Below are 70,854 nucleotides of genomic sequence, written 5' to 3'. Positions count from 1 at the left end.
TACAAAAAGTTTTAAAACTCTGTTAAAAAAAGAAAAAGCAAGTAATAAGAATCCTGTAAGTCTTCACTGTGAATATCATGACTAAGTACAGTACAGTACATCTAAGTTAAAACCCAGAATAAGGCCATATGTTCTTGAAAAAACAACATCATTAATATAAGTGGTTGCTAGTAACTAAGACTTATGAATAGTATTGTGCAAAAGTCTTGAGTCAAACTTCATTTCTTTATGTACAGTATACAATACATCTGGAAAGTTTTTACAGCCCTTCACTTGTTCCCTAATTCCCCGTGTTTCAGCCTAATTACACAGTAGATTAAAGTAATTTTTCATGTCAAAATTCTAAACGAAAAACCCCATAATGACAAAAAGTGTGCTTGAAATTGCCAGGATCCTGGCACAAGCATTTATTTGGCTTAGCAGGCAAATTCCAGGCTGATAGAATTCAGTGACTTTGCTTCCCATCTGTTCTTGAGTTCCTTTAGATCAGGGGTGTCCAACTCCAGGCCTCAAGTGCCAGTGTCCTGCATCTGTTAGATATTATCCTGGGTCCACACACATGAATCAAATGATTAGTTCCTTACCAGGCCTCTGGACAACTTCAAGACATGTTGAGGAGGTAATTTAGCCAATTAAATCAGCTGTGTTGGATCAAGGACACATCTAAAACCTGCAGCACACCTGCCCCTGAGGCCTGGAGTTGGACACCCCTGCTTTTGATAATGGCATGTGATGCTGTCTGACATCTTCTAGGCTACTTAACTTTGTCAGGTAGATTCTATTTAAGTGATTTTATACATGTTTTGCATGTCATTACCCTGCATGGACGTCTAAAACTAACACATGAGTTAGAGTACGTTTTTATTGTGCTATGAAGTTCCTTTTATATCCGCAAGAGCAACCTAAGTTTATGTGCTCTGGGAACTGAGTTTGGGCTAAAACACACAGTTTTACAAAGTGACATAATTGCTATTTAACAATATTAGTTGACACCAGATTTTACATCCACTTATTCACATGATCACTAGATGTGTGCATAATGCATGCTGCTCTGTTTATTGATAAATTGATAATGACTGGGGGGATAATAATATCAAAGTCTGGTTACTTGCGTCATGTAAATAATATATTATTTTACTTTGTCTCTTCTTTCTCTTCAGCCAGCAGTCAACAATGTGTGGCTGGTGAATCTGGCGATAGCAGATCTGATTTTCTGTTTCACACGAATCTTCTCCCTCATCCAGATGAAGTTAGAACGGTGGCCTTTTGGTCTCTTTCTCTGCCAGTTTCATGGTTTGTTCAAACACACCAACATGTTCTGCTCTGTCTTCCTGCTGGCTGTGATCAGTCTGGATCGAGTGCTTTGTGTCCGTCAGCCCATCCTCACGAAGCGTCGACGCACCCTCTTCGCAGCGAGGGTGGTGGCAGTCTGTGTCTGGATTATAGCGCTCCTCTTCAGCATTCCCTACTTCACCTTCCGCAAAATCTACATGGACAACAACAACCAAACTAAGTGTAAAATGGTGTGGGTGGAGAAGCCAAAGGAAAACAAAAACACCAAAGTTGCTCTCTACTCCATGCAATTCATATTCAGCTTCATATTTCCCTTTATGGTCATTCTCATCTGTTACATCCTGGTTGGCCTGGGCCTCCGACGCACTCGTCTGTCAGGGAAATCTCGGCCCCTTCGTATATTAGTATGTTTGGTCATTGCCTTCTTCCTGTGCTGGGCACCTTACCAGTGCCTTCTATTAGTAGACATTGTGTATAATGAAAACCAAGTGGTGAAAAAGTGGTACTCTATAACAAAGAGCATTGCTTATTTTAACAGCTGTGTGAACCCATTGTTATATTTCTGTATGGGGCTAAAAGTCAAGGAGGGGTTTAGACAGAAACTCATGAGAGTTTATAAAAGGGCTCTGAGAGATGATATGGATGGCCAGATGGCTCAGCCAACTGATCCCTCTTTGGATTAAAGCTCTGGGTTAAAACAGAGTAGGCGGAGAGGAGTGGATGTAAGTAAATTTTACCTTTCCCCAGAAAAATACATGTCCTTATACATAACCATTAATATAATATTGAAATGCCGAAATCATTTTTTGCTTCCATTATATGATCAAAACCAGTATTTCAGAGTGAAACATAAAAGGTGGGAAGACTACAGTAATGATAATCGGTCAAATTAAAAGATTTATCAACAAAGGCTCAACAAAACAGATGTGTGAACTCCTACCTTTCGCTAAATCTGTTTCACCATCACTATATTTAAAGTCAAGTCTTAAGAACAGTGATAATTTGTTTGTTGTTTATTTATTTATAATACCTGGAAAATTCATATTGACACCAGAAAATTCACCCTCAATCACTATGTCATATTTTACATATTGTATATTATGTTTCTTGCTTTTGCTTTTTTCTTTTGTTTATCTATAGTTACCTAATTATAGATAAACTGGAATAATTACGTTGTTAACCCTTGGTAAGTTGTTGTCAAAGCAGAAGTCAAATATCTTCAAAGGTTTAGGTCTGAGGAATAAATCTCACCATAAACACCACCTGGTACCATTTCTGGAGTTTTAGACTTTGCTCATGGTATTTGCCTAATGTTGCTGAATTGTGTGGGGTTTTTTTGTTTTTTGCATAGTTATATTACATTGACCTTTGCCACTGTTTAAACTTAACTAACCCCAGCATTAGCTTATAGGTTTTGGCAAAATAAGTTCATGAAAACTTTTGCTTATATAAACTGATTTGGCCTTGCCTGAAATTATTTCTAAGATAATAATCTATTAAGATGACTTGCACTCCCAGATTTACCTCTTCTGTTAGGCTTCAGTCAATTATCTGTTTGTTTGTTTGTTAGTCAGGAAGTATGATACTATAGAATGACATATGAGGAAATCCTATGATTTTGTGCTCAGTGTCAGATCAGGAGTTATGTGGTTATTAATATTTTGAATTTTCTTTTCAGTTCTCTTTTTTCCAGCAACGTAATGTCTTCCAATGCATCTCTGTCCACCAAGGACAATGATGACATCATCATTAGCAACATCAACTTCTTCAGTCTCAGCTGACAGCAGGTTTCCCCAACTTCATAAAACTCATAAAATTTTATAGTGGTAAAAAAAAATTACTATGAAGATAAAAGCTCCTACTTACCTACAATGAAAAAAAGAAACAAGAAAAAAAAAGTGTTTACCTGTAGCTTAAATGCCTTTTTTATTTTAGAACCCCATGTTACACTCAATTAAAAATGGCATATTATGTAATCAACTTTTCAACCAAAATACCAGATGGACTTTTCAGACCGTTACAGGAAGCTTTGAAAAATATAGAGCACATTTATTTACATATGTTTATGCCTGGCCTGAGTGTATACTGTATAAATAATACCGCACCCAGCTATCTTACTGATCTCCTCAGCTTTTATACCACTGGAAGAGCGCTTACATCAGCAGGCCAAATGCTCCTGACCTTGGTTTAAGACCACAGGTGACCACACATTCGCCTCTGTTGCACCCTACCCTCTGGAATAATCTCCCCGAAGCTATTCGCGTGTCTATTTCAATTCAATCTTTTAAATTTCAATTAAAAACTTATTTAGTGTAGCCTTCCCGGCTTTCTAGAGCCCGCATTTTGTAAGTCTGATTTAACCTTCAGCCTTTTGGCTTGTGCCTACAATGCCTGGTGTTAGTTATGTCTCCCACCTGTCAGTGTATTTATATTTGTATCTGTTATTGATCTTAATTGGTTCTGTGAAGCACTTTGGCATACCTCTGGTTTTTTTGTGCTATATAAATTGTAATGTATTGTATTATATTTAACCTCACAGGACTTTTAAACAAATATCTCAACTATCATTGTCTTACAAAAGGGAGTCTATGTATACATCTGACAAGATGATACTGCTAATCTTTTTGCAGAGATTTATCTCCAGTGGAGGACATATAAGGAGGTACATCCCTTCCTATCTCTGTCCAGGTGTTCCACAGGTTTCACAAAACTTTGTCGAGTAAGGTCAAAGTAAAGTTTTATAACATGTTAACATTTAACATGATGTATCTTTTTTTCTAAGTTTTTCATCAACTGTTGTATAGTTCCCAATACATACATTTTTTATGCACACAAAATAAAGACAATTTATGAAAATTCTAGATATTTAAATATTTTGTTAAACATTGATCAACACTGCAACATATATTTGCCATTATAGTAAAAAGGAAATGACTTTCTAAATGTAATAATCTGTTCTGATTGTAATAATCCATTGTGATTTTAATAACTTGGAAAAACCCTGGAAACTGTGGCGAACGGAGCTCAGTCGATCCAAGTTGGTACCATATTTTTCGGACTATAAGGCGCACCTAAAATCCTTTAATTTTCTCAAATTGACAGTGTGCCTTATGATTGAAGTCTGGTTGTGCTTACTGACCTCGAACCGATTTTGTGTTGTACACGGTGCTCGAAAATCAAAACTCTGTCAAAAAACGTTTTAATACGACTCTGGTAAACTGCGAAGCCGCACTGCTTGATGGATTGTTGGAGTATTACCACTGTCGTAGTCAAGAGTTAGCTCGCTAGTATCCACCTAAACATGATATACAGTGGTCCCTCGCTATAACGCAGTTCTCTTTTCACGGCCTCGCTGTTTCATGGATTTTTTTGTGTGCAATTTTTCTTTCTTTCTTTTTTTACAGCGCATTGTGTTCTGCGTCCTGATCGTCTGTAGACCACTGTCAATCAGTCTCATGTACAGTACAGAATGCATTCAGCATGTCAAACTTCCATAAATCTTTGATCGCTAGCAGTGTCAATCTGAAGTGCTGTACTGTATGTTTGTTTTCTCCCCAACAAACACAACAATGTCAGCTAAACGTTTTGCAACGTCAAAGGCACCTGCGGTAGCACCCGAAAGGCAGGGTGAGATGCTAACCATAAGGCACACCGGATTTTTATACTACATCTGCTTTCTGGTGACCTCTGACTCAACATCGCTGTCCTCAATCTCAAAGTCCTCCATGGAGCTGTAGCTTGAGTCTGCATTAGAGCTGGAGCTATGCTGGAAGGCAATTGAACAAACATTAGCACAAAAAATTATTTCTGTACAGTTAAAAGAATACAAATAATCTGTCTATGTAATATAGTTGCAAATACCCTTTTGCTTTGCAGGTAAGACTTCTGTTTTTCAAGTTTCTTTATCGCTTTGGATTCTGTGTCCACAATGGCTACATAATGTATGAGAGTGTGAATCCTGAACACAATGAACACAAAATAAGAATGTTAGATTCTCTTGGTGAGTATCAAAACACTGCGATTTGATGTAAGAGGTCACCTGTGGTATAGCATCGCAAGGAACTGGATCACAACTGAAACTGCAAATCCCAAAATAAACATGAAGGCAATTGGATCAATTTGGATATCATCTCCAAGTAACAGCGCTTTCAACCTGGAATCATAGGACATAAATGGTGCCCATTCTTGATAACACATCTTCCAACACTTACTTTGTTTCTCAGCTCTCGCAGCTCATTGGCCATCTTTTTCTGTTTTTCTTTGTCATCAGGCAGAGGTTCAAGATACTTCTTTTGAAGTTCTTCCCAGAATTTATTTTCCTCCTGGAAAAGTTAGATATATTTTTAAGGTGTTTAAAGCTAAATAAATAGAAACAAAAGCTTTAAAGGAAAATAATATGTTCATTAATGGAACATATCTATAGCTTGTAAAGTGCCACGAATTAAAGACATTTTTGTGGGGCAAAGTAAGCATTTCTGCATGTTAATGAACAGTAATTATTACCCAAACACATAAATATCATACTATACATAAGACCATCATCATTTTGGGGAGTATGGGAGTAATGATAAATTCTAAACAGAGGTCATTTAAGCAAGGCAAATGAATTAATCAATAACACATGCACATCTGGTCGAGTGAGCCCTCTTGAAATGTCAGGTCGCTCGATAAACTCTGGAGCTTTTCAATCCAGCCTGCTGAAAACAGCCAGGCAAATTTTTTTTAATGGCAGTATATTTGTCTGATTTTAAAAACAAGCAAAAAAACTTTGCCAGGGTGTGGTTTGTGGCTCAGCTTCAATCTCATTGAGATTGTGAGACATGCCCATGCTTGAACTTGTGTTTACGGCCCTACAGGTTCCCTAAACATAAAAGGCAAATGGTTCAAAGAAAATTGGCTGAAGTTGTAAAGCTGGGAGTAATAGAAGAGTCACACATTAGCTATGTCCCAATTCCTAGGCCGCATCCTTTGAAGGACCAGGCTTTCGCGGTCTATGGGGGCCGGGTCCTCCGAAGGCCGGAAGTGCGAGGTTGTGAAATGGGACGATCTAGCCTTCAGATTTGCATCCCCAGCTGTCTCAGTAGAGTTTAATAAACTCAGCCGTCTACTCCTTGCTCACTAAAATATAAGAGGACATTGGAGTAAATTCTCCACCATCTCACACTTCTGTTCAATCAGCTTGACATTTATTCAGCTGTGTAAACTTTAATCTCAGCCAAACCAATTTACTCAGGAACAAATAAAACCCTGAAAAAAGACTAACAATAATATTTTAAATAAATCGAGGGAAATGAAGGACGTATTTGTCGGCCCCATTTGGAGCAGCCTTTGAATTGGGACAGCCTTCATGGCCTGGCTGTGACATTATTGGCCTCCAAATGCGGCCTTTGAAGGATGTGGCCTAGGAATTGGGACATAGCTAGTGTGTGGTGTAGCCCCATACTTCTCATAGTGAAGAAAGATGGGTCTATACAATTCTTTGTAGACTACAGCAAGAATGAGGTGTCACAATTTGATTCCTGTCCCATGCCCTGCATTGAGAGCTCCTGGACCCGTTAAGCACGATGATGATGATCCAATTGGTAAAGTAAAGGCACTTGGGATCTTTCTTGGCAAAAAAAAAAAAAAGAGTAGCAGGTGAGCTGCACAGCTGTATAGCGTTTTTTTTTAGTTTTTTTTTTACAACCAGTAGGCGACGAAGTAACAACTGATTAAGGTCAACATCCAATTACAACAGTAAATGAAAGGAAATAAAGTTTTATGGGTACGTTAATGGTATGTCAGTCTTTTGCTTGTATGATGATTAGTGTAAATAACATCTGCAGAATGTAGGTTAGATATTTTCAAGAGAAACACATTTATGCCACTCCTTTGATAAATCAGTCAGTGAATGTATTCCTTTTTTTTTTTTGCCTGTCCCGTTTGGATCTTTAGCCATCAGAATTGTTGTCTGAAAGCCAAGAAAGATGACAAGTGGATTTACTTTACCAAGTGGATCATCATGGCCTTGCCATATTGGTCCATTTGATTGACCTTTATTATAATTATGTATTTATTGTATTTTCATTTTTTAAAGACGGGACAGACATGACTGGGGGAGAGGACAGGGAGAAAGAATGAAAGAAAGAGAGGGAGAGAAAGAAAAATAGAGGGGAGAAGAAAAAAAAAGAAAAACAAACAAAACACCTGGATCAACTGTATGGAGATAAAAAACCAGAAGAGAAAATAAACAACAAAGAGCAACATAATAAAAACAACACCATCACAATAAACTAGCTAACAGTAGATACTAAATATTACATCTTATTGTGTTTTGTTTTGTTTTCCTTTTTTAATTTCACCTGTTGAGAATGAAAAAAGAAAACAAGCAGAAGAAAACGAGAGCAACATAATAAACAACATCACGATGATCTATGGGACTATAAGAGTAAATACTAAATGTTAAACATTATTGTGCAGCACGTAAGATCGACAGCGCACAGTGTGCTTTGAGGTAGGAGCCAAAAAAGGTGTAGTTTGTGGGTGTGAGCACCCGTGTGTACACCTGTGAGCATGGACGCGCTTGTTTTTAAAAGGTTCCTTCATGTAATGATCTGCTAGAGGGTGTGGGGGGGCCACAGCCCCGTCCACCAGGACATGAAGCAGGTATGGAGGAGATTAAAACTCCAGACATCCAGAGGCCCCCAGAACACAAGAGACCAAGGAAGACCAACAGAGGGGCAGCCGCGCCACTGTCCCAGAAAGAGCTGAGGAGAGTCCCAGATGAGGGGTCACTCAGCAGCCACGGAGCAGAAGCCAGGGGGGGTTGCAGTGACGTGCCCGTGAGCTCCGCCGGCAGCCAGCTGTGCCTGAGTGACCGAGCCCCAGGCCGAGAGGCCGAGGGCACCCCACCCCCGAAGTGGCCCGAGCGAGCCCCAGGCTCCAGGCCCCGACAAGCGGCCACCAAGGAGTGAGCCGGCGTGTACCTGGACGCCCATCCCCGGACACAAAGAACCACCAACGCACCGACGTCTGAGGGCATCAGTGAATGTATTCCTAATCTAAAACTGCAATTGGAGATAATGGATTTCGATAGTGGTTATCAGTTTCGACTGTTTAGCCCGGCTATCTGCTTCGGGCTCACATGTCACGTGACACCAAGGCACATGCACAAACGGATCCCTGTGAGTGCCTCCCACACCAATCTGAGATATTATTCAATGATATGGTCATAAACATCTTACACATAAAAATCTATAAGAACATAAAATTCAACACACTCTGCGTCTCTGTTTATTTACAGTGTGATGCCAACAGATTAGAATTCTGAAACTGGAATTATTTATACATTAAATTGCTGTCCTACAGACTAACAAAGGAATCACTTTATTAGGCTCGAAATCACTTCAGAGCGAAGTGATTTTAATTTTACTGATTGAATAGGTATCCTCTGTGTCTTCTGTGTTCTACTAGGTTGCAATACCAGCATTGTAAAAGAGACTTGGCACCAGATTACATAAAATATATAAAAATTAAATAGACATTTTCTGCATCACGAAATTAATACATACAAATTCTAGCAATGCAGGCACAGTTTGCATTGCTGTAAAATTGCAGCTGGGCTTCATTCTTTATGTTAGTAACTTACATCTTAACAAGGTGCACAAATAAAACATATAGCCCCAGCAGATAATCCAAATTTATATCACACTTATTATATGCCATAAATTAAAAAAAACTTCTAGATGAGCCAAAACTCAGAACATAACCTTATTCTGACCAAGTTATGTGTTCAGCATACGTTACCATCGTGATTTATCCAGGCAGAAATAAAATAATTTTTGTAACACAGAAAATTATTGACTTTAAGATCAACACCTTGCTTTGTAGCAGAGCCCTCACACCAAAAGACAGCCTGTGTAGAGTAGGATGACTGAATTAATCAGCACAGAGCTAAATGTCATGTCACATTGTGACCTTATTGTTGTTTAAAGCTACCAGTTGTATAAAGATCAATAATTTTTTCATAGATTTCGTAGGTTTGCGTGCATCAACAGGCTCAGTTTGTTTTTGTTTCTAGCTTTTCCTCGTTTTAAAACTGCATTTTACGAAAAGTTGTTTGAAGGTCGTGGAGCAGGAAAGACCAGATTAGATCAGCTAAGTAGGTCAGGTGGGAGTGACCTGTTTGATTGGTATGGTTTGGCTACACAACAGAGTTGATCAAATCTAGTGGCAAACCGCAGAGCAGCCATATAAAAAATGTTTATTTTGCCAAACAACTTGCCTTCTGAGTCTATAGTGAATTCTAAAATAACTAAATAAATAATTGCGATTAGCCATTTTGCCTAAACATGGTTAAATCTGGAGATTATGGTCTAAGGAGCTTGGAAAGAAAGTGACTGAACCCTCATCCAGGATCATTTTCTTATAAAGCCAAATGGCCTATTGGCCGTGCACCTCACCACATACACCAAGGTGTGGAAAAAGGCGTGGGTCATTCTCAGCAGAGGTTTTGGTTGAAACCATTGTGAAACCTTGGAGGTTCTCAGTCATCTAGGTCAGATTGTTCTGCCACTATCTTTAACTCTTGTGAAATAAAAAAAATAAACCCACAAACACACAAGTGTGTTGCTTCACAAGTCCAGCAAATGTCCTTTAAGGTGCTTTTAACATGATTTGAGGACGTGAGATCTGTCAAGCACAACAAATGCTGCGCGAGACATCTCTTACTCCCTCTTGTGGTCTTTTCTGAAAATAGCCACAAAAAACATCTTGACACATGCTCAATCATCCAGGTAAGTACATCTCCACAAGTTGGTTGTGTTCATCTGAACGTTTTCTCCCACTGAAAACGCTACGTCCAGATGAACAGAATCAACTTTTGGAGAGTCACAAAAAACATTTCTGTGTTTGGTAACATCACTTCTAACAACTTAAAACCATTTCATTATAATCTTGTTACGGTCAATTACAGAACATACAGAAAAATCATCAACACTTTGAAAATAATTACCCTTTATTGAGGATTTCAGAACAGCTGCAAGTGTTTTATTTATTCTTTGTCATCAGCTGAAAAAAATAGTTTGGTTAGGAATGTGAAAACTGCTTCTACTTTAACAAACAACCAGGTGAGAGTTTAATAATTTCAGAGTAATTATGTTGCCATTTGTAGCACATGCGTAAAAGCCACATTCACTTTTATTGTGTGGAATGTAAAAATATTGAGATTGGGTACATTCAAACTAAACAGATATTAATCAAGTAGAACAGAGCACTGAGTCACTTCAGTGGGAGCCACACCAGCACTGTCTCCACTCTTTCACTCACCAAAGCTTGAAATGAACAGAAGACCTGTTACATCTTAAACTGATATGGATTCAGATGGAAAATGTTTCTGACTTAGAGGGAAGTTACTTGTCAGCTCAGCATGTAGTTAGATGGCGGCCGGATGGTCGATGTAGTGAAGATGTTAAGTTGATACTGAGCCGTTGTACAGAAAGAGTCCACATCCACGTTCTTCCCTTTCCCAAAAATCCTTCCACTCATGTTATTTCTTCCAGCTGTCAGTTTCTTTAGTGGAGCAGTGTTAACAATCAAGAAGTTAACACTACTCCTCTCAAAAACCACAAAGTAGTTAAACAAATCAGGGATGTGCGCATGAACTGCTAAGAAAAACAGACACTACACAACAAAAACATTTCCACTTTCCATCAAGTAGTGGCGTTTGTGCCAAAATACAACTCAATTTAAAAAAAAAAAAAAAAGAAACAAACAAGGAAACACAGCTTTGACAAAAATAATCCACATGATCTCTACGTGAAAAGGCTTTTTTAACCGTTTGACCTCTTCTCTCTGTCTCTCCATCCCCTGTGCTGTAAGAAGTCTGTGCGCTCTGCAGCGCCTCACTCGTACTCCGCAATCAGCACCATCATGCCAACTCCGAACAGCAGGGCAAGAATTTCCATTAGAGACTGGCCGAAACTGGAGCGGCCCGCCAGCAGCTCTGGGAGCACCGTCACTGTGGCGATGTAAACGAACCCGCCAGCCGTGAAGGGCAGGATCCAGGCGGTAGCAGCGGCACCCACACCTTCAGCCAACAGCGAGCAAGCTGTCCCAGCCAGAGCTCCCAGAGCGGTCAGCAGCTGTAGACACATGGCCTGCAGGCAAGGAGGGAGAAGACAATGCTTCATTAATTTTCTATAGTTTTATATATATTTTTAAAAATCTTTTAAAGAGAACCAGAATATTTTGGTCCCCATTTTAATCCAGTATATAAATGTCTATTTTTGCACCACATACTAGGTAATCTGCACTAAAAATAAAAAATATATATATATATATATATATTTAATTACTATTGAAAAAATAATTTTTCTATTTTAAAGCTAAAACCAGAGATAGGAGTTTATTCAAATCTTACAATTAGCTTTAAATATGTTGCATATATTCCAAGAGTACAGCTGTCATACTGTGCATATATCAAAGGCTTTTATTGTGAAAGAAAGGTGCAAGAGGAAGCTTGTTTTGCATGTGTGGACCAAAGCAGCTTCCCTGTACATATCAGCAAAGAGCACAGCAGCATCACACAGTCAGGGTGAATTTGTACCAAAAATATTTGTTTGGTTTGTTTACTACTTTTTGTCCTTATCTGTACTCTAATTTTAATACCTGTACAGTACTCTGCTTTGGTAACTACTGTCCATGATGTAAATATGTCAAAATTGTGTGTTTCTGTTCCGTGTCTTGTTCTGTTTGTGTATGTGGTTTGTTTTTTTTTACTGCTGATACAACCAAATTTACCCTTGTGTGACAATTGAAGGATTCGTCTAGTCTCTCCATTTTCAGCACTATGGAGTTTTACAGTTTCACTCAGTTAAAAGCACGCTGAGAACTGTACACAGAAATCCAAGGACTTTTTGGCCTCTATACCAAAATTCAAGAGTTTCATGGTTCAAAAGCACAGTTGCCAGTCAGACCACATCAGGTTTTCCACTGTGTTTTATGGGGAAGGTGGAGCAGTGGCTTTACATATTTAATGACTGTGGATGCTGTTTGGGTTGTCATTTAGAGACTAAACTGACCACGAGACAAGATGTGTCAGTATGTGGGTGGATAACCATTTCCTGGTGAACACGCTTTACAGTTTAATTAGAAAACTGCATGTAGACAGGCTGTCTTTGTTTGAATAGTTCTTATTAATTCCTCCTTGTATGTAGTTGTTGTTTGCTGCTTGTTTATACTTTGTTAAGTATACTGACAAGTGTGTGTACACTGTGTCAACGACTTTGAGACTTTTTGCAGCTTTTTCATATTTGGTGGTTACCTTCCTCTTGGTGCAGCCAGACTGGACGAGGATGGCAAAGTCTCCGATCTCATGTGGGACCTCATGAAGCAGGATGGTGATGGTGGTGACGGTGCCCACAGCTGGACCAACCAGGAATGAAGCTCCAATTGCCAAACCATCAGTGAAATTATGTGTGAAGTCAGCTGCCAGGTTTAGGTAACCAGACACCTTGATATCTGCATTAGTGGAAGGAACAGTAAAGACCCGAAGAATATGTAAAGTGTTTAGTGGCTCATGGATTGATGCAAACAATGAGCTTTTTATGTTTCAAGATTCCCACAAAAAAAAAACATAAATAAGAACAACCCAAGAAAAATGTGAACATTCTTTCCTCTGACACGCACATTAAAAACTTGATTCCAAACAGATTTTGAAAGACCAAGAAAACATGTTTGCAGCTTGGTTCTGTTTTGTGTTACACACAGCTGATCTCTGAAGCTAAGCAGGGTCGGGCCTGGTTGGTACTTGAATGGGAGACTGCCTGGTACCAGTCTGTTCACCATCTCACATGTGAACATGTTCTGTTTTATCCTCAACTGCACATTTTTGCAGATTCCAGACAATCAAGAATCCAACCTCTGCGCCACGTTAATTCTATCCCAGTTCCATCTGAAGTGGGAATTTGGAAATTCAGAGTTCGCCAAAGGGGATTTTCCCCCTTAAAAAGTCAGAGCAGCCATACCACAACCCAACTTTACAATCCAAGATGGCAGCAATGGGAATAAACAGTAGAAAATGTCATTTTTACTACCACTATTGTGTAGTTATGACTCGTAAAAATAAGCCACACACAGGCTGACGCACACAGTGACCAAGCTCTATCAGTGAACGTCCTGCAGCAGCATTTTTAAGAAGCTCAAAGAAGTGTGGGTGTGTGCAGGTTCAAATTCTGTTTGAAATCAGTTGCTTCAGCACAGAAACTACACTTCAGTGCTTCACCTGTACTCTTTTTCTCCTCTTTCTTTGATGGTTTCTGATCTTTGCTTTCTTTCTTCTCCTTCTTCTTCTTTTCTTTTTCCTCCTCTCCATCACTGTCCTTCTCTTTGGTAGCAACTGAAAAAGCCACACAGAACAAAGTTCAAAACACCTACAGAGAATATAGCTGGGAAATCTAGTGAACATGCAGTTTTACAAAAAACTTCTGAACTGAAAACAGCAACAAAATAACATTTACTATATGCAGGAATCTGGTTTTGTACACAACTGATCTTTCAGGGCAATTTAAAGGAGCTTGATCAAAAGAAGAGTTTTCTCCAGCGTACCGTGAGAGTGTCCATGGGAGTGTCCGTGGCCATGTCCTCCCTTCAGCAGACGCACAAATTTTTCCACCACTAGGAAAGCGATGATCCCACCGAGAACCCAAAGACCCACAGACATCATATGACCGTGGGCCGCTCCTATACAGGTAGGGAATAGGGAGCACTGCTTCATGAGCTCTGCTTGGCTTTAGAAACTTTTTCTTTTAAAATCACCGGCAAATAACCAGACAACACACAGGCAACATTAAAAAAAGGAAATCCCATTAATGCATACCGTGAGAGTGGCCGTGGTCATGCGACTCTTCAGTTGCATGCGAGTGTCCATGATCCCCATCTTCGTGATGTGAGTGGGGCTCTGTGCAAAACAAATATGACACGAGGAGACGTCAGAAAGACAAAGTGAGGATCGTGCTGCTCTGTTTTTCTCTCTCAGCTGTTTAACAAATCTAAAAGTTAAAACCAACAGAGACACCGAGCTGCTCATTTTACCATCACAGGCAATTATGGCTTTGACAGGAGTGCCAAAGCTGTAAAGGCACCAGTATACCCTCCGCATGGGTCGCGTAGCACGCCGCCGCAACATCATCACGCAGTCACTTCTATTTAGCCGTTGCAGTATTCTCCTGAACGACAGGTGTCTCCACTTGGACAATAACACCACGTAAGTGCTGATACAGGAAGAGAAGAAGTCAAAACCAGACGCAAAGACTTTGCCCGACTACAACCTTACTTTTTTCCACAAAGTGTCATATTTTCTAACTGTTGCAACATCTCTCGCTGTATATATGTGTTTACTTTTTCAGTGCCCGACGTGCAAAATCACTGGACTGAATATCACTGTAATCAATTAAAAACTATTGTCTCTGTCATACGATCTTTGTAATTAACGTGAGCATATTTGAAACACTTTATAAATACTTAAAATCTTCACTTACATAAACTTACAGTAAAAAAAAAAAAGAAAAGAAAAAGGAAATGAGAATGGAACTCGTACTCACCCAGAGCATGTGGTATGAGGTGGAGGAAGGCGTCACCCAGCAATCCACCAGATGCGAAGCTCAGCAGCACTTTGAGCAGATTCTGGTGCTGGTCGCTGTTGGACTGAACTGGGATCAGAAACAGGATGAGGAAGGGAGCTGCACTAATGAGCAGGGTGGCTCCGACAGCCTGCAGACAAAGATGAAGGAGGGAGTTTAAATTTCAAATGCTTTGTATTCATGTGAAAGATAATCCTTAACTCACTAAAGAAGAAACATGAAGGAAAATATATAAACTAGGAGAGGAAAAAAAAGGAAAGGATACAAATATAATATAAAATATAAGGATAAAATATAATATTCTGAGGTTTTCGGATCGGTCAGCACAGAGCTGATGACTGGAAAACAAAACTAAAGAGCTTCTGGCTCACACAGATACAGCACCAAGGAGCCATTTGGATGCCGACTATAACTCCAACTTTGTTCTTCAGTAGTAACAATGCACCACTGCAAGGCTGTGAGTCATTCAGGGAACAGACAGCACATTCAAGTTCCTCAAAATAAGAAACAAACGAGAGCCAGGGAAACTCTTTAGAGAAGATACAGATAAAGGCACACAATAAATTGCATACAGATATCACCCAGTTGTGCAAAACTCCACAATTCAATTCGTTATGAGATCACAACGAGTCTGATTTTGTCTCAAGAATCCTGCTGCTTTGCTGCACAACTATAACTTCAAAAGAATGTAAACCATGATCAACAGCTTGCAATAACATACCTCTCACTACAAACTAAGGCTTTAAAAAGCAATTTCATTTATGAAGCCTTTGCTGCTTGGAGGCTTATGAGCAGTGTTGGGTAAGTTACTTTAAATTAGTAACTTAGTTACATTACTAGTTACTTCTATCAAAAGTAACTCAGTTACTAAAAGTAACTCAGTTACTTCAAGTTACTCGTTACTTTCAAAGTAACTAGTTACTAGGGAAAGTAACTTTGGTTTTACTCAGAATTCTCTTGTTAATGTGTTGCTTCCATAACTTTGCCAGTCTCCTAGCTTGCTTACTTGCCACAAGTGCGCTGTGCCACCTACCAATAGAAAGGAAAAGATAATGTGCATATTTCCACGAGAGAAATCCCACGCCTGGACTGTCATTGATCGCCGCCATGATTCTAGCCTACGTCACAGCGTCATGTGCGCTTTTTACATCCAACACAAAAACTGCAGTCGTGGTGCTTTCGATTGTACTCAGAACTGGGAAATTCTGCCTTCTGAATAGGAAGATGTAGGTAACACCAGACTGCAGATGAGCTGCATACAGGGCTGGACTGGGACAAAAAATTGGCCCGGGCATTTTGACTAGAGACTGGCCCACCATTATAGCAAATATCATGAAGCCTTTGAATGAAAACAAACGCTGTTGTGACAGTGATGTACACTGTTCTGATGGTATATATGTATCAATCTATCAATCGTTTGTTGTAAGATTCAGATGATTATTTAATAAAAGCGAGACATTTTAAATGAGAATAAGAAAGAAAAGTATTTCTTTGTGCCCCCCTTTCCCTGTTAATGCCCTACCTGGCCCCCTGGCAACACTTTGCTAGATCCGCCCCTGCACAGTTACCAGCTGTCAGCTACTTAGAAAAGGATCCTGGGGTTATTTGTCTCTCAGAAAGAAACAGTTCATAACTTCCCTTCAACTCATTCATGTCACCTAAAAGGTAAACCTGTTTCTCCATCACCTGTTCAGCTCTGATGATTCAGTAAGGACATCTCCTGGTTTCATCTTCATGTTTCCCTCTCACCAGATAACCAAACCATATCATGACCAGCAGCTTTTACAGCTGTGGCTCCAGCAAACATCAGCTGATAGTAGAAATTAATACTGAATAAATTCTAACAACAGCTGATCAAGCTTAAACGTGCTGCTGTTGTTTTTATTGCGACATTTCCTGGTTTCCTCTTTCTGGCGCAAAGTGGGCGATAAACAAACAAGACAGCAAAGACGATCAGCTGATCATTGATCAGTTTCATGATTGAAGTAGAAACAGGAGAGGGAGGGGGGAGAATGAGAGGAGAAGAGGCAGCTGCAGCGTCATGACAGAATAAATCCAGCTTTGTGTCTTTTTCCATTCTAGCTGAATTACGGGACAAACTGTTCCTTTTTACCTCAATACAAAACGCATGATATTTTCTCTGAATACCAGACGATTCTGTTTTTTACAGGACGGTTGGCAACTCTAATAATTAACCTTATGAACAAAATAAAGTTCAACATCATTAACTTCATAGCACCCACCCAGCTGTATAGAAACTCAGTCATGCTAGCTAGTAGGCAGTAGGAAAAAAGTCAGAATAACGAAAATAAACTCCACCTAAACTTGGTTCATATCTGACCCAGATAGACTGCAGGTTATAACTTCTTACCTGAAGTTCAGTTCACACTCGGACCGGCGGCCACCTCGGGTCTCTCTTCCTTCTGCGTCCCTTTTCTCTCCTCCACCTGCTGGCCTCCACCACTTGCTAATGTTACTGAATCTGTGGAAGCTCCGCGATGCCACCACACGAAGTAACGAGTAATGACCCTATCTAAATCCCAGTAACGAGTAACGCGTTCCTGATTTTGGCATAATAACTAGTTACCGTGCTCGTTACCACAATAATAACGTAGTTACTGTAACGCGTTACTTAATAACGCGTTAGTCCCAACACTGCTTATGAGACAGACGTTTCTTGTCTTCATGCTTTATAGAGTTTTACTGAGAAGTGAACATTGTATCAACATACTGAAATCATCAGCAGGAAAAACAGGTTTATGCCACTATGATTAATTTGTCTTCAAACCCAACTGCTGAACCTAAACAAGCAGTCACTCACCTGTGTCCAGAGCTCCACCATGTTCCTCTTCTCTTTGCCTGCCTCCCTCTTCGTCCTCTCCCCTCCGTGTGAGTGCTCGTGTCCACCTCCCTCCTTGTGTACTCGAACAACATTCTCATGATGAGCATGATCATGTCCGTGATCGTGGCCGTGATCATGAGAGTGGCCATGGCCGTGTCCGTGATCGTGCCCGTGTCCGTGATCGTGCCTGTGTCCGTGATCGTGGCCGTGATCGTGCCCGTGTCCGTGATCGTGGCCGTGTCCGTGATCGTGCTCCTCTTCCTGCAGGTTGGCCTCAGCGCTCCACTTGCTTGCTCCATGGAACATCTTCACCTGAGAGCCATGGGAGTGCCCATGGTGGTCGTCCTCGCCGTGTGAGTGGCCATGGTGGTGGTGATGGTGGCCGTGGGTATGTCCATGGTCACCATGGGAATGGCTGTGAGCAGTGGCTAAATGGGATGCTAACAACAGTACTGCAGATGTTGCCAATGTCAATGCCAGCAGACGTAAACAGCCCATATTAAAACCCTGGGATGTAGAGAAAGGAGAAGAAGACATCTAATAAATAAAAACCCAGCAGCATCAAAACTGAAGCCAAAGTGAGGGTGAAGAAACAGACTCTAAGTTTAAACTGTCCAACCAAATGACATTAAGGAAATCTTTAAAGGTTTGATGCAAAATTCACTATGAAATTCCCTTCTGTGGACAGTTTCCACATCCTTAACAACAGAGGGTCAATCTGTTTGTAACACTGCAGTTTAATTTTCTTCAGGCTTAAGATTAAGGCTGCTGACAGACAGGGAAATGCAGCTGATCAGGGTCGGGTGGACCACACTTTGAGTCACTGAACTGGACCTCATGACTCCGTTTGTGTTGTTATTGCCTTATTGAACAATTGTCAATGAAATTGTAATATTTTACTAGTCTCATCTATATTAAGCAGTTTAAAAATGCAGCTTGGTAACCAAGCTAGCATCAGCTGATAACTACCACCTTCTACTCCAAATATAGTAACTTCCTGCTCCTTTAACAAGAAGAATCCAAGACCAATGGGTGATGCAATAATGGTTATGTTCCTCATTTATATACAGTTATGGCTGTAACTCAGAGGGCATGTTTACATCTACACTCAAAGCTTCTCAGTTAGTCTCAGGCCGTCTTTGTAGAGCCTACGACGTAACCTGTGTAAGTTGCTGAACTTTACTGGCATTTATGCTTGTGCCTGGTGCATTATGTGTTAATTTCTTTGTGGTCATGTCCTGATGTTTTATATATGGTGGTTTGTTAGAACCAGATACAATGTTGGGACTTCTTTCCCTCCTGGGTGCCCACCCTTTGTTTTGATCATTTCTTGCAAACATATTTGTGTTAAGCTTTTTTCACTTCTTTATACATTCCCTTTTGTTTCACCAGTCTCTCCCCAGGAATTTGCTGACATTTGTGAGTCTTTATATTGATGCTATGACTAATACTATTCCTTATAGTAAGATGATGACTGTTATTCTCTTACTGACAAATTCAAAAACTGAGGCGAAAAATTAGATGAAGGAATTGACTGTACTCAACAGGACAGTTAAAATAGTTGTGCGCTGCGTAGAGCCGATGTGTAGTTAGGTGCATGTTTGGTTGTAGGTTATAGCATAGGGTTCAGAGGGGTTTGTGGTTATGACGTAGGTTTCCTGCTGAAGCACAAATCCCCAGTCACTCTTTGTTGCACTGTCTACGCATGTACAGACAGTGCAACAAGTTATTGAGCATAGTCCTCAATGTTATCTTTATTTAATCAGTAAACATCTAGCCATATTTTAGGATCACGTTCTGTTCATGGTGAGTTTAAAAATCACAAGAAGAACAGAATATGAGTCAGAATCAATCTTTGGCCCTAACAGTTTGTGTGACATCCAAGGTATTTCAAGAGGAAATTAGAAACTACGCATGTACAGACAGTGCAACAAGTTACTGCAGAAACGAGCACTTTCTTTAAATGCAGGATTCGAGCTATTCGCCAAGATATGAGACGTCAAAAAAATAAGCCTTAATAAGCCTAACCTATTAATATATGACTACGTATGTCATTCCGTGCGTCTTAGGACGCATTTCCAGTAAGAAATGGGATCCGCACCAAATGTGGCGATTGATCAGTGAACTGATCAAGATAACAGCGAATTATCCTTAATACATCAGAGTTTGCATGAAGCCGTTGCAACTGTCCACTGCTGTGACTCCAGACTGAAGCTCTTCAAATCAAAAAGCAAACTTTGTAGCTTGTGTTTTTTGTGCTTTTAGCTGGTTTGCTTTGATATAATACTGTAATACATCGCTGCATGTGTATGTATGTGCACCAGCATCTGCTGATGTGTGCTTGCAGCCGTATCATTTTAGCTGTGACGATACAATGAAGTGAAGGTAATCTGACTTTGATTGAGCTAGCTTTGTCTTCTCTTGTGATTGTTTATTTGCTCACTGTTTGGTGGGTGAACGTGGATAATCCCTGTGGAGAGCATCAACTTTAATCTCAAAGTAAACAGCAAAAGCCGCTCAAAGAGGACCACTGACCGCAGGTTTCAATTAGCTGTTAGGAAAGTCTGCTAGCTGGCTAGCTAGCTAGTTACTAAACTTGCTAGCATGTTGCTGCAGCAGAAGCAACATGTCTGAATGCAACATAACAGAAAAATATAAAGATTAAAATCTTACCAGATCGTGCCAGATATCACCGAGTGTCGGCCACTTGATAACTTGATCTGTCCTGGGCTCAGAACTACCAATATTTCTGCCTACGTTGATGATGCTGGTGGCTGAGAATAAGACGTGGCATTTACTCAACTAAACTACACGAAACCTCGCGGGAACGCGTTCCATTCAAAGTCTACCTCCTCCTTTCGTGGTGCTTTTGAGACACCTTTTTACTCACTACTTAGATTCAATTATATTTTATTGCCTTTTTAAAGCATTATAGTGGCATATTAAAACGTTTAACTCAAAATAAAAAGAGTACAATTTCTTCTCATTTAAAGGAGATAACCAAATTATCGCGAGATATGTGATACCGACAGCACCAACCCGGAGACAAGGAGGATATAAACATCGTGACTCGATTAACTGAAGGTTTGTTTATTTATGTAAAGGAAGGAGACTTTTTTTTATGATAGAGAGGGAGTCTATCACGACATAAATAAACAACAACAACAACAATAATAAGATTATACACATTTATATTTTATTAATTGTCAGATAACTTTTATTTAAAAGCGGAACATAAAAAGAAGTTGCTTTAAATCCAATGATAATGATCGTTTGGTGAAGCAGTCATTACTGCATTATAAATCGCATTTTTTTAAAAAAGTAATTAATTGAAAATAAATTTCAAAAAAATCTACATTTTTAATCAGGAGGACAATGCTTTTGTCATTTAGGTCCTAAAAGTTACTTACAGTAAGACACATCCCTGACATATGCTGACCTATTTTAACGAGTTTTTGAAATAAAAGGCAGATGTGGTAAAATTGGCAGAAAAGCTCAACTGCTGAATCCTAAAAGAAAAAGAAAAAGAAAAAAATACCCAGAACCCCCCCCCCCCCCCAGCTTATTATGCAGTGCTTCACTTTCGCACTCAGCACGATAAGTTATGACTGGTCGGCCGGTGTGTTCTGCCCTCATCTAAATGATACGTTATTGGTCAGAGACGCTTTCACACCCCCAGTTTCTCTCTTCACATTTCTTATCAGCGGCCTGTTTTAGGACCCATCTTATTTATACAAACAGGATGAACAGCCTGTGTTTTTTTCTCCTCTCCTGTCACGTTTCATCTGCAGGTAAAATCATCCCTTTTTATTTCTGTAAAGCACGTCTGTGCTGCAACAGCTGTTATTGTCCTTTCTTCCTGTATAACGGTACTCTGATGCTGCGTTTTTAGTTTTACTTTCGTCTTTAATTTTATCATCTCCTAAATTACAATTATTTACACGTAGGAGGAAGTTAGGAATGGCTCATAAATGCACTGCTGAAACATCTCCTCCTAATTTAGTTAATATTATTGATATTTAATTCGCAGTTATCACGAGGAAGAACTGCTGACATTGTCAACCCGTTGATATCGTCACACGCAGTTCCCATTAATGTAACTAAATTAGTTGTATATCAGCAACAAATAGTACTGCTACTCCTTCTTGTGATACGGCTGCTACTACTATTGAGTTTAAATGAGAATATTAGTACATCATTTGTTATTATATACTATATATATGGTATATATAATATGGTTATTATATATACCATATTTAAACACTGGGGGGCAGTGTAGCCAACAAAGCGACAATCTGCTATTTTAACCCGAGACAGTCCTATAAAAAAGGAGATAGAAGTATATAATACAGATATGATAGATTTGACTTAAGATGAAATTAGCTTAAAATTCACGAGAAGGAATTTTTTAAGAGCAATAAATATTGAATTATTAGTAAAATTACATTGTAAATAAATTCATTAATGGCATGTTTTCCTCAACAGTGAAACACTCCCTGAAATATTTCATCACTGCTTCCTCTGGGATCTCAGACTTCCCAGAATTTGTTGGTGCGGCTTTAGTTGATGGGGTTTTAGTGGGCTACTGCGACAGCAGCATCAGGAGAGCTGAACCCAAACTGGACTGGATGCAGGAGTTAATAAAAAAAGATCCTCAGCACTTGGAGTGGTACACGCAGAAGTGCTCTGGGAATCAGCAGGTCTTCAGAGCCAATATTAATAGTTTGAAGAAGCGCTTAAACCAAACTGCAGGTACACTAATATCACCCTTTACCTAAAATGTTGCTCTTTTCATTCACACACACACAGCGAGACTTACATCCTCCCATCATAATTTATTTCATTTTATTTGGAGGTTTTCATTTACACACCTAAAACACTCAGTCTACCACATAAGTAAAATTACAAGTAAGATATTTACTCTGTTCTAGTGACCAGAATAAATTACTGACCTAATTTAATTTGCTCTGTTAGAGGGATGGCAAGAAAAATCCCTGCCATATACAAGGTCGCTGTCACTGTGTACATCAACAGTAGCTGAAGTAAATGGTTACTTCCAAGGACAAGAATAATAAAGATGAGAATTTCTTTTCCTCTTATGATGCGGGTGTTGTTTTGATGATAAATATTGACGACTCGCAGCAGGATTTACTTTTCTGATCATCTTTAACCATCCACAACTTTACTGGCTCTGCATTCTCTCTCTCTCTCTCCCTGTCAGGTGTTCACATTTTTCAGAGGATGAATGGCTGTGAATGGGACGATGAGACTGATAAAATCACAGGCTTTAATCAGTATGGTTATGATGGGGAAGACTTCATAGCGTTGGACCTGCAGACACTAACATGGATTGCTCCTAAGCCACAGGCTGTCGTCACGAAACTGCAGTGGGATACTGAAAAACCCAGATTAGAGCACAACAAGAACTACTACATCAACAGGTGCCCCGACTGGCTGAAGAAGTATGTGAAATATGGGAGGAGCTTTCTGCAGAGAACAGGTAGAATTACATATGCTATTATATTTCGTTGCAAAAGCTTCCCTTTCTGTTTCTATTCTACAGCACCATTTCAAGGAAAATGAACCAGTGCATAGACAAGCATTTCATCAATGACTATCAGCTGTCCCAGATAAAGCCTCTCTCCCTATTTTGTTTTTATCTTTTCCCAGTTCTTCCCTCAGTTTCTCTCCTCCAGAGGACTCCCTCCTCTCTAGTCAGCTGCCATGCTACAGGTTTCTACCCAGAGAGAGCCATGATGTTCTGGCGGAGAGGTGAAGAGGAAATTCATGAGGGTGTGGAGCATGGAGAGATCCTCCCCAACCACGACGGCAGCTTCCAGATGAGCGTTGAGCTGAATGTTTCATCAATCAAGCCAGAGGACTGGAGGAGGTACGACTGTGTGTTTCAGCTCTCTGATGTTAAGGAAGACATCATCACCAAACTGGACAAGACAGCGATCCGGACAAACTGGGGTGAGAAAGGCTCAGGAATTAAGTTCTGTATCTCAAAGTTTACAACACCATCATATTTAAAAAACAAACAAACTCTGAAACAAATGTCTGCATGAAATTCTTGAGTCAACAGAAATTCATTAGTGATGTCATTTTAATGTCAATAAATTACAACTGTTTGTAATGTAAAATATTTTGCACACTGTCAGAGGAAACAATGGAGACATTAATTAGGATGAAAGGGAGTTTAATCTGCTAAAGTTTCTCAAATGTGCCAAATCTGATCGTAGGCATGAACCAATATAATAAACACCAAATATTGTACAACCTCATCATATAACCATGTATAGAAGAATGGTGCTAACATTTACACTAAGGAGAAGTTTGATAACAAAAAAGCCAAAAATGCATAATTAAATCAGGCTGAAGCAGTATATACAGTGTCTGCTTTTACATTGTAAACCATCCTAAGCACAAATTTTCTTTCTTTATGATCCAAACTGAGATCTGGCCACTACAGATCTCATGAACCACACCATTAAAGAAGAAAATGTTCTTCTTAACCACATACAATGTTCAGAAGTGATGCATTAACACTGGAAACAGCAGCTTGGTTTGGCAGCAGTGTGAATGATCTTACATTTTGGACCTTTTCAGTTTCTCCCTCAGTGTTTCCTGTTGGTCCTGTTGTTGGAGGTGTTGGAGGAGCTTTACTCCTCCTGGCAGTCTTTGGTTTCTCCATCTGGAGAAGAAACAACAATGGCGAGATTACAGCAGATTTTACTCCAATAATGAATTTGGAATTTATGCACCTTGTAGTTATATGTACTTACATGATATTTTTGGTGATATTTTTAGTGAGTGATTTGATAATTTGGCTTTGCTAAACTCTGTCATGTTAATCATTTTGTTTTTCATTATTCTGCCTGTATTTCAGGGTTCCAGCTTACAAACAGTGAGTAATGTTAATAAAAATGCCGCAACTTGTTTTTACTTTGTTAGTAACTGATACTCTGTTTACTGTAACAGGAGACATTTCATTTTCTGTTCTCTGTTTGTCTTAGCAGGGGAGCAGTGACGGTGAGAAGAACACCGAGTTTCATCACATTTTCCCAGAAAGGGAAATATTTTCATTTGGAGAGTGCTGATGACCCACCAGCTTTCATTAGCTGAACATACAGTATGCATAGAAAGATGCAGCTTTCAGGTTTGAAGAACAATGCAAATGCAAAGCGTTAAACCAGTGCAAAGTGGGAGAGTTATCTGACTGTATGGAGGACAGCCAAACAGCTGCTTTACATTTTGATCTCAGTAAACAGTTTTCTGATGAGTTTATAATCTCAGTCACTAATTTCAAGTGTTACAACATGACGCTCGTTCAGAAACTAGGGTATGCTTTAGGATGGGCCTAAATTGTGTAGTTAGCATAAAGTGCCTCATTTCTCTGTCCGCTCCTCAATCAGCAATGGCCAAAATGCTCCGTTTGAAGCTGCAATGATGTGACTTCACTAACATCTGGATGATGATATTGATAATGATATTTAAAAAAAAATTATTTAATAAGCATATTAAGTGTGTGAGAAGAGTTAAATTCCATTTTTGTTTTCTGTGCTTTTTGGTACATGTTCAGAGTTTTTACAAGGTCTGTTTCCTTCTAACCAGCTATTTATTCAATATGATGTAAACATACGGTACTGTGCCCTGCATAGAGAGTTGCACATGATTGTTTAAATATTTTTGAACCTTTATTTTGATAAGAACTTAATTATTATACACAGAGATAACATGCACAACAAAATAAAAGAAGCAGACTTTTATCTTTTGCTCTGTTGCTGACTGTGTTTGTCTCTGTTCTAAACCTCTGTTGTGTGAGTTTAGGCTCATTTGAAAACAACACACATCAATCCTGAAAATAAGTTCTGTCTAAATTGAGGGTAATGCAAGACATTAAATACAAAAATTGAATTATAAAACAGAAATGAAATTATGTGGATGCATAAATATCTGATTAAATCTTCATAATTGCTCTGTCTCGCCAATACACTGAGTATCAGAAGTATACCATATATGTATATACACTACAATTCTGATAGCTGAAACGGTTTTGACTGAATAGTCTTTTGTTTCAACAGTTTGTGATTAGATATTTCTATTTAAATGCGTGGGAACTTTGGTTGTGATAGTTGATGTAGTGGTAGCTTCCTCATGAGGACAGTGAGACTTCAGTCTGACACGCCCACATTCCACAGGTTGAGGACGAAGCATGTTTCAAATCTGCTGACAAAGGTTTGAGCTCCAGGATTTCCAGAACAAAATGAAGTTGCTTGCACTGCTCCTCTTCTGTAACACTGCGTCTTCAGGCAAGATCACATCGTAACTCTTACTGTTACTTTCTGCAGGGATTATTGGAAGGGTTGTTTGATTTGATTACATTGTCTGTATTTGGTTACTATCCTGTGTAGCAACAAGCTGTGGAAGTTTTACTTTCACTTTTAAAGCGAGTGTTTTAAAGTTACTTTGCTTTAAAAATGTTGCGTTTGTCTTAGAGGCAAATCAGATTAATTAAATTAAATTAAAATAAAAAATCTTTCCCCCCTTTTGCAGAATTATCATCTGAATGCACTGTTGTGCCAAACATAGCTCTATAGACTTCTCTTGTTTGTGTGTGTTCATTTGTTTATTTATTTCTATTATTTATTTATTTATAAAATACTATTTTTATATTTATATCTATTACCTATTATTTTCAATGTACACGTGAAATATGGCAATGACAGAGCTGAAATTCGAAATTAATCTAATAAAACAGAAATTATACAAGATTAACCAAATTACAAGACAAGATTATCAATAAACCAGTCACTCCTTGTTGTTCCCATGTTGAGACTGAAACGCCAGGGGGACCGAGCTTTTGCTGTTGTGGCTTGCAAATGATGGAATAAGTTGCGCCTCCATATTAGGGTGGCCCCAACACTTGCAATTTTTAAATCACTTTTAAAAACAAACTCTTTTGCCAAGGCGTTCTAGGAGTATAGTACCAGAGTTTGTAGTCCTAGTCAGTTTTTGGTTACTTTTAATCTTCTTTACTTTGTTAATTTTATTTATTTCATATTTTAATATCTATTTATTTTATTCATGTTTTACAAGTTATTTATTCATTTTTTAAAATCTTTTTTCATGTATTTATTTATTTTATTGTTATTTAATTTTCTTTGTGTGTTTAATGTATTTTTTTTTAAAACTTTTATCATTGTTTTTCACTGGAAAGTACTTCAGTCAGCCATGTTGTTTTTAAAGTGGTCTAAAAATAATGTTGGATTGGAGTAAATAAGAAGAAGAACTGAAAAGAAATAAAGGGTGAAATGAACATACAGATCCTCACTGAGAGAGTGAAATGGGTAGTTTCAGCACTCATGGAAAAATACTGTAACTGTGCATAAGTATGGTATGTAATTAATGAACAATTTTTGCTGTCTCATAAAACATAGTCTAAGTGGAAAATGGCGTAAATAACAAATACAATTTTTCCCTTTCATTTGATTCTCTCTGTTAATGTACAATCTTTATTTTACATGAGTAAAAATGACAAAAATATTAGGTTTATAACATGTTCTTTAGTAACCCACTGTGATAAAACAGCTTTAAAAACACTTCTAAAATGTATCTTGAAACTTAAAAATTTCTCTCCTCACAGTGAAATACTCCCTGAAATATTTCCTCACTGCCACGTCTGGACTCCCAGACTTCCCGGAGTTTGTGGCTTCTGCTTTGGTTAATGGAGTTCAGGTGGGTTACTGTGACAGCAACACCAGGACAGCCGAACCCACACAGGACTGGATGAAAAAACTAGTAAAAGACGACCCTCAGCACCTGGACTGGTATTCTGAGAAGTGTTTTGGAAATCAGCAGGTCTTCAGAGCCAACATTGATAGCTTGAAGCAACGCTTAAACCAGACTAGAGGTAAAAAGATAATGACATATATATTCTATGTGTACGTCCATGTTTAACTTTATCTTGCTGTCATTATTTTAGGACTTAGCAGATATGCTTCTCTCAGGTGTTTTGTCACTTTGGTGTAGTATAATGTAGTAGTCAGTGTAACCACATGCAAACACATGCATGCATTCATTAACACATTTTTTAAGAAAAATAAAATAAATCACAAGAGATATGACTTTTTTTGTTATGTTTTGTTTATCTCAAATCTGTCCAAGTCCAAATAACAAAACATATTTTTTGTTTAGATATTCATGGAGAAGTTCTGGTAGTTTTATTAGATTATTTACTGCTGTATGGATTTACATTATGCAATGCCATTCTTGCCCAAGAGTGGCTCTGATTCTGTTTATGCCTTTGCCATTAACTAAAATCTCCATCTAAGTGTCTGTGACAACCTCACAGTGTCCCATGTAGTCTAGAACTGCTCAGCATTTTCTTTGTTGTTCTCCTGCCCGATATATGTATATTGTAATGATTATATTAGTCAAAAACTAATTTAATCCACCTATGATAATCAACTTATGACATTTGGCTCTGCTTCAATCTCTCCTTACAGGTCCTTACATCTTACAGAGGATGAATGGCTGTGAATGGGATGATGAGACTGAAGAAATTAAAGGTTTTAATCAGTACGGTTACAATGGTGAGGACTTCATAGCATTGGACCTGCAAACACTAACATGGATCGCTCCCAAACCACAGGCTGTCATTACAAAACTGAAATGGGATGCTGAAAAAGCTCGATTAGAACACAACAAGAACTACTACATCAACAGGTGCCCTGACTGGCTGAAGAAGTATGTGAAATATGGGAGAAGCTTTCTGCAGAGATCAGGTAGGATTATATTTCTTAGTCTGTGCAGACATATGTCATGTACCCATTGTATCTCTAATCCACAATAACATTCCAGTGAAAATGACAAAAATATCCCATGACATCTGTTCAAAACATCTGTCTTAGTTAAGACTCATTTGCTTTACAGTTCTTCCCTCAGTTTCTCTCCTCCAGAGGAGTCCTTCATCTGTAGTCAGCTGCCACGCTACAGGTTTCTACCCTTACAGAGCAAGAATGTTCTGGAGGAAAGATGAAGAGGAGTTTCATGATGGTGTGGACAAAGGACAGATCCTCCCCAACCATGACGGCAGCTTCCAGATGAGTGTTCAGCTGAATCTTTCATCAATCAAGCCAGAGGACTGGAGCAGGTACGACTGTGTGTATCAGCTCGCCGGTGCAGAGACAGACATCATAACCAAACTGGACAAAAAAGTGATCCAAACCAACAGTGGTAAGACAGGCTCAGAAGTCATGTTATTGCTGTTAAAATACTGTAGCTATAGTGTCTTTGTCTTCTTTATATGTCACGTAGCCGGATATGTCAAAGTTGAACTCTTGTACTTATTTCCAGCTGGATTTTGTTTTATTCTACAAACCTGCTAGAGTAGCTTTACGTGATGATTCATAGTTCAAGACAACTCCTATTTAATTTATGTATCCTAAAAATACTGCTGGATTATCACAGATGAATGTTACAACAATAAAATGTTGTTTGGGTTAGGCTTTAGGGAGAAAGAGGAACAGGAGTGTGGAGCTGTGTGGCTGTTTACAAAGCCTGATTTTTTTTCTTTTACCCCCTGAGTTGTCAAAGTATATTTTTAGACTTGTTCTTTCCTAGATTCACATTACACCATCTCATTTGCACCCTGTGAATAACAAACCAATCAACTAACAGAAGAAAAAAAAATAGTATTTTATCCAATAAGAACTCTCAGAACTGAGGCATTGAGATTGGAAGCTCCTTTGTTAATTGTGTGAATGAAGCCACATTGTGGGACCTTTTCGGTTTCTCTCTCAGAGTTTCCTGTGGGTCCTGTTGTTGGAGCTGCTGTTGGAGTTTCACTCCTCCTGGCAATCTTTGGATTCTTTATCTGGAAAAGAAACAGTCATGGTGAGATACAGCTGATTTTTCCACTTAACTTCATAATTGTATGTACTCATATAACAAGAGAGTCCTAGAAAATATTTTTATTTTCATTATTCTGAATCACTCATCTATATTTCAGGGTTCCAGCTTGCTGACAGTGAGGAAACAACAAATTGATCTTGTTTTTTTCATTTTGGGAAACCACACAGTGACGACATTTAGCTCAACAGGTGAACAGTGACGGGCTCAGTTTAGAACAGCAATGTGCACACATATGTGTGTGCGTGTTTACATTTGTGTTGTAATGATGCACTAAGCTTGAATAGATCCTCTAAGTTATCTACAGGTCTTTATGAAGCATTGGTATTGCTGTATTGCTGTGCAGTCCATATTCTTGCATGTATTTGTACCTTCTGTTGTTATGCATATATTTCTCTTGTTTGTATATATTTCTCCTGTATGTTATATTGTAAGACAGGAGATTAAAGACCGTATTGTGAGAAACATTAAGCTAAATGTAATCATAAACATACAGTGATATGTTCACTAAGCACTGAATAAACTGAAATTTTGAACTTACGAGGTTCGTATGGAAAGGTGACGATCAAGATGCCGTTTTTTTTAAGATATGGAAAGGAGGACAAAAAGCTGAAGTACAACAAATTCTTGTTTTGTTTTTGTTTTTTTACATTTTTTCTTTTATATATTTTCTTTTAGGTGCTCTTGTTTGTTTTCTTGTAGTTTTCTTAACTGTTTCGATTTTATTTAGAGTTGATCAATGGTATTTTATGTTTTAGTGTTGTGAAAACTTTTTGTTAAGGTTTTACTTGCGCTTCCCTTCATCTCCTCGTCCTGCATCCGTACCTATTAAAGTAAAATGAAGTAGAAACTGTGCTCAAGATCAGTTCAAACTGCTGTTAAAGCTGAAACATTGATCCTGTTTTCTTACATGGAAATAAAAAATGATATAAATCAATTTATCATCTATTTATCTTTTAAACTTTCAGACCAAGAAAACTATATCAATATCCTGTCGTCTGTCCAAAGTTTCAGTCCTCTGAAAGACTGAAATATAATTTTAACAGCTTAATAAAAATATTAATAAAAAATGAAGTATAATCATAGTTCCCTCAGTGAGACTGTTCACTGCATGAGGACCTACTGAGAGTTGTGTTTTTTCTGGGTCTTGGGTAAACAAACAAATATGCTTCAGTGATGTACAGAACTAAACCCTGAACTCTTTTTTAAAATGAATATTAATTAAAATATTACAGACAGGAAAGACACGACTGGGGGATAGGAAAGGGAGAAAGAAAGAAAGAGAGGGAGGGAAAAAACAGAGGGCGAGAGGGACAGTGTTGAGAGAGGAAAAAGAAAGAGAAAACAACCGAAAATAGAACAACACAATACACACAATATTGTTGCAATAACCTAAATAAATGTAAGTAACAGTAAATACTTAAATATTGAATATTATTTTGCAGCACGCAGGACACAGCTCCGTCCCCCAGGGCATGAAGCAGGCATGAGGAGATTCAGGCCCCAGACATCCAGAGGCCCCCACAGCACAAGTGCCCAAGGAGGACCACTGTGCCACCCTCCTGGAAAGAACTGAGGAGAGCCCCAGACATGGGGTCACAGAGCAGCCACGGAGCTGAAGCCAGAGGGGGCTGCAGCGACGTGCCCGCGGGCTCTGCCGGTAGCCCTGAACTCTTTCCGTACGTTTAACATGCAGCTCTATCAAACGAAGGCAACTAGTTCTTTCATTTTTTTTTTATTCACTGTATAATTTATGTAATAATTATTAATCATGTTATTTATTAATATTTGTTTCCAGCCAACTGGATTATAATTTTTGTCTTTGAAAAATTATTGGCATATTGAGTAACTGATATTCTAATATTGTGTGACCTTGTAAATATAGTATTTCGTTTTCTATTAATTGATTTTATTTTTCACTTTTCTTCCTAAATATTACCCCAGTATGCACATTAGGGACCAACAGAATGAATGACACATTGCAGTCTCCATAATTTACAGATGTTGTTGCCGCTTCTTGAGAAGTTTGAGAAAATAAATCATCTATAATTGTAAGAACGGCACACTCTTCCCTCTGTTGGACTTTACTTATTTCGATGTTATTTTGACATCGATAATTATAATACATAAGATAGATCCTGTTTATGTAGCTGAGAAAATCAATTCCAAAAAATCTACTGGTGTTGGCCAGAGGGGCCGATGGCGCGATATGGCAGCCTTGCTTCTGTCAGTCTGCCCCAGGGCAGCTGTAGCTACAACCGTAGCTTGCCTCCACCAGTGTATGAATGTGAGAGTGAATGAATAGTGGTATTGTAAAGTGCTTTGGGTGCCTAGAAAAGCGCTATATAAATCCAATCCATTATTATTATTATTAAATAAAATATGAGAATCTTTTTTTCTTTTTTCCATGAAACACAAACAAACATTCAAACAAACAAAACGTTCATAAAGTTAAACAGACTGAAGCTTAAACGGATAACTTTAATATGACAAAACATATTTAATAACAAAACTTAAATCAAATATAATAATAACAGAGGGCAATATATGAAACTACACACAAAAATCTCTTTTTGTGGATTTCTTTTCACTGACTGCACTCAAACATAGAGAGCAGCTTTAACAGTTTTGATAAATCAAAATCTTCTGAGAAACATATCACTGGTATCACATGACACAGAATCTCACATTTAAAACACAACAACCAATAGGAAATGAAGCGGTTCTAAAGAAACAGAAATAGAAAGACAGAACCACTCTAACAAATTTGTTGTCCCTACAAAAGCTTAGAATAGAACAAAACAGTTTTAGCTGTAATGATACAGAGACTCATAGACAAAAATGAAAATGCCTAAATGTATTGTAAACATTTGAACATTCTTTTTTTAAATAAAACAATTAAAAAGTAAACAAAAGTCAAGTTCATATAACAAAATTAAAAAAACAACTTTATTCTTATTTAACTGGAGAGTGCAGAGTCCTGCGTTTGTCTATTTAACCTGATTCAGTTGAATCTGTTCAGCATTGTTGTCAGGAGCTGTTAAAGCCAAAGAAAAAAAATATCGGTTACACAAATAATGTTTTAAATCCAAACTGTCAGACCAAAGCGGAAAATACAAATAACAAACAATAAAGTCGTACTTAAATTCAGGATAACCATGTTTAATATAGACAGTAATACAGAAATAATGTAACTGAGCTTCGCACTGTTGCTTCTGAATCTCTCACCTTTCTTCTTTTTGTAAACAGCAAATCCAGCAGCAGCAACGATGATGAGAACAAAAACAACTACTGCAGGAATGATGGGAACTGTCATATCAGAGGGGTCCTCTGCTCATAAAAAACAAATAAAAAAATCAAATAAACAGGATAAAATGAAAGATGTTAGAATAGAAAGAAAATCCACTCATCCTGCGGTATTCATCTGGTTAATCTATAATTCACAGGCTTAATTGTTGAAGGGAAGTGAACATTCTTTAATCAGAGCATCAAGTCAGTTAAACTTCTGAGATATTGATGTAAATTGGTAAATGGCCTGCATTTGTATAGCGCTTTACTCAGTCCCTAAGGACTCCAAAGCGCTTTACACTACATTCAGTCATTCACCCATTCACACATCAACACACTGGTGATGGCAGCTACATTTTAGCCACAGCTGCCCTAAATATTTATTTATAAGTGACTTATGTATGTATGTATGTATATATATGTATATATTGTACTATTCTTAGTTAGCGTATTGTCTGTCTTGTCTTAATGTTGGTTTAAAATGGAGCACTGTAACAAAAAATAATTTCCCCCAGGGATCAATAAAGTATTCTGATTCTGATTCTGACAGAAGCGAGGCTGCCGGACACTGGCGCCACCGGGCCCCCTGACCCTCTGATGTGGTCATTTAAGCAGCGGAGATGGGTGTTATTCAGTTTCAGCTGCTTTGATGGTAATGAAATGAACAACAGGTGCCGTAGAGGGGCAAACAGGAGTGTTTCCTCCTTATCCAAGTTTTTGCATTCAGCTAGGGTCAGCCTCACTGCTGTCAGAATGAGGCAACACCTGGATGCTACCAGAGTTATTAGTTTTGTATTTTCTAATTAGTTTCCATTTTTGTTTATTTACTAACTCTGTTCAGTTTCATTACGTTTGCAGAGTTTATTTTCATATTTCAGTTTACTTTTTATTGTTTGAAAAATGCTGTGTTTCAGTTTTAGTCTTTTTAATTATTATTGTAAGGAGGGCAGGTCAGAGGCAGAACTTAGGAAAACTCACAGCTTTTTGAAGTTGCATGCACATCAATGCCCCCCACACACATAAGCTGGAATAACAGTTTTACCAGCCTGCTAGTCAGTTACTCCAGGAGAGCTCTACAGGGATATAGAAGGTTTGTAAACATGTAAAGCCTGATCCAATAATTGAAGTGTTTATTGAACCTTGTCTGTGAACGTTCCCAGTCATCCAGGTCATCGTCGTCAAAGGAGCTTGCAAAGAAAAGCGTCTGGGCTTCTTTAAGTTGCTTGAAGACGTTTCACCTCTCATCCGAGAAGCTTCTTCAGTTCTAAGATCAAATGGTGGAGAGTCCCAGATATAAACCTAGTGGGAGTTTCCCCCCAAAGAAATCCTCTAATCGCCTGAGCCAAGGTGTGAAAATGGGTGTGGGTCACAATCAGCCAGAGTTTCAGGTGAGTTCATTGTGAAACCTGGCCCCACCTTATCATGCGAATTCCTGAGGTCAGATGGCCCAGGATGTGAGTGGGCGTTAAGGCGTCTGGGGAGGGATCTCAAAACTGGATTATAGATGGCAGACAGTTGGTTTCGTAAACCCCCGCCTCTGTTCAAAGATGGTCGCTCTTCTTTGCAAGCTCCTTTGACTGTAATGAACCTTCTGACAGATAAAAAAACCCCAAAAACAAAACAAAACCACACTGCATGTACATTTGCATGTTTTTGTTTTTGCATCCTTAGCTTTGTACAAAGAGAAGCAGGATGAGCCCTATAAAATAACCTCCAGTAGGCAGCTGTGGCTCATGGGGCAGATCAGCTACTGATCGGAAGGTTGGTGGTTCGATCCTTGGCTTCCCCAGTCTGCATGCCAAATATCCTTGGGCAAGATACTAACCCCAAGTTGCGTTCATCCGAGTGTGAATGTGTGTGAATGTAGTTTAATTTGCACTTGTGTTTAGAAGGGAATGGGTGAATGTATACAGCTTTCAGTACTCTGGGAGAGTAGAAAAGCACTATATAAGAATCAGTCCATTTACCATTTCAGTCCACTGGTGTGAATGTCTGTGACAAAACATCACAAAGAGACTTCATGGGGACTTTATAAGGGTCTAACATCCTCTAATGGGTCCTGTGCTCACTGTGCGGCACTGCAGAGCCTGAATGGCATTTACCAGAATACCAGAATCAGTAGGTCCACCCTGTGATTTTGACAAATGAGAACAGGCTGACTCTGAGCAAATGTATCAGACATGAAAGGGTCTGGAGAAGCTGTGGAGAACATTATGCTGTCTGTAATACTGTCCTCGTGGCCAGTTTGTTGGTGGATCTGTGCAGGTCTGGGGAGGCATATCCATGTTGTTTGCCTCCCTGTTTGTCAGACCCTACCCTGCAGTGAATCCTGGGTTCCTCCTGGTGTATGACAATGTGACAATACAACTGACTGGCTCCATGCTCATCTGGAGCCAGTCAGTTGAGACATTATGTCTCTGAGACATTATTGTTATCCAGCGTCTCATTAGCAGCATGCCCTGTGTTCCAAAGTCGGGGCCATACATTGGGGCCCAGCTCTGAAGTTAGGTGTTAGGTGAAGTCGAGGTGTTTCTGAATTCAGAGTCAGCAATGTTGCATACCTTTGTTGTACCTTTGTTTCTAACACAATACCCAGTCATTATATACCCAAATCCGTATTTGTGGATTATAGACATTTGTTTTTATTATAAATTATAATAAAAAATAGACATTTTGGGGGAAAAAATGAAATATAAAATTCCAAAAATCACTGTCATTTACATGGTCTAAACAAATTCTGAAAAATATTTTCTTAAGAAGGTTAAGAGCAGTAATGGATTGCATTTAACCAGTGAAAAAATATTAAAACAACTTTTTTTTTCTTCTGTGATAAAAAAAAAGTGAGGCTGACCATTAGTTATTCCCATAGTAAGAGCTATTCTTCAGGACAAAACATTCAAGCATTACAGTCAAAGGACTGAGAACCTTCACAGACATTCAAGCATTACATTAGCCAATCCACAATATCAGCAAACGAATCATATGAGCTTCACTCACCTCTGCCAGTCCTAAGTATGTTTTCTCTCCAGTTGGTTCTGATCATTATTTCCTTCAGTTTGGTGACGATGATGTTCTCACCACTCAAGAACTGAAACACACACTCGTATCTCCACCAGTCTTCAGGTTTGACTGATGAAACATTCAGATCAACAATAATTTGGAAGGTGCCATCATCATTTGGGAGGATATCTCCTTTTTCCACACCATCATGAATCTCATCTCCATCTTTTCTCCAGAACATCACGGCTTTGTCAAGATAGAAACCTGCAGCGTAGCAGCTGACTGGAGAGGAGGGAGTTTTCTGGAGGAGTGATACTGAGGGAAGAACTGGACAGAGGGATGATGGGAAAGAGAGAGATTGAGAATGGATGAAAGAAGTAAAGTCAATAAAGCAGAGAAGGAAAGGAAACAAGAAAAGAAAATTAAATAGGAACATATTGGAACAATTCGAGCCCGTCCCCAGCTTTCTAGCAGCTGCATTATGACATACTTTTAAGCCAAATGTAACCAAACACAGTGATATATGGTCACTGGGTACCACATAAAGCTAAATGCTCAACTAGAGAAAGTACTAAATAAAAAGAATCATTAGTTCCGCTCATGTAAATATTTTATTTCAACCAAAACATATAACATTCATATGAAGTTCTCAACAGCATGTGAAGCTAAAAAAAAAGGGGGGTTGGTGAATTAGCAACAACCATTAGAACTGCCTGGAAAACACAGATAAGCTATGGAACAACTCCATGAAAGATGTTATTACAATATGCAAAATCACCTGTTGACTGTATTTTTTTTTACTAACGTAAAAGTAAAAAGTAATCATTTAAAAAAATGTAAATTAGATCACAGAAATGTTTCTGTGTTTCTTTGGTTTACAAAAGCAAGGGCAAAGAAGCCCAAAACGCAGTTGTTAAAAATTGTTGTTATTATGCAAGTTAAAAAAATACTTACAAAATAAATACAATGCAAAATGAAATAGTCTGTATATCCACAGTATTTGTTATAGCTGCAGTTTGTCTATGTGCTGGCATCCTTGTATTCCTTGTTTTCACTTCCTGTTTTATTTTGAAAATTACTGTTCTTGAGGGTTTGTTCATTTCTCTAACTTGTGCCTCTTTGTCCTGCCTGCAAACTAGAAATCCATCTCAGTACAAGGATGTCTAAGTTCAACACATAGGAGAGGAGGAGGGATGAGACAGGTTTGTCTCTTCTTCTGACAATTGTCACTTTTTTTTTTTTTTTTTTACCTTTGATCCTTTTTCATCCTTTTTTTTTTTTTGCAGCACCTGTGTGGACTTTGCTAAGTTACACTGCTTGTTTGCTGATTTTTCATTACTTTGCTAGCAGGACTGATTAGGAAATTTAGAGTTTTTTTCTGTCATTTATAAATCTTCTTTGAAGATGTTACTGATGAAAATGTTGAACTGCAATTATCAATAAAATGTTGTTGCAGCTTAGCTTTGTGTGATTCCAGCCTTTAGAGTTACCTTCTGAATCAGTAAATAAAACTCAGCCTAAATATTCTGCTTTTAAAAATGATGATGATGATGATGATGATGATAATAATAATAATAATAATAATAATAATAATAATAATAATAATAATAAATATAATAATATAAAATAAACAAAGTGATTCTGTGGAACTGTGACTTGTGCGATTCTACCTGTCCTGTGCAGGGATCTTTTCCCATTGTCCACATACATCTTCAGCCACTCTGCACAGATCTTAGTGAGAAAGTCTTTGTTCTTTATTATTCTGCTCCGATCAGCATCCCATTTCAGTTTGATCATGTCAGCCTCTGGTTTCAGTGCGATCCACGTCAGTGTCTTCATGTCAAATTCAAGAAAGCCTTCTCCGTTATAGCCATACTTCAACACTCCGGTCACACTGTCAGTGTTTTCATCCCATTCACATCCAGTTATCCTCTGTATGATGTGGACACCTGAGAGAAAAATAACAGAGATGGCAAAGGACGATGAAGAGTGTAAACTGTGTGCGGTTATTTTCAGAGGTTTATGTAATGTTCCTGATTCAGGCCTTGAACATAACTCTGAGTCTGTCAGTGTTTTTAATAATAACGTAATGCGCTTTATATTATTCAAGTGTCAAAAACGGATTCAATGCAGGAGTCATCTGATAAATATTTCATCTCTTGCAAACAATAAAAAGCAGAAAAACGTAGTATATCCAAAAACGAACCTAGTTATTTTCAATAGATAAAGTATTGCAAAATGCACATTTTAAACCACTCAGTTTTGATCAAGTATATGATTTATCAGGATTTGAGATCAGGCGTAACAGAAAATACTGCACCTCCACTTTGGTTGAAACGCTGCTTCCATATAAAAATGTGGCCTCTGAAGACATTTGGCTGATCCTCGAAACACTTCTGAGTGTACCACTCCAGCTGCTCAGGATTAGTTTGTAATATTTTCTTTGCCCAGTCCAGTTGTGGTTTTAATGTCTTATTGCTGCTGTCACAATAACCTGTCTGAATGCCGTCAAACACCATTACAGCAATAAACTCCGGAACATTTGGGAGTCCAGAAGATCCACAGACAAAATACTTCAGTGAGTGTTTCACTGCAGGACAAACAGTGTTTATAATATTAAGGAATTAAGCACAAAATATACAAACATCATCAGAAATATGATGCATTCATTATGACCCAGCTATAGGAGTATTCTCATTTAGAGCAATACTGTGTAACCTTTATTTTGATAAAAACATGTGGGCACAGGACCAGTATCGCTGATCTGCTTTGCACGTGTCAACATCAGCATCTATCCAAAGTAAACGAATTAGAAACTTTGTTGTAAATATGCTTTAATAAGCTATTTCTGACATGAAACTTTCAAGAATATATTCTAAATATGTACTTTTAAAGCTGTGTACGCCAAAACGTTTTTAAACACTTATGAAAAACTGGAACTAAAACTCAGTTCTGGTGTTGTGCCAAATATCGCTTGATGCGAAAAACTGATTTCCAATGTTTCCGTGTGCTTTTTTAATGTGTAATATCTTTACGTTCGTTGGTAAATAGACTTCGGTGAACAGGGTTTACAAAGGGGTTACTTATAAAATATATGAAATGATCAGTTTTTTAATTACCGTGTACAATTGTACTTACATTATAACCAACCCGGTCCTTTTTGTCCACTTAAAATATGTTTACGGAATTGTCATTGTTATATTTCTGAAAAAGACATTTTTAATGTCAACGAGATTTTTTTAACTGCATAAATAAAGGCTATATAAAAGTCACTGCCAAAACCTGATTGCGGCTTCTACTTTCATACGGGAATATTGTCTGTGCCTCAAGATGACTTGATATCATTCATGAGGAATACATTTGTTTCACATGGTATAGAGCAACACGATATTTATAGTAATTTAAATACGAACAATCCGTTTTTGGCAGGCGATCACTTTTTGGCACAACACCGGGATAAAAACTTCAGGTTTGTCCGAGTTCACTAAAGTAGCTCTCTTTCTACCTGTCTAAATCACAATGTTAACTTGGAGCAGGTTATGGTCAGAATTTCAGAAGCGCGATGTGTTTACAGAATTCGCTGCAAGTTTTAAACGCAAGATCCTCTGCTGAGGAAATATGTGATTTTGTTAAAATCGCCGTTTCTTACCTGCCAATAAATCACAGCATAACTGAAGCAACAAAAGTATCTTCATCTTTCCTTTATCCTTAATTTTAGAACGATCATTGCTCATGTTGCAGAAGTATAAACCGGAAATAAGTCCTTATTTAAACTTCTGCAAAGATTATGAAAACAGCCGATGCCGTCGCCAGCGTTTACCTGTACCAGCTTGTACCTGTACCAGCCTGTCTGCCGAAACCAGGCGAAGGGAGAAATGGTAGCGATAAGGAAGCCGGAAATGCATAAAAGGACACAGTAGGCCTCTTGTGCAACTTACTATGATTCCTATAATAATATACTAATAATAATTAAAATAATTTCTTTATATCATTTATTCATTGCTATTGTGTTTTCCTCCTTGTAGTAGTGTTATCTGTGCACGCAGTCTTTTCTGCCCTTTTTAATCGCTTGATGTAGCAATGGACAGTTTTTAGTTGATAAATAAAGTTTTAATTTTTTTTTTAAAGTACTCAGGACTCAATCACAGCCACTGTGAGCATTTCCTATTTAAAAAAAAAAAAAAAAAATTAACTCTCTTGATGACAAGAGCCTTAACGTAAGAGCATATGAACTCATTTATGGTACAAAAAAATAGAAAATAAAGTCTCAGAGAGTTAAAGAGTTAATAAAAAAAAACATTTGGAAAATTACAGCAGACAAAGAAGATAAAGGAAATATGTTGCAACAGAATTTAAAAATTAATATTAATCGAGAATGTTATGTCTTGAATGTTGTCTGGTGCTTTCCTATAGACATTATCTAAGTATTCTTTGCTATTTGAGTGAATTAAAGGGTCTTTTTCTCACTGGATCAGAACACACATCCATCGTTGAAACAGTATTATCTTTACTCAAAAAAAAGATTACAAAATATTACACAAAAGTTGTGTTCCGAAAAGCAAGAAGCACTTAGTACCTCAGTGCAAAATCAGAGCACCTGAAGGTGCTTTAGGTAAAAGCTCTACAATAATACAGAGAAAACCAACAGTCAGACACCCCCCTATGACCAAGCACTTGGTGACAGTAGGATAAAATGAAGGAAAACTTGAATTCACTTTACACTTTACAGCAGGAACAGCCATAACAACCGATATGGAAAAAAAAAAAGTCTCAGCGCAATAATAAACAATAATAATAATAACAAAAAACAAATTTCAGTGATTGCTTTCAGACATGCCCACCCAAAGGAGAAAGAGATTATTCACTTGGCATTTGATGTGCATTAAAGTGGACGTAAAACACTACATAGCCTAATTTACACCACGGAGCCTTCTCCCCCCAAAATGTCACAAATTTAATACTTTCTGTGAGGCTGTGATTTAAAATACAGTTTTTAGAGCATGGGCAGTGCCATCTTGTTAGAAAACAGAATATGACATTACTAGGTTGGCTGGTTGCTGATAGTAGTCCTACATTAGTCCAATAACTATGTTGTTGACTGCCCTGTAGACATCATTTGGGTTGAGATCTGGATTTTGAACACTGTAGTACTTTTGTGTTTCAGGTATTCTTTTGTTGATTTGTTGTAGCTCTTCTGAACTTCAGGATCATTGGAAGAAACTTAAATTTTAGTCAGTGCTGTCTGACTCTTTCCTACCACTACAAGACTGCTGTGTTTCAACCCTGAGCTTTAATCTAATGAGCGATCAGTGGAGTGAGTCATCTGGCCGTCTATGTCATCTGCCAGGCCTCTTTTATAAATTCTTATCAGACTCTGTCTAAATCCCTCACTGACTTTTAGCCCCATGCAGAAGTATAACAGTGGGTTCACACAGCTGTTGAAGTAGGCAATACCCTTTGCTACAGGGAACCAGATTTTGAACAGAGCGTATTTACTGTCCACCATCTTCACCAGTAAGAGGCAGTGGTAAGGCGCCCAGCACAGGAAGAAGGCAATGACCAAACATGCTAGTATACGTAGAGGGCGGGTCTTCCCTGACAGGCGGGTGCGTCGGATTCCCACAGCGGCCAAGATATAACAGACCAGAATCACCATAAAGGGAATTATGAAGCCGCACAGGAAGCGGATGGAGTAGAGAGCAGCTTTGGTGCTGTTGTACCCCTCTGCCTTCTCCTTCGGATCCACAGAGCACTTACTCAGGTTCTTCTTGCCCAGATAGACTTGGCGATGGATGAAGTAAGGAATGCTGAAGAGGATCGCTGCTATCCAGATACAGACTGCCACCACCCTCGCTGCCCACAGGGTGCGACGACGCTTTGTGAGGACAGGTTGACAGACACAAAGCACTCGATCCAGACTGATCACAGCCAGCAAAAAGACAGAGCAGAACATGTTGGTGTATTTGAAGAAGGCATCGAACTTGCAGACGAAGAGGCCGAAAGGCCAGTGCTCAAAGAAGAGCTTCTTAGTGAGAGAAAAAACTCGTGTGAAGCAGAAGATCAGGTCTGCTATCGCCAGATTCACCAGCCACACGTTGGTGACCTTTGGCTGTGGATGAAGAAGAAAATAAAACACGATGGAAAAGTGAAGAAAGGAAAAACAAAAATGAAAGGTAATATTTACATGAAACAGTAACCAGAATGGGATTTTATCAGCTATTATGAGGTCCTATTTATATAAATGTTGCTACTAAACATAATCCTCTACCTTATTTCAGGCTCAGTCGTCTTAAACTAGTCCAAACGCTAAACAAGTGCCTTTTGTACATAAACTTAACTTAACTTGATAAACTTAATCACATCGCTCTTGAAATAGAAACATCATAACAGAAATTAAGTTCAAAACAGTCTTCTAATTTATGTGTCACACTTCAGAGTGTGGGGAGTTTTGTTGGTATTTCACCTTGGAAACACCATCCATTACTAATTCTGTTCATCTGTGTGAAATGAATGTGGTGATAACCTCCTCCCAGTAGGTGAAAGAGGTTTATATTTATATGCATTGCTCACTCAACACACACACCATAGCTATCACATCCCAGGCATATGTTGTGAAACCACCTACACCTATCTCCTACACCAGTAAAGGTCACAGTTTCTTAACCCCAAGTTTATTTACTGTCTTTACAGTAGAAAATAAATATGACCCCACAGACTTCACTAAACAGATTACTAACAAACTCAGAAGGTATTTGAAAGGTATTATCCACTGAAGTATTCACCTTAAATTTGAATCCAGCCACCCAGATGACCACAGAGTTTCCTGTGATGCCGAGCACAACAGTCAGTGCATAGAGAATGATACTGACATTGTCCATAATGGCACTGATGCCCACCATAGTTTCCTGGTCATCTTTAGAAGGCTTGACTATGTTGGTGGGCAGAGAGTCATTGGGAAACATGGCGGGGCTGAGAAAGAGAGAACAGGAAAACTGACAAAATGTTACTCATCCATGTATTTCCTCAACTAACTGACAGAGAGGAAGAAACGATAATATTACTTTACTTGACTTAATTCTTGGACTCTGCTAGATTAGCTGTGCATGATTCACAGTAAAAAGTCCCTGTTCATGATGATAGTTGCCCACTTCCTTGGGTTCATCCTCGGTGTGGAATAAGTACATTTACCTTTTAGCTACCTTTCCTCTGATTGGCTGGTCCACACAAAAAGGTTTGGACAAGTGGGTGGGACTAAAGTACTTATATTCAGAGCTGCATGCATGAGGTGAACACATTTACATCCGGTCTCACTGATATCATACAAATACAAGAATGGAGAAGCTGTCTGAAATAGAGTCAGACAGCTTATCCTATTCTTACAACTTGATCTCTATTGTCAACATACAGAAAGTACTGTTTAACAATTTAAACAGTCGGAAGCTTGTTAAAACAATTTCATATTGTGTTTGACATTTGTCAGTTTTTAGTGTCTTCCTTTTTTAGAGTAAGCTGTTTGTTCACTTCCTGTAATTTTCTTATGCATCGTTTTCTTTGTGACTTTCTTGCCGCAGATAATTTATCCAATTCACAAGGTTTAAAAGAAAGGTACAATTGGATATCACCTGCATACAGATGATAGGAAATGATAATAAGGCCTAATGGAAGGACATATAATGAGACAGACCAGAATGACTGCAGATTTACATTTTTTATTTTAAAAAAAGGATATATGTGGACTCCTGTTGACTTTGGTATATATTCAACATTCAATAGAAATGGTTGAATAGCTTATTAGTTAACTTTAAATATGTATTAGCTAACTTCCATTATATGGAAAAAGGGGATTCAAAGAAAGCTTGTAGAATTTCCATCTTCACTTTTTTAGCACAGACAACTAAAAATGGCCTGTCTATTTCAGAAGCTTTTCATATCTGCAGTAATGCAGTGGGTTTACATCACTGCATCTGATGCTTTGCATTGCACGTGGTGATGTAGAATTTGGATGGCGCAGTTCGACCTTGGAAACACTTTCCACACTATCACAGTAGCAGGCAGGAATTCACTCCTTAGAGTGACACATTCTCTAACAATTGTTTGTAGATGCAGTCTGGAAGCCTTGGTGCTTGATTATATACACCTGTGGCCCTGAATGTCATTGGCACACCTTAATTCAACGATTTAGATGGTTGAGTGAATACTTTTTGCAATATAGTGTATATAAGATCCTGCATATCATCCTACTTTGGACTTCTGGCCTCTTCTTTAAGGTTAAATAAAGTCCAACTTTATTAACTATGTTTAAGAAATAAAACTGTTATATGGGGATTTTAAATATCACATCATAGGTTCCTTTAGAATATTTTGTTACTTTTGACCTCTGATTTCAATTTTACATTTCACATCTGCTTTTCATTCAAGCTAATCCCAAAATGCATCGTTTTTACTGCACTGCAAACTCATTGATGTGCTTAAAAAGAAGAAAACAAAACACAGTATAATACTATTCCCCTCAAAGTACACACTGCCTTTGAGCTTGCTTCAGGAAAGGTATCTGAGTCAAAACTCAAAACATTGGATGAACTAACCCATGACCATGAAACCTTAATTCTATCATTAATGATGAAGAGTATATAAAGATAAAAGATCATAACTTCATGAGATTAGATAAAGATATATATTCATTATACATGGATTTATGATTTTGAGCACATTAAACCATCAAACAAAACTACAGGAAACTGTCTCAAGATGTTAACAAAACGTGATATAAAACAAGGTATGTTCAGGAAAGTGTTATGCCAAGAACTGAAAATTATTAGTCTTACCAGTGGAAACAAAAACAGCAGCTCTTCAAAAGAAAAGATCTGAGATAATGAGCACAAAGGCGGTTTCTGCTGTTCAGAGATGTAAAGCTGCAGCAGTCAAAGGAGAAATAAATATGGCACTGCAGGGACTGCACAGTTTTCTTCAACCACACACAGGAAAGGGAAGAAGAAAACCACCACTGTATTGTGTTTCTATGTTCAGCCACTCAAATTAAAGCTTACATTCACATCTGTCCACCAAACATGACTCTGCAGATTACGTCTTTGACCCTTAGAAGAAAAAAGACATATGGCCTTGTGTTGTTTTTGGTATGTATTCAACATTCATTAGAATTTGTTGCATAGATTAGCTAAATGTAGATAACCAGTTACTCGTTTCCATTATATGGAGGAAAAGGGTTTCAAAGAAAGCTTGTGGAATTCCCCTCTTCTCTTTTCTAACACAGAAAGGTGCAACTAAAAATGGTCTGTCTATTTCAGAGGTTTGGTTATACTTGCACTAATGCAGTGCAGGTTTGGGGAACTACTCGTTTGTTGCTAAAAATATTCCTCTGTGTGTGTTTGGTTGATGATTAATGGTTGATCAGCAGCTAAAGAAAGCAAATGACACCACTTACCCAATTCAGAGTTGTGGGAAGCTGCAGCCTGTCCCCACTGCGATAGGACGAGAGGCAGGGTACACCCTGGACAGGTGGCTGGTCTGTTGTGGGGCTAATTACAATCATTTGAACCAATATTCATTGCTATAGACAATTTAGAATCACCATGACCTTTGGGAGAAAGACAGAATATACAGTCACAGGGACAATGTGGAAACTCCACACAGGAAAAACCTGAATTTGAACCTTGAACCTTCTTGCTGTGATTTAAGAATGACCAACAACCACACCGCTCTAGTGCAACTTAATGATTTGCTGTTTGAAAATTAACAAAAAGAAACTCTAATTCTTACAACTTGATCTCTATTGTCAACATACAGAAAGTACTGTTTAACAATTTAAAATATCATATGATATTTGACCTCTGACCTCTCCTTTAAGGTCAGTAGAATGATTTGATGGCTAAAGTGATAATGATCCTATACGAAGCTATTTAAATCAGTTTCTTACTGCCATTGTTGTATTAAACAAATGTGCATATAGGGAAAGATACACTATATCATTCATCTGCCTTCAAACAAATAAAATATTTTGACCAGAAGCATATTTTGTGAGGTCAGACCAGTGAGGTCAGGTCAGTGATCTGTTGGGTTGAGTCTGGACTCAGTTATGTCTTCCACACCAGACCTTGCTTAGTGCACAGTTGGAACAGGAAAAAGTCATCCCCAAACACTTCCCAGAAGTAGAATTATTTTTTCTAAGTGTGGTAGGACTTGACTTAAGCGGTCAAAGAAGTGCAGGAGACTGATGCTGTCCAGTGTAGCAAGTGATTTATTCACCATTTTGTGACCCAAACAATATTTACAAAGAAACAAATAAGAAACTCAACTCTATAATAACCTCAGTTCAAATAAACATAACTGAACTTAAATCAACGGAAATTAAGGTCAAACTGCACACAGCTACACTGACCTGAACCTTTTTTTTTTTTTTTTTTTTTTTTTTTTTTTTTTTTTTTTTTTTTTTTGTCCTTGAAACACCTGAGTTATTCTGCCTAAATAGTCCACTTAACCAAACAATTTATCCTCTGGACTGTTCCATTCAGTAGGTAGGTAAGATGAACATGATTATATTCAAACCTCTACTACTCCTCTTTACTGGCAACATAAACTCTGTGGTGTAATCAATACATATTACAACAATAAATCTATTTCTTCATAAACCCTCTAAAATCAACTTTATTAAATTATAAGAGTTCTTCCCCTTCTGCACTTGGTCTCTTCCTGTGACCTCAGATGAACCCAGAAGCTATAAAGCAGGAAGTAAAACTAAATTTCCTCCTTTTGTTTCTGGAAGACAGGTAGGTAAGGTAAGTTCTAAACAATACAAATTAACAGTTGAAATAAAGAACATGTTAACTTAACAAACTTGTAGGGATTGATTTAAACCAAGATGTTATATTATATAATCTGTAAAAGTGCAAAACATAAACAAACCCGGGATAGTAGATGTTTGCCTATTGCAGATTACATGTGAAATATGGTTAAAGCAAAACAAGAATGTTAACTAAGAATATAGACAAATGGTCTTCTCACCCACTTTGTCACACTAAGCAATTAATTGATTACGGAGAGAAGAAATGAATTTACTGGTTAACCGCTCACTGACAAGTGCAGTTCATTAGGTTTTCTAGGTTTACAGTGTTTTAGGAGGGTTTGTGGTTACAGTGTTATGTTTAACTTATGTGGTTAGCACATCTCAGATCAGTTTCACTTGAATATCTTCTGATCTGCCTGCACTTCTCTGCCTGTGGGGGCATGTCAGTAATAAATAACAGAATAAAAGAATGTTAACAATTTGGGGCATTTCAGAAAATCTAAATACCTGAAATACAATGAAGTGGAAACACTGCTTTGAAACTTTTTCCTGTGATTTTTACTGTTTAAAAGTGAAGAAATCTCTGTGTGCAGGCTTATGTGGTCTCTGGATTCAGTCTCTCAGACAGTTCAGAGAGGTTGTTAGGAGCTGTAAAATGTAAAACACACTGTTAGTCCTCTGATCCTGGACTGGATTTTATGTACAAAATAACTGAAAACAGCTGGTACTGTATGAATATAGTTTTTCTTCACAGACACCGCAGAGCAAAGAAAAGAACTGAGTCTTGTATTATCACTTCCTTCCTGTTTTAGTGAACTGCTAGCTTCAGTTTTCCAGTCTTTTTAAAAACATCAGCTCACCTCCTTTAGAGCTCTCACATTTCTTCTTTTTGTAAACAACAAATCCAACTGCAGCAATGAGCATGAGAGGAACACGAACAACCACAACAGCAGTGATGGGGATCTTCATGTCAGCACGCCTTTCTGCTCAGTAAAACATGAGCAAAACATGATTAGATCATAATTTATATACAGTACATCCTTCCTCCTATGACACAGAGTATTTATGCAATACTGTAATCTCTATGGTGCTACATATATGTGAGTATGTGTGTCTGTAAAAGTATATGTATATAATATATATGTGCAAGTGTATATAGTATTTACTGCATACTTCAAAGCAGGTCTGAAAAATGCTAATAATAGTTGTATAATTATAATATATAACAGTAATGTGAAATTGGAAAAAGAGTTAAATTCTCCCATCATCTGCCCAGGGATTTGTAAAAGGCACTTTTTGCTAAATAAATGTAAATTTCAGGTTCGTTATCCACATATTTGGTGCTGCCTCTTTTGATCTATGAAGCCAGTGAAATGGCACAAATCTGAGTGTATAATAGCTAAGGGAGGGTGGCAGTTTTTTTTTTTTTCTTTGTATCTTATTAGGCCATCCCTGACTAACTTTTCCTCCAGTCAATAAACGGTAATGATATTTTTTACTATTCTGAGAGCACAAAAACATCAGAGCACTGTTTCTCACTTTCATCATTGCTAATTTTATTTTACCCCAATTGGTCCTGATCGTTGATTTATTCAACTTGGTGATGATGTTGTCCTCCACACCAGAGAACTGGAACACACAGCTGTAGCTCGTCCAGTCTTCAGATGGCACTGATGAAGCGTTCATCTTAACACTTAACTGGAAGGTCCCGTCATGGTTGTGGAGAATCTCACCTTTCTCCACATGGTCTTGGATCTCCACTCCATCCTTCCTCCAGAACATCATGGCTGTATTAGGATAGAAACCTGTAGCGTGGCAGGTGACTAGAGCGAAGGGAGTCTTCTGGAGGGGAACCACTGCAGAGAAAGATGTATTTAAAAAAGACTTAATACATCTTTGTAAATGAATAATGCTCCACAATTTGATTTGAAGTTTGTGAATCTTATAACTCAAGGAGGAAGCCACTTAGGATTTTGAAATTCATACCATAGTTGCACTTCCTAAAAATAATTTATTAAGGGAAAAAAGATCAATCGTGTTAAATCATGAATTACCTATGTGATATCTATCAGTTTTGAAAGCTTTAAAAAGCCTCTTTTGTCCCTTGTTCCCTTGTTCCCCGGGTCCTAGACATGTCTTTGTGTTTTGCCTCCCATTTCTGTTTCCATGTTCCCATGTCTGTTCCTCCTCCCCGGGTCCCGTGCATCTAGTCTGCATCTTAGTTTGTTTCCCATTTTATTTTGACAGTCTCGTGTCCCATATTCATTTTGTTCAGTTTTGCTTCCTCCTGTGTCATGTCTATTCATCCTGGTGTGTTTCCACTTCCCTCGTCACCCTCGTCATCTGTGTGTATAGATTGTGTGAGTTTCCCTGTGTTCATCGTCAGATCATCTGCAATCCTTTCCTGTGTCTCCATGCTCCCTTGCACTCCAGGTTTCTGATTGTTTAACTTTCCCAGTTTAGGTTTTCATGTTTTTTAGCACCCAAAATAAAGGGTGAACATTTTGTTAAAAGGTCTAGTTACTCTTTTAGTGTCTGCATTTGGGTCCTTATAAGCCACACGGTCTGCAGCCTCAGACCGTGACAGGTGGTTATGAAAGAAAAGAACCCAGAACAACATCTAAAGAACTGCAGGCCTCTCTTGCTTCAGTTAATGTCAGTTTTCATGATTTAACAATAACAAAGAAAAAATGTCATCCACTCAAAAGTCCCAAGGCAAAAGCCACTGGTTAAAATCAGCCTAAATGTTTTGCCATTTTCTCTTTAAAAAACAACTGTATTGTAATGAAGATAATCCAACATAAAATGAACATTACTACATCCATTTGAAGACGATGTGATTCTACCTGTTCTCTGCAGGAAGACGTTCCCACTGTCCACATACATCTTCAGCTACGTTGGACACATCTGAGTGAGGAAGTTTTCATTGTGTTTGAGTACAGACCTGTCAGCGTCCCAGGTCTGTTTGGTAATGAGAGCTTCTGGGTTCAATGCAATCCATGTCAGTGTCTTCACATCAAATTCAAGAAAATCCTCTCCATTCCATCCATACTTTATCACACCTGTCACCTCACCAGTGTTTTCATCCCATCCACAGCCACTTATTATCTGTAAAATCTGGACACCTGAAGAAAGACAGAGAAACAAAAATTGCACTGAACTATCTGAATATTCTACATTATGTGGCACATGAAAAAGGAAACTGGGTCAACCCAGGACTGATCTGACAGACATCCTGCATATAAACTCTAAGACGAAGAATGTAAGGTTAATAGTATTCAAGACATTCTTTTAATACACATATAAATTCAGCAAATCTATTATTTTGTCATGTTTTTAAATCATATTGACATTGTAAGGGTTGATGACTTAAGACTTTAAATATTTAACAATTTAATGATTAACAAAATTATTTTCCATACATCAACTTTATTGAGGTATATTTATAATGATTTATAATGATGCAATATAATGATGCAATACCAAATTCTATGTGCAATAACCCATCTGTATATACATAACACTATTTATTACATATTACTTTTTTTTTTAAAACCAGCTTGTATATTTGTACATTTTATATATATATTTTTTCCCTCTGTTAATACTGTCCATGTGTGTATAGTGCTGCAGAACTGTGCCCCCACCCCCATTCTATTCTATTCTATTTAATCTAAAGAATAACCTTTAATACTGCACCTCCACTTTGGTTGAACTGCTGCTTCAAACTAGAAATCTGGGTTCTGAAGAAGCTTGGCAGACTCACAAAACACTGCTGAGTGAACATCTCCAACATCTGAGCCTTTTTATCAAATATTTTCTTCATCCAGTCCTGTCTTGGTTCCAGTGTCTTGCTGTTTCTGTCACAGTATACTGTCTGAATGCCATCGATCACTATAACACCCATAAACTCTGAGATATTCGAGTCTTCATAGGATCCAGTGAAGAAACTATTTAGTGAGTGTTTTGCTGTGGAAAGAATATATCTCATATTAGTAAATAGTTGAATAAAACATAATATTATCAGACATGTTTCCTTTAGTATAATTCAGCAGATTCTTACAAAACCTTAATTACAAGAGATCCAACTCTGTGAGTGTGATCAATTAAAAATAGCCTTATAAGAGAGAATCTTAATCTTATTTATATTTTGACAAATACATGGTGAAAAAAACTGGGTCCGACTAAAATGTGGAGTAACAGCTCTACTCTGAGCCCCTCCCAAACTCCCAAGCTCTATTTCTAAGGCTGAGCACAACCAATCTTTCAAGAGACGTCATTTCCACTGCTTGTATTGGTGATCTCATTCTTTTGGTCACTATACCTAGAACTGTCCATGGGTGAAGGTAGTAACATAGATCGACCAGTTAATTAATAGCTTCACTTTCATGCTCAGGTCTCTCTTCTCCACAATAAATCTTCGTGTCTGTTGCCGTTTGACAGTGTCTCTTCATTCTTGAAAAAGACAGTGAGGCACTTGAATTCCTTCACTTTGAGCAGTAACTAGTTCTAGTTGAGTGGACATCTTTTTGCAAATTTAGACCATGGTCTGAGACTTTGAGGTACCACTTCTTATCGCAGCTATACTTCACATTTGACTGCAAGCCATGCCAGTGTGAGTTGCAGGTCATCGCTCGATGAAACCAACTAAACCACATCGTCTCCAAAAAGCAAAGACAAGATTCTGAGGCCAATCATCCAGACACGCTCTGTTCCTTTGGTTATACCTATAATTTTTTTTTGCCCAGATTCCAGATTCTTTCTCCAGGTATCAGACTCATCAATCAGTTTTGGACAGGTGGTAATGCTTTTCTTCTTGTGCCAACAATAACAACATATTCATTTTACAAAAAACTTGTATGTTTTCTTCACATAAGTGTTGTGAAATTTCTCATACATATGTTATAGAAGCTTGTTTGATTTAAGATGGACTAACACATACTTCTTCTTTTTACAGCCATTTTTTTTCCAATAAAAAGATTGCAAAAGAAGATGAACTATTTGGACTTGTGAATATGTAAACTGGAAATAATACAGAGATTAAATATGTGTCAGCAACTGAAAAACAAATTTAGAAAAATAATTTAAAAACATATTCAGTTGTTAGAAAACTTTGTCAGTGTGCATCTGATATAAAACCTAGAACATTTATAACTTTGCAGATTTTTTGATGTAAATATGTCAAAATATTGTCTGGTGCTAAAGTCCAGAGCACATCATATTACACCAAATTTGACACACCTCACATGATGCAATACCTCATCTCTGTAAATCAGTAATCGATAAAGATATATTGATAATGGAACTGTAACTGCTAAATTCATATCAATTGCCATCCCAAATCCTTATACAACCTCTCCAAGAGCTTGGTCCGCATAGCTGGCAATAAGTCAGACTTGTAAACTTGGTGTGTATTGTATTGTATTGTACCCTGCCAGGGCTTCCCTTTGTCACTGATTCTGTTCATAATTTTTATGCATAGAATTTCTAGGCTTAGCCAAGAAGATTAAGGCTCTTGGACAGTCTCAGAATCTTATCTCTGCCTCAGATGATTTGGTTGTTTTGGCTTCATCAGGCAGTGGCCTCGAGCTGGCACTGGAGAAGTTTGCAGCTGAGTGTGAAACGACAAGATTGAGAACTGGCAGCTCCTAGTCTGAGGCCAAGGTCCTCAGCTGTCCTCACCCTTAGAGATAGGGTGAGGTGTTCGGCCATCGGGAAGGGGCTCAGAGTACAGCTGCAGCTCATCCACATCGAAAGGAACCAGACTATTGTGTTATACTGTTGCTTCAGATTTTCGGTGTCTGTGTTACGCCCCTAGTCTAGGCGTGTAGGGACGCACATAAGGTTGGAGGAGAGAGACAAATCCCCGCCCTGGTTCCCAAGCCAAACATCCAAACCAGTTGTGAGTAAAAAAAAGGTGATTTTATTTAAGGACAAGAAGCATAGCTCCAGGGTGAGCCCAGGCCAAAATAATAAACAAAACCAACTAAGTCCCACCAGAAAAGACGAACTAAACCCTAGGAAATAAATAGAACAAACAAATGACAGGGCTATCCCTCGCTCCCTGACCCAGAAAACAGGAGAAAACGATTCCAAAAGAAAAGGCAGCTCACCCCTTCCGCTTCAGCCCACGAGTGCCTAAGCTCTCAGCTAATGCACTAGGAGCGGCTTTCACAATTCACACTCACACAAATACACAATATAAGCACAGGCTGGGAAAACCAGGGTCAGGACCGCGACGGCTGTCAGGCTACTCGCTCGTTCCGCTCGTTCCACTCTCTCTCTCTTCCTCGGAGCTGTCAGAGCGGCTTTTTGAAGGTGGTCAACCGCTCCATGGTCCAATCAGTCGCTCACGACTCCTCATTAGGGGAGGGACCTGGAAAAAGTCTTAAGCACAGTACAGAAAACACAGACAGAAAACAGCCCACACAGTCCTCATGGCCACAGCCGTAACAGTCTGCAACCACATTAGGCAGTTTAGATAAAAAAAAAATTAGCTAGAAAACCAATGTCATTTCCTGTGCTGAGAATGATCACTTCAATTATATGATTAGATTTGCCTCAGTAAATTTGTCAATGGTCACCATATCACACATGACCTCAGAATTTATTTTTTCATGTAAAACTCTTACACCATTAAAGAAACCCTATGATCCATCCATCCTTGGGTGAGAACACTTCAAAGGAAAAGGAAGAGCTAGCACAATGCACAAACTGCAGGTCAGATCCTGAAATGGACTGGAAGCCAGTGTAAGGAGGCCAGTATAGGTTTAATGGGATCACACTCTTTCTTGTCCAACAAAAGGTGAGCTGCTGCATTTTGAACAGCAACAGCAACCCGACCGATCAAGTCCACACAGTTGAGCTTGACAATTGGGCAGAATAACAAGAAATAAAACAGCAAAATGGTCTGAAAGTATCACAAATCTCAGTGAGACAAAGTTTAAACCAATTGACAACACAAGGTCCAGTATGTGTCCCTGCAAATTCAAAAAAGACTTCTTTGCTGAATTTAGCAAGTAAAATTCCAGTTTATGACAAATGACTGCACTTCAAACGTGGAGGAGGGGTCAGATGTTGACTGTCAACATCGGAAACTGGATTTTAATACAGTTGTTAGGCCCAGACCTGTAGTTCGAGGGGAACTGGAAAACATACAGTCAAGAGTAAAAGTTCTCAGAATGGGGTGAACTCTCCAGCACGAAGCCAAGTCTCTGTCAGAAACATAAAATCCAATTCACTAGATGTGAAGGATTCATTTAACTGAAAAGTATTGTTTATTAGAGATCTAGCATTTATAAGAGTCAAACGAACAATTTTCTCCTCACAAACTGTTGTAGAGGTGCAGCTCAATGGGCAAATGTTCCCATCATTCACATCGCAACACCTGGTCTGTTCTATTTACCTTTTCTTTATTTATACATTTGATAAGCATTCAAATATCTTAATGAATACAGAATATAGATCTAGCACAAAGCAAGAAAGCGCGAGATAAAGCTAATCAAAAAGGTATTGGCTGGAGCAAATGTGTGTTATGCCAACCCTTTTAACAAAAGATAATTTAGGAAGCAGCTCATTTACAGGCCTTGAAGCAAAAGAGTAAAACAAAACAAAACAAACAAACATAAAAACAAAACAAAAACAGTCCATCTTAGATGAGTAAGTACTTTAAATTAAATTTCATGACGATAATCCACCCAAAACAACCAAGAGTTTTAGTCTTATTATTATTGCTCTTCTAATTCTTGATTTATACATTTTTCTAATCTCTGGTTTTAAACATGTTTTAACCACCAGCAAGTTAGGTAAACCCAGATGAGCAGGAAAGGCAAGATGGATCCACTGAAGCCCCAGTGATCGTTGAGTTGGGGAAAAAAATCCACCTGAATAGCAGAAAGAATTAAACCAACAGCCACATCTCAGGTAAGATTTAGCTCTCAGCAGAAGACCTACACATCTCCCCCTTCATCTGAAAGATTAGATGACAGCAGACAAGTGAACAAGTGTGCCGGTTTAAACACCAGTAAAGGGGTTGAGGTTTGATCACCCACATTATGCTTTATCCAAGTTTTGTGGGACGACTTGATATCAAAGAGTGCTTGGTCGTCATATACCACAAGAGCAGACACACATTGGCAACAAACACAGAATAAAACAATAGCAACTGCTAAGTAAGTTTCAGTAATTACAACAATGAGAAACTACTTCTTAAGTATGTATGGTGTGCCATACTTGAGGGTGCAAGAACACATAATGCTTACAGTAAGTAATCAGTATTGAGAGAGGGTTTACTCTTTTGTGCTAATATTTTGGGTTGAAAGAGGAGTGCTCATAGCTCACACAATCACTTAATCCCAGTTTTAACCCAGGCTAATATAACAGTTACTGTACATTGATTAATACATTGATTAAAAGGCAAAGTGACAGGATTTGCTCTAAAAGCTAGAGTGCATAGTTATTGTCTTCAAAACACTAAACTGTAGTGTTACAACCACTGCAGTTTAGTGTTTTGTCCAATTTGATGATGATGTTCTCATTTGCACCGGAAAAGTGAAACACACAGACATATTCGAACTGAGCTTTTTCAGCTTCCCATCGCAGTTTGGTGGTGACAGCCTGTGGTGATGTGGCGATCCATGTGGCGATCCATGTCACTGTTTGCAGGTCAAATGATAGAAGACTTTCTACATCATGCCCATACTGATTGAAGCCATTTATCTCTCCAGTCTCAACACCCCATTCACAGCTATTCATTCTTTGCAAAATATGAACACCTGAAAAAGAGAGACAGATGAGATCTCAGCACATCTTACAACTGATATCCACTCCAGGTGCCGAGGATCGTTCTTCATAAGGTTTTTAATCCACTCTGTTTTGAGTTCTGGTCCCCTTCCATTGCTGTCACAGTTACCTCCATTATTGTTTTTTATTAATGTTTTATAAAACGTTACTAATCTTTGTCACATTATTGAAATAAATGCGTGGCTTAATTTAGATTTTAAAAAAAAGCGGAAAATATTACTTAGGCTAAACATTTGTAATTCTGTTAAAGCTCTGAAAAAATCTACTTCTTCCAACTTACATATATGTTATCGTTAATTGATGCATTCATCACTCGGTAACTTACAGAATCTTCTTGATAGGCAAACTACTTTGAGCTAACAGGAAGGCAACAATAACTCAAACAATCACCCATTACAACCAAGCAGAAGAACATCTTTGAATGAACAACACACTGATCTGAGAAATATAGGGCCAGTCTCATCAAGTGCTGACACAGATACACAGATATATAAATTACATAGGCAAATCTATGTACTGAATGCATAATGTACTGAATATATGATATATATTGATAATAGCCACTGGGGGAAGGGAGCAGCTCTGCTTGCCTTTCTGTAAAGCCCCCACAGGTCACTGCAAAAACCCACGGTATGCTCCGCTTTCTCTCTCCCATCACATTCAGTGTTTTGAGCCTCCCCTGTGTTTGTGCAGCATGGCTGAGTCACGTGATGACACAACAACAAAACACAGCAAAGCAGTTATGGTTAAGCTGCTTTCACAGACATATCAGACACATCTTTGATGAAACTGAAACAGTCTTCTGAACGTAAAAGAGAAAATTGACTGAGAATTGATTTAACCACGCTATTACTGACCAATACCAATGTTGGTATTAATACTATTGATTTAATAATTGGAGGTTATCATTGTGCAGCCAGCACATATCAATACATACCTAAATTTATTTATTTATTAAGAAAAAAAATATGTATATGTAAATGAGCTGCTTGCTAAATTATCTTTTGTTAAAAGGGTTGGCATAATAAGCACGTGCTTCACCCAATACCTTTTTGATTAGCCTTGTCTCTTGCTTTCTTGCTTCGTGGTCATTTTTTTCTTCTGTATTCACTGAGACATTTGAATGATAATAAAACCCTCCACTTCTACAGCTTCTCTCAGCAGAGGAATAGCAGAAAGAAAGAAAAAAATGGACTGAAAGATTCATAACCAAATTCAAGGCCTATACTCTCTGGCCAGTTTAATAGGTACACCTGTTCAACTGCTTATTAACACAAATATGTAATCAGCCAATCAGATGGCAGAAAATGTAATTTAGTGAATTTAGGGATCTAGACTTCTTGGAAATATAAACATAGCATATAACAAAAATAAAAACATAATTAAAAAAGAAAAGAAATCAAACGTTGTGGCGTACACGTCACAATCGCGCCCTCTCTCTCTGACCCAAAAATAGTCATTGTGTATAACTTTAATTTAACCAGGAGAGGGCAGTGTTGCTTTCCTTTTGCGTGATTTACACGTGTTTTTGTTGTTGTACAATATCAACCACCTGGGATCCCAAATTCTTAAATCCACTGCAAATGTAATAACCTTCCAAATAAAGCTGAGCTCTGTGTATTGCTGAATTCTAAATTTCAGTGCTAGACTAAAAATAAATCAAATAAATGTATTGTTTTGCAGATACAAAATAGCATTTTAACTCTTTTCAATTCCACTGACTGCAATCTGTCTGAGTGTATAACTGAAATCTAACAAAATTGTAAAAATCTATTTGAGTTAATCTGAAATCATACAGATTAACTGTATGATTTCAGATTAACTCAAAAAATGTAAAAATTAAACATAATTTATGGACACCGTTTGATTTCTTTGCATGTAGCTATATTAACATTTATATATTTAATAAATCATGAAATTAATACGCGCATGTTCTCGTAACAATGCAACTAACTGTTTGCTCTTCATTCAGTGAAGTGAGCATCACACGCTGCTCATATAAAACATATTCTGACAAACAGCCGCACAGCTGAGGAGCCTTTTTTTTTTTAAAGAAACTTGAGGGATAACTTCCCAAAGTCTGACCTGCATCGGACCATCCGCTCAGTGTCCGTGGTTACCATGGTTACTGCAGAAGCTGCTATGAATTAAACAGTTGTCCCTGAGATAACTTACCGGAGACATGAATGTTTGCTTTTCCTTTACAAAAGAATTGGATGACTTGGATAACTTATAGGAGTATCAGACTCCACGTGCCATGTCCTCGGAAATCTGGACTCGTGTGGATTTTTCAAGGACAAACTGGTAAGAGTCGCACACCACTATACTGAATTAAAGAAGCTATTACTGAAATACACGTGCTATATTATAAACTATGATATAAAACTTAAGGTTTAGTTATAAAGGACACCTTCCTACCTTTAGTCTTATTCATGAGCAGTATCAGTTGTCTTCTAACATCCAAGAGTCTGCACGATGTGTTTCATAGGTCCTAACTAGAGATGGACGGTCCGATACTGACCTAAATTACTGGATCGGATATCGGAGAGAAATAAAAAATGTAATCCGATCCATTAAATATCAAAAAAGCACCTCACAAAACTTGCGACCTGGCGTAACTCGGCTCATAACCGTAGCACGTCGGAGCATTATGCATCAAGTGATAGAGTGGCTGTGGCGTGCAGGACCTGTCACGGTCTGGTTGAGCATTTGGAGCCTCGCCACCAAACCGGCATTTCATCATGAAACTGATTAATGATCAGCTGATCGGCTTTTCTGTCGGGAGTCCATCTCTCTTGTTTGTTTGTGCCAGAAAGAGGAAACAAGCGGCTGAACAACAGCAGCATGTTTAAGCTTGATAATTTGTTGTTAGAATTTATTTAATATTACTTTCTACACCAGGATCTTTTTCTATGTAGCTGACGGCTGGTAACTGTGCAGGGGCGGATCTAGCAAAGTTTAACCAGGGGGCCGATAGGGCATGAACAGGGAAACGGGGGGCACAAAGATATACTTTTCTTTCTTATTCTCTTTTAAAATGTCTGGCTTTTTCCTTTGGGACGGTACCATCTGTGCATTCTGCAATTCTGTTGAAGAAAGATGTTGAATCTATTCAAATATTGTAGAAAAATAATTGATTTCTGTGCATTTTTTTTCACACTGCATCAAATTAAAGTTGATTACGTCGATTAAGCATCATGAGGTGGGGGGTGGTTCCCTTTTTTATTTATTTTTTGCTGGGAGTTTGCAACCCTATTAGTTAGGTTGCTTACTCTTTTAAATACCAGAATAGGGAGGATGGAGTAGGTTTAAGTTTATTAGATTCATCAGTTTTGCTGAACTATGGAATATTTTGGGTGCAGTGTATTTTTTGCTTACAGGTATAACAGAATAGCATTAGTGTTTTTTTTAAACTTGAGTTTGGACCCATACAAAATGCAGCAAGATATTAAAAAAACAGTTTTATTGATTATAAAACACACTATATTGGATTCATATCGGTATCTGCCGATATCCAAATTTATAATATCGGTATCGGACATAAAAAAGTGGTATCGTGCCATCTCTAGTCCTAACATGAGGATCCCAGAACCAAAAAATAACCCAAAGGGTTAAAAAGATTTCCACATTGATGCAGATGATGTATATGATTGTGGGACTTGTATAAAAAAAATGTATATGCCATATTTGTCTGTGGAGGTTCTCAGTCATCCAGGTCATCGTAGTCAAAGGAGCTTGCATAGAAAAGCGTCTGGACTTCTTTAAGCTGCTTGAAGACGTTTCACCTCTCATCCTAGAAGCTTCTTCAGTTCTAAGGTCTAATGGCTAGAGAGTCCCAGATTTAAACCCAGTGGGAGTATCCCCCCAAAGAGGGACAAAAGGACCCCCTGATGATCCTCTAATCACGGTGTGCAAACGGGTGTGGGTCCCAATCAGCCAGGGTTTCAGGTGAGCTCATTGTGAAACCTGGCACCACCTTATCATGCAATTTCCTGAGGTCAGATGGCCCAGGAAGTGAGTGGGCGTTAAGGCGTCTGGGGAGGGAACTCAAAACTGGATTATAGATGGCAGACAGTTGGTGTCGTAAACCACCCTCTGTTCAAAGATGTTCGCTCACAGTGAACGTAAATGGCTTCTTTCACTCCTCTTTCAAACCATCTGTCCTCTCTGTCCAAAATGTGAACATTGGCATCCCATTTCACCGAAACAATAACGTAGCGCACAGTGTGACGTCAAAAAAGGCGCACACATTTGACGCTGCGCTTGTCTGGAGGAACGGAGTTTTCGAAAATCTCCACCCTGGCAGGTGGTTTTAAAAATCTCAGTTTTCAGTGACCAAAAACGCCATTTACGTGTGGACGAAAGGTGCAAAAATATGGGTCTTCAAAAATACCCGGGTACATGTGGATGTGTGGACAAAGCCTAAGGCTACGTCCACACTAATTTTTCTCTCCGTTTTGGCCTCCCATCCACACTGAGATGGCGTTTTCACAGATGGAAAACACAGCGTTTTGAAAACACATACATTTCAAAAGGGTGCTTTCCGTGGCAGTGTGGACAGCGAAAATGGAGACTTTCTAAAACGATGACGCATGATGCAGTCATGTGATCAATTAAACTAAGGCTACGTTCACACTGCAGGCAAAGCGCATCAAATCCGATTTTTTTGACCCTATGCCACCCATATCCGATCATGGTATGACAGTGTGAACGGCACAAATCCGATATTTTCAAATCCGATCTGGGTCACTTTCGTATGTGGTACTGAATCCGACACATATCTGATGTTTTAGAAAGCGACTGCTGTTTGAACGGTCATGTCGCATTAAATCCGTCTTTTACGTCACTGACACAAGACAGACGCCAATTATCAGCGCCGGGGAAGCGCCCGAGAAGACATCGCGAACGCTTCCTGGCCATCCCGTGTAGATGTTAGTGAAACTGTTGGGAAGACAACGTGAACATTTTATTTGTACTATATAATCTGCAGATTCTGACAGAAATCTGCAACTATCCTTTGAAGCACCGCTACTCTCTAAAACAGCAATAAGGATCATTATTAGGTTATTTACATTATTATGTAAATAACAAAATAACTTAAAGCAAAATTTGGGAAACGTAAAGTCCGAAGTCTTTCTATTAAGGGCCATCAGTCAAACAATATTGTTTGCTTTGGGTCTAAACAGAGCGCGTTGTGTATGACATCTTCTTTTGCGCATGCGGGCCGCATCGAGCGTTCACACTAGAGCACGTTTGCTGTCGCATTTTATTTGTAGTGTGAACAAGCAGACAAAAAAATTGGATTTGATCAAAACATCGGAATTGAGCATTAAGACCTGCGGTGTGAACGTAGCCTAAGATAGCGGAGGGCATTATATAGCAGTTGTTTTGTTTGCTCTCAATTTTGACAGCCTATTAAAGATTAATATCAGTCTGTACATGCTCCAAATAGCTTTTCTTCAAATTCTTTAACTTTCACTCGCTTTTGCAACTTTGTACTTTTGTGTTACTTGCAGCAACAACTGTACCTCATTGTTATTCCATTTAAAAAACTTGGTGCTTTTCCTCAACATTTTGCTGCGACGTTTCAAAAAGCCGGAAAGTAAATAAGCGGCAGACAGAAATGAGGCAGGTCAAATCATCTTGGGTTTCACATATGAGCAGTACTGGAACGTCAGCGTTTTCGGCTGTTTCAATGTGGACGCACAACTCTGTGAAAATGACTGAAAACGCTACTGTGGACGCGGAGCGTTTTCACACACGAAAACGCCTTTCAAATCTATCCGGGCTACTATTAAAAACCAAAACAAACAAACAAATAAAAAAAAACATTAAAAGTCACAAAAACCTACAAGGGCACTTAACACCACACACAGTCAAACAAAATACACAAAAAAGTATTAAACAGAAAAAAAAGTATACAATCCTAGTAATTTGCACCCCCACAGGTGAACTGCTGCCTGAGCCAAATGTAGTTGTTGTGATATTTGATCCCAGCGCACTCCAAAAAGGAATGTAGAATAGTTCTGTGGCGACTGAAACAAGTCAAACATCGCTGTAAACAACCATCAAAACGCACGGGAAAGGATCACGAAAGCCCGACTACTTGGGCACAACAATTATAAACCGTCTCACAAAATAAAACTGTAGACAGGACAAGATAGCAGTTCCTTAAAGGAACCTGCTGCAGGCGTTTCCCTCATCCTGACACATATCTTTATATGCTTCTTTATATTTTGCTGGGCAAATTTGGTTACCAGGAACAGTAATTTCTTGACAAATGTGCAATCATACAGGTGTGGTGAAAAGTTTAGATTCACTCCTTATGGGTATGAGTGTTATGGGAATTTGGGTTTTTAATGATTTAGCTGAACTGTTTTTTGTTTTTTTTTACCTGAATGGTATGATTGTACAGTATTGTATCTTTAATGACTTTAAAAAGCAAGAATTGGGTGCACACGTTTTTAATTTACTGAGGAGAACAAATGGCTATATGGCAGCTGTGTCACTGACAACTGACAATCTAAATGTTCTTGCTTAACAATGACTGTAAAAAAATCAACATTGATCAGAAACTTTTATTCCTCATTTATGCAAACAGATTGAAAATTGGAATTATTTCAAATATACAGTTATGTTGTTTAAAAATGTTCAGTATAAATGAGTTTTTAGCTTCAGCCTAAACTGAAAATGTATACACAATCTGAAGACAAATAAAACAAAGCTCAAAATCAAGATCTTTTTTTTATTTTTTGTTTTTTATTATTTCAATTCAATTCAATTCAATTTTATTTATATAGCGCCAAATCACAACAAAAGTCGCCTCAAGGCGCTTCAGAGAAAAACCCAACAATCATATGACCCCCTATGAGCAAGCACTTTGGCGACAGTGGGAAGGAAAAACTCCCTTTTAACAGGAAGAAACCTCCGGCAGAACCAGGCTCAGGGAGGGGCGGCCATCTGCTGCGACCGGTTGGTAATTTGTTGGTATTTGTTGGTAATAATTTCATGTGGTCTTTAGTGAACAGTTCCACAAGTTCTTGTTACTCTTCTGGGCTTTTAAATAAAGTGAGTAATCTTCTTTGTCACGCCACCATTTGTCAGGTAAACTTTAGCGTACACATGAAAACATCCTAGAGAAGATATTTGGTCTTCTCAATGGGGCCTTACTTTTGAAAATTCTGACAATCATTTTGTCAAGTCTTGGATTTCCATTATTCATTAACCCCAGGACATTGTCAGCACCTCTCCACTTTTCCCGGAGTTCATTGTATACTGTCACAGTGAGATCTTCCATGTTCTCCAAGGAGATTTCAAGATTTTGGGACACAATTTTAGCCCAGATCTTTTCGGTAAGCCTCTGTATAACTTCTTCAGCTGGACGCCATTTCTTCAACCCCTTTATGTTGCTCATTGCGTGCATAACCAGATCTCTGGCAAAGCGTTCCACAAGTTCTCTGTACTCGTCTCGGTTTTTAGATAAAGTGAGTATTCTTTTGGGTAATGCCAGCAGATGTCTGGTGAATGTTGGGACAGTAATATCATCCTCAAGCTCTTCCTTCAGACTTGAAATCAAATGTTTTTCCTTGCACTTATGCACTTTACAAAGATTGGTGAAAATGGCTTTCGCAATACTGGGCAGCCTCTTTGGACATAGATCCAAATGTTTTCCCTCAATTTCAGGCCAGATTTTCTCCATCAGACAATAACAGTTGGGAATCCTTGTGGAGTCTTTGTGTTTAGAGGAGACTTTCTCTAAGGCCCGTGAAACTACCAACTGAGTAAGTGCATAAACAAACATTTTTTCTGCAGACACATCATCAGATGCCAGACTGATGACAGAAGAAGAACCAACTTCTGACTCATGTACAGCTGGAATCACAGGCTTTTCCACGGGACAAGCTTCTATTTTGTCCCAGTGTTTTGTATCAGCTGTGGGCTTTTTCTTCATACAGCTTTTCTTTGGTTCTGCTGTGGCTTGGGATTGTGTGTCCACATGCTGAAGACATTTGCCGGCCTCTGTCTTCAGTTCTGCAGTATCTGTTTTTTTATTATCACCGCAGTTGTCTACAGATATTTCTTTCAGGATGCTGTCTTTTCCTCCTTTTGCCTCAGTTTCCTTGCATTTATCAACGTCTGACTCATATGCAGCTGGCATTGCAGGCTTTTTCATGGGACAAGCTTCTATTTTGTCCCAGTCTTTTGTATCAGCTGTGGACTTTTTCTTCATACAGCTCTTTCTTGGTTCTGCTGTGGCTGTGGTTTGGGATTGTGTGTCCACATGCTGAAGACTTGCACTGGCCTCTGTCTCCAGTTCCGGAGTTTCTGTTTTTTTATTATCAACACAGTTGTCTACAGATATTTCTGTTACCATGTCTTCCTTTGCTCGTGTTACCCCTGTTTGCTCATGGGAATCGGTGTCCACTGACTCAAGACACTCCTCTGACTGTGTGGACACAGGAGCTCCCTTCTCCATGGTTGTCTCTGTTGCATCCGCTAACATGGAGCAAAGTTTCAACATGTCCTGTAACAAAGTGGAAGGCAGCTTAGAGTTGCAGTACTCTGGGTTTGACTGCAGAGATCTCCACTGTGGTACAATTGTACCAAAAAAGTACTCGCTTAAGGACTCCCATGTTTCCACTGAGGAGTAACTGTGTGGAGTTGTCATGTTGAAGGTTGTATTTCTACTTCTTTGACTCTGAATTGGAGAAGTGGAAACAAATTGCTGGGGGGTTGATGTTGTGGCAGGTATGTCTGCTCTTTGTGAACTAAATGTGTTTAAATGTTGCTCGCTGTTCTGATGCATGAATGCGCTCTGAACTAAATCGCAGGTGTTTATGGAGTTCTGGAGTTCTATTTATAGGCTCGTGTCCTGTAGGCCACGCCCACTGCCCTTTGATAATCGCCAAGCCCCGCCCACACCGAATGACTGTTGCCTAGCAACCGCTAGACGATAGTAGCACGGATGGGCACAGCCACTGTGACGTCATCCAGTGTTCTTTGATCAAAGAGAAGTAAGTGTTGGCTTTCTTGCTGCTCAGCAATTGAAAACAAAGAACCTTGAAATGTGTATTTAGCTAAACTTTGACACAGCTGCAGGACATTAATAATAATGAGAAGCTACTTAATAATATATATATATATATATATATATATATATATATATATATATATATATATATATATACATATATATCTATATATACATACATATATATATATATACATATATATCTATATATACATACATATATATATATATACATACATATATATATATACATATATATACATATAGTAGCTTCTCATTATTATTAATGCCCTGCAATAAATAGATAAATACAAAGAGGTTTTTTAAAAGTGTATAAGAGCCAAAGTGAATCTTTATGTTTTGTTTATTTATTGTGGTTGTACAGGTGTTTAGATTTTCCTGCACCTCAGGTGATCGCGTGTTATTTACGTGACACAGGCGTACTCATCAGGGAGGAGGTGTTTCTGATCGGGTGTTCACCCACTATTTTCACAACAGTGATGTGTATATATGTGTGTTGTGGGTGCACAAGTATGCATATATGTCTGTAAATTGTATATCTTTTGACGTATTACTGGGGTTAAATAAATAAAAATTACATGCATTATGTAATGTAATTGTAATGAATTTCTGAGGGAAGAAAAAGTGTTGACTATTAATTTGACTATTAATTACTAAATAGTGGAAAGGGGGTGGGATTAAATAAGCTTATGCTTCTTCCTAGTCCTTTTGAACATGTAAGTTACTTATAAATATTGTTGCTTTGTTTTCCTTTTGTTTGTTTGTCTCTTTTTTTCCCTGTTGTTTTTATTTAAACATGTTTAAAATAAAGATTCAATATAAATACAAATGCTCACAAACGATGTAAGTTAATACATGCGCTATTTGTTTTGATTGAAAGCAAATGTTTATTGTTTAAGTTTTAAATAAATACGTGAAACACAAGTGGGACTTAGTATGGCTTATTGGAGACGCGTCACAGTACAGAAACAAACTCAGCCGGCAGCGGCTTTATTTGTGGATAGAAGTCGCAACAATGGGTTAAGATATTTTCAAGATTTAAATTTAATTGCAGTCCGTGCGTCTGTGATGTCTGGGCGGGCGATGCTTGGACCGACGCGGGACAGCAGCTCCTCAAACTGGGCGAGGGACAGACGGTGGTACCGCTGAAAGTGGCCGTCAGTCAGACGCATCTCCTGGAGCAAGTGGTGAAACTCACCAAACTGCTCACACTCGTGGAGGACCTGATGGACCCAGGTACGGTCAGGACGTCCTTTACGCCGCTGCTCTGCTCTCCACAGTAAATAGAGAAGGGAGACTCTCTCTTCAAACGCTAGATCGACAGCTGCCCTCTTGCAAACATACCGTCTGGCACTACTTCCTCCCACATTTCTGGTTCACGCACGTGAAAATTGCATATTTTAAAGTGCGACCAGTTTGCTTTGAACGCGCTTCAAGATGCGAATGTGCAAGCGACCAGCTAGGGGCGTGTGGCGCTTTTTGGTCGCTTCTATTGCGTCCGGTGTGAACACACCGTTAGTTTCTTTTAAATTGTGAACAATAGATTTCTGGTAAAGAATGAAAAGAAAACAAAATTGTAAAAGCCCTTTCATGCTAACTTAGAAGAAACTTGGAGCCTAAATAATATTTCGGGGCGGGGGGGATTGGTATGAAGGTTATATTTTTCACTTTCTGGAGAAAAATTACTGACACAATTTCGGACCATCTGCTCAAGCCCAACAATAACAAGCATTGCCCTGGTGATTGAGGATCAGATTGTCCTCAATGACGTCTGTGATTTGGGGCAATTGTGGCTCAAGAGTTGGGAGTTCGCCTTGTAATCGTAAGGTTGCCGGTTCGAGCCCCGGCTTGGACAGTCTCGGTCGTTGTGTCCTTGTGCAAGACACTTCACCCGTTTCCTACTGGTGGTGGTCAGAGGGCCCGGTGGCGCCAGTGTCCGACAGCCTCTCCTCTGTCAGTGCGCCCCAGGGTGGCTGTGGCTACAATGTAGCTTGCCATCACCAGTGTGTGAATGTGTGTGTGGATGACTGGATATGTAAAGCGCTTTGGGGTCCTTAGGGACTAGTAAAGCGCTATATAAATACAGGCCATTTACCATTTCCCTAATGCAGTTGCACTTTTGCTTGGACTCATCTATGCACTTAACCTGGACTATCTAAAGGACTTAAGGTACACTTTTGAAGTAATTCAAAAGGTGTTCGTGAGTCTTGGTACTCAGTGCTCTGCCTGGGGTTCAGGCTTTAAAGAATAATTTGCTGAAACAGTGGGCAGAAAAGTGTTCATGATAACAAAATCTGTTCTCATGCTGGTTTTTTTTAAGTAACCCAGTGCTATGATTTGACCATGATTTGGTCAATAAAGTCATCTTAAAAGTCACTGCATACACTTCAGTAATTATTTAATTTATTTCTTTTTATATTCATACTAGAAAAAAAAAAGCAATATCTGACTAATATTTCATATTATCAGTTCCATTGATATCGTACAGATAAAAATATTGGTAACAGCATTGTTTGTTTCTGTGGGTATGTTCTTGGTATCTTAGCAGTTCTTGTCATTACCGCTTGATTATAGTACACCTGAACTATCCAGTGCTGGCTCTGCACTTAGGATGTATCATGATTTAATAGTTAGTTAGTTTTTATTTTCATGTGCTATGAAACAAGTGTGTGTTTGACTTTACATGTTTGAACCTTAGGGGTGACACAGCACTTTGTATTGCTAGAAAAACTTTTTAATTGTGGACCCTTTGCTGTCAACTATTTTAATGTTTGATATTGGCAGACCTTAAAGAGATCATAGTTTTGTTTTATGTATGGTAATGTTCAAAGTCTTTGGCCCCTCCACATATCTTTATATTTTGCTGGGCAAATTTGGTTACCAGGAACAGTAATTTCTTGACAAATGTGCAATCATACAGGTGTGGTGAAAAGTTTAGATTCACTCCTTATGGGTATGAGTGTTATGGGAATTTGGGTTTTTAATGATTTAGCTGAACTGTTTTTTGTTTTTTTTTACCTGAATGGTATGATTGTACAGTATTGTATCTTTAATGACTTTAAAAAGCAAGAATTGGGTGCACACGTTTTTAATTTACTGAGGAGAACAAATGGCTATATGGCAGCTGTGTCACTGACAACTGACAATCTAAATGTTCTTGCTTAACAATGACTGTAAAAAAAATCAACATTGATCAGAAACTTTTATTCCTCATTTATGCAAACAGATTGAAAATTGGACTTATTTCAAATATACAGTTATGTTGTTTAAAAATGTTCAGTATAAATGAGTTTTTTTCAGCCTAAACTGAAAATGTATACACAATCTGAAGACAAATAAAACAAAGCTCAAAATCAAGATCTTTTTTTTATTTTTTGATTTTTATTATTTCAATTATTTCAATTCAATTCAGTTCAATTCAATTCAATTCAATTCAATTCAATTCAATTCAATTCAATTCAATTTTATTTATATAGCGCCAAATCACAACAAAAGTCGCCTCCAGGCGCTTCAGAGAAAAACCCAACAATCATATGACCCCCTATGAGCAAGCACTTTGGCGACAGTGGGAAGGAAAAACTCCCTTTTAACAGGAAGAAACCTCCGGCAGAACCAGGCTCAGGGAGGGGCGGCCATCTGCTGCGACCGGTTGGTAATTTGTTGGTATTTGTTGGTAATAATTTCATGTGGTCTTTAGTGAACAGTTCCACAAGTTCTTGTTACTCTTCTGGGCTTTTAAATAAAGTGAGTAATCTTCTTTGTCACGCCACCATTTGTCAGGTAAACTTTAGCGTACACATGAAAACATCCTAGAGAAGATATTTGGTCTTCTCAATGGGGCCTTACTTTTGAAAATTCTGACAATCATTTTGTCAAGTCTTGGATTTCCATTATTCATTAACCCCAGGACATTGTCAGCACCTCTCCACTTTTCCCGGAGTTCATTGTATACTGTCACAGTGAGATCTTCCATGTTCTCCAAGGAGATTTCAAGATTTTGGGACACAATTTTAGCCCAGATCTTTTCGGTAAGCCTCTGTATAACTTCTTCAGCTGGACGCCATTTCTTCAACCCCTTTATGTTGCTCATTGCGTGCATAACCAGATCTCTGGCAAAGCGTTCCACAAGTTCTCTGTACTCGTCTCGGTTTTTAGATAAAGTGAGTATTCTTTTGGGTAATGCCAGCAGATGTCTGGTGAATGTTGGGACAGTAATATCATCCTCAAGCTCTTCCTTCAGACTTGAAATCAAATCTTTTTCCTTGCACTTATGCACTTTACAAAGATTGGTGAAAATGGCTTTCGCAATACTGGGCAGCCTCTTTGGACATAGATCCAAATGTTTTCCCTCAATTTCAGGCCAGATTTTCTCCATCAGACAATAACAGTTGGGAATCCTTGTGGAGTCTTTGTGTTTAGAGGAGACTTTCTCTAAGGCCCGTGAAACTACCAACTGAGTAAGTGCATAAACAAACATTTTTTCTGCAGACACATCATCAGATGCCAGACTGATGACAGAAGAAGAACCAACTTCTGACTCATGTACAGCTGGAATCACAGGCTTTTCCACGGGACAAGCTTCTATTTTGTCCCAGTGTTTTGTATCAGCTGTGGGCTTTTTCTTCATACAGCTTTTCTTTGGTTCTGCTGTGGCTTGGGATTGTGTGTCCACATGCTGAAGACATTTGCCGGCCTCTGTCTTCAGTTCTGCAGTATCTGTTTTTTTATTATCACCGCAGTTGTCTACAGATATTTCTTTCAGGATGCTGTCTTTTCCTCCTTTTGCCTCAGTTTCCTTGCATTTATCAACGTCTGACTCATATGCAGCTGGCATTGCAGGCTTTTTCATGGGACAAGCTTCTATTTTGTCCCAGTCTTTTGTATCAGCTGTGGACTTTTTCTTCATACAGCTCTTTCTTGGTTCTGCTGTGGCTGTGGTTTGGGATTGTGTGTCCACATGCTGAAGACTTGCACTGGCCTCTGTCTCCAGTTCCGGAGTTTCTGTTTTTTTATTATCAACACAGTTGTCTACAGATATTTCTGTTACCATGTCTTCCTTTGCTCGTGTTACCCCTGTTTGCTCATGGGAATCGGTGTCCACTGACTCAAGACACTCCTCTGTCTGTGTGGACACCGGAGCTCCCTTCTCCATGGTTGTCTCTGTTGCATCCACTAACATGGAGCAAAGTTTCAACATGTCCTGTAACAAAGTGGAAGGCAGCTTAGAGTTGCAGTACTCTGGGTTTGACTGCAGAGATCTCCACTGTGGTACAATTGTACCAAAAAAGTACTCGCTTAAGGACTCCCATGTTTCCACTGAGGAGTAACTGTGTGGAGTTGTCATGTTGAAGGTTGTATTTCTACTTCTTTGACTCTGAATTGGAGAAGTGGAAACAAATTGCTGGGGGGTTGATGTTGTGGCAGGTATGTCTGCTCTTTGTGAACTAAATGTGTTTAAATGTTGCTCGCTGTTCTGATGCATGAATGCGCTCTGAACTAAATCGCAGGTGTTTATGGAGTTCTGGAGTTCTATTTATAGGCTCGTGTCCTGTAGACCACGCCCACTGCCCTTTGATAATCGCCAAGCCCCGCCCACACCGAATGACTGTTGCCTAGCAACCGCTAGATGATAGTAGCACGGATGGGCACAGCCACTGTGACGTCATCCAGTGTTCTTTGATCAAAGAGAAGTAAGTGTTGGCTTTCTTGCTGCTCAGCAATTGAAAACAAAGAACCTTGAAATGTGTTTTTAGCTAAACTTTGACACAGCTGCAGGACATTAATAATAATGAGAAGCTACTTATATATATATATATATATATATATATATATATATATATATATATATATATATATATATATATATATATATATATATATATATATACATACATATATATATATACACACATATATATATATACATATATATACATATAGTAGCTTCTCATTATTATTAATGCCCTGCAATAAATAGATAAATACAAAGAGGTTTTTTAAAAGTGTATAAGAGCCAAAGTGAATCTTTATGTTTTGTTTATTTATTGTGGTTGTACAGGTGTTTAGATTTTCCTGCACCTCAGGTGATCGCGTGTTATTTACGTGACACAGGCGTACTCATCAGGGAGGAGGTGTTTCTGATCGGGTGTTCACCCACTATTTTCACAACAGTGATGTGTATATATGTGTGTTGTGGGTGCACAAGTATGCATATATGTCTGTAAATTGTATATCTTTTGACGTA

At 38.4% G+C, this 70,854-nt stretch overlaps 6 protein-coding genes across 12 annotated transcripts in view; 3 read left to right on the top strand and 3 right to left on the bottom strand.

The window, feature by feature from the left end:
- The window catches only part of LOC308385106 (formyl peptide receptor 2-like), a 5,450-nt gene extending 1,305 nt beyond the window's left edge, over positions 1-4,145 (top strand). For 2 of the 3 annotated variants that reach the window (XM_080863869.1, XM_080863868.1), the window contains exon 3: positions 1,161-4,143. In XM_080863869.1, coding sequence (XP_080719995.1) covers positions 1,161-1,976 — 816 coding nt within the window. In that variant the 3' untranslated portion in view covers positions 1,977-4,143. Of the gene's footprint in view, positions 1-1,160 lie in introns of all 3 variants that reach the window. The other variant, XM_080863870.1, reaches the window with a different exon arrangement.
- Positions 4,146-10,270: 6,125 nt separating this feature from the next.
- Positions 10,271-20,580, bottom strand: slc39a7 (solute carrier family 39 member 7). The gene is made up of 8 exons (XM_080863658.1): positions 20,428-20,580; positions 17,734-18,261; positions 14,874-15,042; positions 14,150-14,230; positions 13,879-14,013; positions 13,556-13,669; positions 12,596-12,792; positions 10,271-11,429 (listed from the first exon to the last, which is right to left on the bottom strand). The coding sequence occupies exons 2-8, from the start codon at positions 18,250-18,252 to the stop codon at positions 11,175-11,177; spliced, it is 1,470 nt and encodes a 489-aa protein (XP_080719784.1). The 5' UTR covers positions 18,253-18,261; positions 20,428-20,580; the 3' UTR covers positions 10,271-11,174.
- A 168-nt stretch (positions 20,581-20,748) lies between these two features.
- On the top strand, positions 20,749-25,509 carry LOC308384975 (major histocompatibility complex class I-related gene protein-like). Of its 2 annotated transcripts, none has more exons than XM_080863683.1 (7): positions 20,749-20,838; positions 22,240-22,506; positions 22,976-23,254; positions 23,425-23,727; positions 24,364-24,468; positions 24,644-24,661; positions 24,771-25,509. In XM_080863683.1, the coding sequence occupies exons 2-7, from the start codon at positions 22,383-22,385 to the stop codon at positions 24,782-24,784; spliced, it is 843 nt and encodes a 280-aa protein (XP_080719809.1). In that variant the 5' UTR covers positions 20,749-20,838; positions 22,240-22,382; the 3' UTR covers positions 24,785-25,509. The 2 variants fall into 2 exon arrangements, with proteins under 2 accessions (XP_080719809.1, XP_080719808.1); XM_080863682.1 differs by lacking the exon at positions 20,749-20,838 and adding an exon at positions 21,439-21,545.
- A 452-nt stretch (positions 25,510-25,961) lies between these two features.
- On the top strand, positions 25,962-30,525 carry LOC308384974 (major histocompatibility complex class I-related gene protein-like). 3 transcript variants are annotated; one of them, XM_080863681.1, is made up of 6 exons: positions 25,962-26,066; positions 27,401-27,667; positions 28,263-28,541; positions 28,690-28,909; positions 29,560-29,652; positions 29,768-30,525. In XM_080863681.1, exons 1-6 carry the CDS (start codon positions 26,021-26,023, stop codon positions 29,781-29,783), a joined length of 921 nt encoding a protein of 306 aa, XP_080719807.1. In that variant the 5' UTR covers positions 25,962-26,020; the 3' UTR covers positions 29,784-30,525. The 3 variants fall into 3 exon arrangements, with proteins under 3 accessions (XP_080719807.1, XP_080719806.1, XP_080719805.1); XM_080863680.1 differs by having other exon boundaries at positions 28,690-28,992; XM_080863679.1 differs by lacking the exons at positions 29,560-29,652; positions 29,768-30,525 and having other exon boundaries at positions 28,690-29,147.
- Positions 29,165-39,799, bottom strand: LOC308384973 (major histocompatibility complex class I-related gene protein-like). 2 transcript variants are annotated; one of them, XM_080863677.1, is made up of 6 exons: positions 39,605-39,799; positions 38,276-38,545; positions 37,626-37,904; positions 35,953-36,282; positions 32,896-32,997; positions 32,142-32,704 (listed from the first exon to the last, which is right to left on the bottom strand). In XM_080863677.1, exons 1-6 carry the CDS (start codon positions 39,687-39,689, stop codon positions 32,658-32,660), a joined length of 1,113 nt encoding a protein of 370 aa, XP_080719803.1. In that variant the 5' UTR covers positions 39,690-39,799; the 3' UTR covers positions 32,142-32,657. The 2 variants fall into 2 exon arrangements, with proteins under 2 accessions (XP_080719804.1, XP_080719803.1); XM_080863678.1 differs by lacking the exons at positions 32,142-32,704; positions 32,896-32,997 and adding an exon at positions 29,165-29,632.
- Positions 39,800-41,245: 1,446 nt separating this feature from the next.
- Positions 41,246-42,917, bottom strand: LOC308384979 (fMet-Leu-Phe receptor-like; the record flags this gene model as incomplete). The annotated part of the gene is made up of 2 exons (XM_080863687.1): positions 41,246-42,064; positions 42,738-42,917. The coding sequence occupies 2 exons, from the start codon at positions 42,915-42,917 to the stop codon at positions 41,246-41,248; spliced, it is 999 nt and encodes a 332-aa protein (XP_080719813.1).
- Positions 42,918-70,854: the final 27,937 nt, after the last annotated feature.

This window comes from Rhamphochromis sp. 'chilingali' (genome assembly GCF_963969265.1).
Source record: "Rhamphochromis sp. 'chilingali' genome assembly, chromosome: 17".
In the NCBI taxonomy this organism is placed as follows: domain Eukaryota; kingdom Metazoa; phylum Chordata; class Actinopteri; order Cichliformes; family Cichlidae; genus Rhamphochromis; species Rhamphochromis sp. 'chilingali'.
The sequence above is the reverse complement of the archived record's forward strand: the minus strand, read 5'-3'. Positions and strand labels throughout refer to the sequence as shown.

Excerpts from the sequence above, each read along its gene's own strand:
- LOC308384973 (XM_080863677.1), bottom strand. The coding sequence starts at position 39,689 with ATGAGCAATGATCGTTCTAAAATTAAGGATAAAGGAAAGATGAAGATA. Across the intron at positions 38,546-39,604 it reads ATGCTGTGATTTATTGGCAG|TGAAACACTCACTGAAGTAT; the intron begins GTAAGAAACGGC and ends TTTGTCCTGCAG. Across the intron at positions 36,283-37,625 it reads AAGATCCCTGCACAGGACAG|TTCTTCCCTCAGTATCACTC; the intron begins GTAGAATCGCAC and ends CCCTCTGTCCAG.
- LOC308384975 (XM_080863682.1), top strand. The coding sequence starts at position 21,497 with ATGAACAGCCTGTGTTTTTTTCTCCTCTCCTGTCACGTTTCATCTGCA. Across the intron at positions 21,546-22,239 it reads CTGTCACGTTTCATCTGCAG|TGAAACACTCCCTGAAATAT; the intron begins GTAAAATCATCC and ends TTTCCTCAACAG. Across the intron at positions 23,728-24,363 it reads AGCGATCCGGACAAACTGGG|TTTCTCCCTCAGTGTTTCCT; the intron begins GTGAGAAAGGCT and ends GGACCTTTTCAG.
- slc39a7 (XM_080863658.1), bottom strand. The coding sequence starts at position 18,252 with ATGGGCTGTTTACGTCTGCTGGCATTGACATTGGCAACATCTGCAGTA. Across the intron at positions 14,014-14,149 it reads TGACCACGGCCACTCTCACG|GAGCGGCCCACGGTCATATG; the intron begins GTATGCATTAAT and ends CTACCTGTATAG. Across the intron at positions 12,793-13,555 it reads AGAGGAGAAAAAGAGTACAG|ATATCAAGGTGTCTGGTTAC; the intron begins GTGAAGCACTGA and ends CCACTAATGCAG.
- LOC308384974 (XM_080863679.1), top strand. The coding sequence starts at position 26,021 with ATGAAGTTGCTTGCACTGCTCCTCTTCTGTAACACTGCGTCTTCAG. Across the intron at positions 26,067-27,400 it reads CTGTAACACTGCGTCTTCAG|TGAAATACTCCCTGAAATAT; the intron begins GCAAGATCACAT and ends CTCTCCTCACAG. Across the intron at positions 28,542-28,689 it reads AAGCTTTCTGCAGAGATCAG|TTCTTCCCTCAGTTTCTCTC; the intron begins GTAGGATTATAT and ends TTTGCTTTACAG.